At 41.3% G+C, this 55,587-nt stretch overlaps 3 protein-coding genes across 6 annotated transcripts in view; 2 read left to right on the top strand and 1 right to left on the bottom strand.

Moving 5' to 3' along the window:
• Positions 1-24,518, top strand: part of cicb (capicua transcriptional repressor b) — a 40,003-nt gene extending 15,485 nt beyond the window's left edge. Inside the window, 19 exon segments of the mRNA XM_059338644.1 lie at positions 8,151-8,300; positions 8,432-8,606; positions 9,201-9,312; positions 9,398-9,580; positions 9,710-9,842; positions 9,940-10,118; positions 10,423-10,561; positions 11,276-11,373; positions 11,479-12,502; positions 12,705-12,844; positions 13,515-13,675; positions 16,935-17,125; positions 18,677-19,141; positions 19,237-19,619; positions 19,884-20,038; positions 20,145-20,296; positions 20,401-20,535; positions 21,293-21,424; positions 22,311-24,518. Coding sequence (XP_059194627.1) covers positions 8,151-8,300; positions 8,432-8,606; positions 9,201-9,312; positions 9,398-9,580; positions 9,710-9,842; positions 9,940-10,118; positions 10,423-10,561; positions 11,276-11,373; positions 11,479-12,502; positions 12,705-12,844; positions 13,515-13,675; positions 16,935-17,125; positions 18,677-19,141; positions 19,237-19,619; positions 19,884-20,038; positions 20,145-20,296; positions 20,401-20,535; positions 21,293-21,424; positions 22,311-22,600 — 4,397 coding nt within the window. The 3' untranslated portion in view covers positions 22,601-24,518.
• An 879-nt stretch (positions 24,519-25,397) lies between these two features.
• On the bottom strand, positions 25,398-34,296 carry znf526 (zinc finger protein 526). Of its 4 annotated transcripts, none has more exons than XM_059338645.1 (8): positions 33,994-34,296; positions 32,598-33,062; positions 32,296-32,462; positions 31,221-31,316; positions 30,321-31,129; positions 29,228-29,363; positions 27,544-29,139; positions 25,398-25,954 (listed from the first exon to the last, which is right to left on the bottom strand). In XM_059338645.1, exons 2-8 carry the CDS (start codon positions 32,896-32,898, stop codon positions 25,781-25,783), a joined length of 3,279 nt encoding a protein of 1,092 aa, XP_059194628.1. In that variant the 5' UTR covers positions 32,899-33,062; positions 33,994-34,296; the 3' UTR covers positions 25,398-25,780. The 4 variants fall into 4 exon arrangements, with proteins under 4 accessions (XP_059194628.1, XP_059194631.1, XP_059194629.1 ...); XM_059338648.1 differs by having other exon boundaries at positions 25,398-25,948; XM_059338646.1 differs by having other exon boundaries at positions 34,119-34,296.
• A 1,211-nt stretch (positions 34,297-35,507) lies between these two features.
• Positions 35,508-54,559, top strand: gsk3ab (glycogen synthase kinase 3 alpha b). Its single transcript, XM_059339251.1, has 11 exons — positions 35,508-35,693; positions 35,798-35,983; positions 42,879-43,066; positions 43,313-43,396; positions 44,194-44,304; positions 48,029-48,159; positions 48,453-48,657; positions 49,015-49,110; positions 49,941-50,127; positions 50,268-50,345; positions 51,133-54,559. The coding sequence occupies exons 2-11, from the start codon at positions 35,809-35,811 to the stop codon at positions 51,198-51,200; spliced, it is 1,323 nt and encodes a 440-aa protein (XP_059195234.1). The 5' UTR covers positions 35,508-35,693; positions 35,798-35,808; the 3' UTR covers positions 51,201-54,559.
• Positions 54,560-55,587: the final 1,028 nt, after the last annotated feature.

Genomic DNA, 55,587 nt, shown 5'->3' with positions numbered 1-55,587 from the left:
TACAAGGTGAAGGATGACACGCTTTTTTGTTTTTTTTAAAAAATGGTGTCACGTGTGTGTTGCATGCAGTGTGTGTGTATGAGACAGAGTAACCAAGCGTCAATCATTGAGCACCGGATATGATGTGTGAGAGCGCCAAACGTCTGTTGCCATGGCAACAAAGCAAACATCACACTGATGTAGCCTGTACATAACACAGAATATTCACAAATAGAAATTGCAGCCTTCTGTGTGTTTGTGTGTGTGAGAGAGATTGTGTGTGAGTGTATGTGTGTGTGTGTGTGTGTGTGTGTGTGTGTGTGTGTGTGTGTGTGTGTGTGTGACTTTCCACGGAGAGAGGAGGAACCTCTCACATGTGTTTACGCACTAACACATTATTGGAGGCTCCTCTTTAGTCCGTCTTTGGGTGTTTTAGTCAACAGAAACGATGCTGGATAATCGGAGGGGTTGCTCTGAATTATTTAAGCAGTGAGTGAAGTGTTTCAGGTCAAATATCCTTTTATATTTCCAGTGCACCTCCACACCTACTACTGTATTCTCTCATTTTGAAAATTACAATCTTTATTATAAGCATTTATTTAGATAATATTGTACTTTGATAGCATTCTTCAATGACATCTTCCATCAGTTAAGCTCTGAAGTCAGTGAAGAAAGTGTGCAGGTGTCCTTTATATGGAAAGGAGCGAGTCGACTTTGTTGCTGTAAAGGTCTTAAACCAGACTTGTGTATTTGTCCGCTTGCATCCAAATCCAGAAACACCAGCTTTCTCCATATGACCACGTACTGAAACTGCTTGGCATCTCACAGACAGCGCTGCATGATTGTGTCTGTGAGCTTAATTATTATGGGAATCATTGTTTCTTGAACAGAAAATCTTTTACTGCACACTTAAAAGAAATTTGCATGAGAAATGTTTCATTATTACTCAAATGTCAATATCCCACAGTTAAAAAATAATTGAAAGTTAAATTACAATAGAGCCTCTGTATATTATTAAGTGTGCATGATTCTCTGTCTGTGTCTCTGTGTCGCTCTGTGCAACACTGAGCAAACATGTCACACTCTCTTAAGTACACGTGAATACACTTTTTCGCGCTGTTTTTATTTTGCACTTGGATACGTATTTTTGTCCTTCCACTTTCCTCCGTTTCCTCTTCTTTTTTTGTTTTTCTTTCTAAAATATTATGACACATTTTTTTTAACCCTTTGCTCCATCGCATTGCAGTGTTTTCGCTTCCCCTCCTCTCCACTTCGCTCTCTTCATCCTGGTCTACCCGGATACGGATACCCGGGAATAACATCCCCACTCCCTCCCGCCCCTGCTTTACGTAACGCTTAAAGCCCTGCATATCCTCCCTGGCCATGGCAACAACCACATCTGGATCACACAGCCATCTAGACTGGCACCAAAGCACATGCGAAGCCCTCAAGACTTACCACAAAAGTCATGTGCAATGATAATCCTATTTCCTATTGGGTGAAGCACACTTTGGGGAGATTCTCAAAATGCAATGGTGCAGTGGGACTCCTTAGTCTGAGGTGGCTCCAAGACTTTGACTGCATGCATGTAAAGTTAGACAAATATTCAGATTTGCTTCTTCGGGATCTCCGTGAACCCACATGCATTGTTCTCAGGAGATCACAGTATTCATGCGTTCCTCACATCCCAAAGTTTGGAATGAGAAGAGTTTTTATTTAGCTCAGGAATGTCTTTTCTCTCCTTCATCCCACTCTCCTCCTCTCCTTCCCTTGCATCTTTAGCTCCACAGTCTTTGCACTGGTTTTCTGCTGCTGCCAGTCCGTTGGACATTTATCTGCAGGCTAGTAGTGCCCCCAGATGGCCAAACACTCACATTACAAGCTCTTTCACTCAGTGGATGGAGCGATCTGGGTCTACAAACACTGGTCTGAAGTTTGCCTTTCATGTGTATGCTAATTATTCACTGTCGGAAAGAGACAGTCATTGAATCTGCATGTGCAGCCACGGAGTGAAAAGTGGGTTTTGTGGGTGATGAGATCTGCTCAGTTCCCTGTAATTGTCTTTTAATTATTCTCAGTACTCAGCAGTGCAGTGTTCCCTTTGCAACATTGAACATAATAAGGAGTAGCAGTCTTTTTTACTTTATGTGAAACTAGAACAAAGCCATAATCGAGTCTAGTCTCTTAAAAAAATCTCCTGTTTGCATCCCTCTGGTTGTCTGTAAGCCATGTAAAAATGATTGCCCAACTTAATCTTGATGCAATAGATGGTGATGGTCAGTGGCAGACTGGTGACCGCGGGCAACAGGGGGACCTGTGCCCAACATAGCTGTTGCCATGGTAACTGCAAAAGGACTGGTGGATCGAGTTATAATTGGACGGAGCAAATGGTGGGTTGTGGGAGGGAGAGACACAGAGCACAGGGGTGGAAGATGAATTAAGGGATGAGAGAGATGGGATGGGAGAGTGAGCGAAGGCGGTGCTCCGCCTGCACAGTGCCAGCGTAGGTGAAGAGGAGGAGGAAAAGTTTCTTGTGTGTGGTCACGTGGCATTTGACAGATGTAATTGGGGGGGGGTAGAGACATGCATACATATGCACATTAAAAGCACGATGTCTGTAAGAGGAGACAGCCAATGAAAGCCTCTGAACACCTACACAGTTATTGCACTGCCAGCGCAGCAGCAGGGAGAGATAGTTAGGCTCAGCTGAGGGGGAATTTCTCTTCTACTGTTTTTTTCACACCTTCTCTCTTACTCTTGCTCTTCACCGTTTATCTCTTTTATATATGACTAAGCCCTTGAGTTCTGTGGTTTCCCACCATCATTTCATGTCTGCCTCACCTCTGTGCAGCGTTACATGCACGCAGTCAACAGATTCTGTTATCTTGCACCTTTTTGTGCTCAACTAGCTCAACTCTAATTATCCCTGAAGTGACAAAAAAGTGACTTTTACATTAATGTGTATGCGGTAGGGTTTGACCGATGGATTAATTTAATTGGATGGATTAATCGTTAATCGCCAAATGGCTGACAATCATCGACCACTGAGACCAACATCGTGATTTAAAAGCTCCTTATCTCAGTCCTCAGTCCTGACAATTGTTCTACTGGAACACATAAAGTTGGTGGTTTGCAGATCGAGTCTGGTGGTTTCATAACGCATACTTTCATAACGGGTTGGGTGGGTGCATAATAAAAAACACCCGGCCTGCACATCACTAAAAGTAGCCGAAGGAAAGACAAGGAGGATGGTTGATGATTCGCTGTGACACATCACAGTGTTTTACTGTGGACCTTTCCATTTGCCAATTCGGTAGACATCGCCCAACCTCAACTTGCAGTATTTTGCTGTGAATCAATTCAGAATTAATGAAACCAGAAACCAAAGAAAACTGATTGCTCTACTCAAAATAACTGGTCAGATGAAGTTCATTACCAACGGCTTTTCATGTTTACCCAGGGTTGTAACCACTGAGCAGCAACAGTAATCCCTCATCTCCACCCCTGCCCTCTTTCACCCTCTTTCCTTTCACTCACACAGTCAAGCTGTCCAACTCCCTCTGCTCAGCACATTGTGTCCGCTGGGTTGACTTGTTTAGAGCTCAGTGCAGTTGATAAACCTTAATCTCTTATTTTCTCTCTCCTGTCTTTTCTTCTAATGCCTGTTGGTTTAACCCTGTCTGAAAAACCCAGGTCTTAAAAGAAAGTCACCCAATACCTTTACATGATGTAAGATGCTGTACTGATGCTAATGGTCTGTAAAGGTTCAGCGGAAGTAGAATATGTTCCTATTTCCTTGTTTGACTTGTAAGAGTATTGTTTCTCATATGGTTGCACAGATCCAAATTAAGACTTTTCATAGTTTTTTTTATAAGAGAAGTGAAACCTAGAGGGTTAACTTGTTTACTACTGAGGACAGCCGCTACCAGTGGCTCTCACAACCTCATTGGTCAGTTACCGAGCTCCTTATGAGCTGATTGGCTGGTAATGGCAATTAAGTCCCTCCCATTGTTTTATTTGTCTTATGGATAGATGAGCTAAGCTGAGCGTGACTTCTTGACTCATACCGTATGACAGGAAACCATATCATGGGGATATGCGTCTTGTTCCTGTCTGTTTAAGCTGTGTTATACCTTAAATATATAAGTCTCTTTAAATGCTTTTCCTTTGTCTCCCTTTGCCTCCCCCATCCCTGGCCCCCCACACCCTTCCTCCCTTTAAGAGAAGTTCTGTTTTCACAAGTTGTTTTCTCTCCACCCACCCACCCACCAACCCTCCTCCTCCGTGCCTCCCTCCCTGCCTCTCCTGCTGAAAATGACTCTCAGTCTATTTTTACCCTCTGGTCCTCTCCACCCATTTTCCCTCTCTTTCTAACCACCCCTACTCTCCTGTTTTCAATTCTCTTCTTCTTCTTCTTCTTCTTTTTCTCTCTCTCTTTCTCCCTCTGTCCCTGTGAGTGTTGCATCAGAACATTTAAAATTCTGTCTGGAGGAGGCACATTTGCATGATGGAGAGATGGAAAAATGTTTGGGGATTTGAAAGGGCTTTTTATGGTGGAAAATTACATCACTTGACTCTCTACCGTTAGCAGCTTTACTAAAAGAAAAACAGCATTACCAGAGAACGGGTTTATAATCCCTCTCATAAGTGAATATTGCTGATTTATAATACAGTCAGCATTTATGTTTGCATGGAACAACTTTGCATTCTCATATAGGTTTAAAGGGTGTAGATGTGCATCGTCATCTTGACCCCAGAGTCCTCATCAACATCCACCCCCTGTGCAGATTGCATAAAAAGACCAAAAGCAGCGTGGAAAGTAAACAGTAGATAGCTCACTAGCGCCTTCCTGCATCTGATGGTCTTTATGGGTATTAAAGCTTTAGCGGAGCATTTGTAAGAGGAGGGATCTTGTCTAAGTTCTGTTAAGCCATTGGTTGGCCTACATCTGAGTGTCGGCTTCTGATTGGTGGTTTCATGCATCAATCAAGGTTTACTACGACTCCTGTACCAATGACATGAGTGTGGGGTGGGCCTACTGAAAGAAACATAAAAGTATAGATTTTGTAGTATATACTTAAACGCGAGCCAGTGTTTCCGTACAGATACAATAGGACTACGTGATATTTTTGCATTTATTGGTGTTGTATGTTTAAAATAAGGTCTGTTTTTGCGGTGAGAAGAGCAGTTGGTGGTGAAGCCGGGTGAAATTTGCATATGACTGGCATTCCAGTGCACACTCCGACCAATCAGAGTTCGCGGCGGGCAGATGACAGGAGGCTGCCCTGGCCAATAGCCGAGCGGGATTCGCCGAGGAAGGCGGGACAAGGCTGGGCGAGGTTGACAGGACGAGAAGGGGAGGGGGGCGAGTACAGGGGGGGCAAGCAGCCTAGTTTACAACAAGAGGAAGAGGGAGGGAAAGAGAAAGAAAGGGCCAAGGCTTGCGAGAGAGAGAGACCGAGACAAAAATAAGGGAGTAAACTCGGACTGGGAGCTTTGGAGATGCTACCCGAGGACTTTTCGGGACCAAAACAACACTCGTAACAGCAAGTATTACCGACCTGACGCGCCGATGTCGTCCGCACGAAGTGGCTAGCTAACCTGCTGCAGACGGACGGATCCCACCAGGCTTTCACCTAAGCGTTGCTGTATCGCTTCTTGTGAAGCCCCCCCGCCGGGTTCAGGTCCACTAATCGGGCATCTTCAATCCGCCAGTCGTTTGCTACCTTGAGGAGGGGAAAGAACTGCGATTCATCTCCCCGTTTTCTCCTCACCGACCGGAGCCAGGAGTCCTCACCGTGGTCGCTTTTATCGCTGTGTTGTAGACTCATCAGTGGCTAGCTAACGTCAGGTCTGTGGCCAGATTGGCCAGGTAGGATAGAAGCTGGTAAATTGGAGGCTGTACATAAACCAGTTAAGCTTGTAGTAGAGACAGGCGATAGTGTTTGTTAGCTCTCTTGTTATTCAAACTGATGGATAGTGAGATTGTTAGCACTTGGTGATGGATGAATGCACCAGATTTACAGTCAATGCCTAGTAAACACGGATAAACCCAACTTGGTCGCTATCCTTTTATCGGCGATTTCAGGATCTTGGCAGGTGTAAACTAAACTGTCAGGTTAAGACAGGTGCTTAGTACATTTCTGGGAGCAGGTTAATGGGAAAGAGAAGTTGGTGTAATGCACTTGTCAAACAGTCATTGCTGGATTATTTTGGCAGCCAGTATGTGTGAATACGCCTTTGTAGTTGAGACATGAGAACAATTGCGTTTCTTTTGCCTCTCTCTGTGCGGCGGGTGCACGACCAGGGGCGTTCCCGAGAGGTTGGTCCAATTTGGAGCGGTGCACTTGAGGCTCCGGGTGTTACAAGAGGCAGCTAGATTGGCGTCTCTGTTGGTTTATTATATGAATCAGCAAGTGTAAGGGACGGTGTGTAAGTAAACAGTGTACACTCAGACAATAAGCAGCTTCTGTTACATAGTTAGACGAATCATTTTAGCTCTGATCGCCCCAATCTGCTTGTTGCAGTGTTGCTTAGCCTGATCGATACGGTCCCTCTTACAGCATCCCTTTAGCGGTCTCACTCTGGGGCTTTATGTGCTTCTTAATAGCTGCCAAGCCCACCTGTCTGCAGCTTTATTGTAGCGCAGAGCAAGGTTTGACATGGCCCAGAAAGACTGCGCAGTTTCCGGGCGGATGTTTTAATCCAGGCCGTGGATGGGCTAGAGGCCTTGTTAACCCCTTCATGACCAAGCTGCTGGAGTAATGTAAACAAACAGGGAGAGAGGGCATCGGGGGTAATTAGACCAAAGGGAGGAGGAACCTTGCCTTCGATTATAATAATCGTTTCAGTGTCTCGTCAATACACTGTTGCATTATTACAAGTTTAACTTAATTTTTGTATTGTATTACAATCGTTTATGGTACATTTTGTCCACTGATGTTTGCTACATGTGCGTTATTTGATTGCGGCATTCTGCGATACGGAGAGATGGACTCTACTTGACTTACATATTTCATTTTTTGCTCGCATTTGGACCCGCATCTTAAAAACCCCATGATGCAGTAATTATTGTGAATGATGACCGCAACCTGTAGGGATGAAACGGATACAGACATCATTGAGCACCTGTCGTCATCTGTGAGCTTCCCAGCAATATCAGCTCGAAATTCTGGATTAAAGATGTGTCTTTTCCTGGATTTCTGTGTGTTGTAGAAGAGGGATTTTATAAGGACATATTGTTGTTATTATTTTTTGGAAGAAACATCACGGATTCAACCATGTTCTCATCAGAGAATCCTCAGTATCTCCGCCAAGGATTAAGCATGTTTGGTTAGTCCATGTCACTTACCTTTCTGTTTGTATGAGAAAGCAGTATAATTTTTACCAGATCTGTTCCATGCAGCAACATTTCATCATTGTTAACTCTAGCATAATACAACAAAAGTATAGAATTAAAACCAGACAAAACCTATCTCAGAAGGCTTATGAGATACATTTGTTATTAAAGTTTGTGGGATAAGCATCCTCATGAAATTATTCTTTAATGGAAATAAAGATAATATTATATCTTCAGTCCTTTTATTAATTTATAGGAGCTCTGAGTGTACCAGCTTCTGTTCTCCATCCAGATTGTTATTGAGAACAGAGAGTCCTTTTGTGCATCTGCTGTTGTTGGAGTGATTTAACCAGTTAAGTGGCTGGAGGTGGGCTACTGTGGCAGTACTGATATTCTCAGTAGTTCTCAAAGTACTGATGTTGTTGTATTCTGCCATCTGGTAATTACATTCACCTCGTGTCCCAGATTACCGGACCTTTATTAGATAGCTAAAATGAAAAGCTAGTAGTGCTGTGCATCCATAGGAGCTACTGTCAAAGTGGTGAGCTCTAGTCTGACCCTGATTGTAGCTTATTTATTTGTGGTAGTACCACTCCAAAATACTAATTAATAAATTATAGGACTTTGTGATTGGAGTAGGACCTCATTTCTTGTGGGAGTGTTACACAGAGGGCCCTGATTCCCCAAATAAGGAAATAACAGCTTGGCAATCTGAATGCAAGAAGGCCTCGTTCTTTTGAAAGTGATTTCTGAGCAGGAAAGCATTTTCTAAAGCTCTGGACATCAGGTGGTGTTGGCTGTTAGTAACAAACAATGCTGTTTTCCTCTGCAGTGTGGACCAATGTAGAGCCCCGGTCAGTTCCAGTCTTCCCCTGGCATTCATTGGTCCCTTTCCTGGCACCCACCCAATCAGATGCTTCTTCTCAGCCAGGAGAGGGCCACCACCCAGTCAACCACCCCCAGGCAGCCAGTCTGAAGACAGGTACTGAATACATTTATATTTGACCCAATTGCTTTAGAGAACAACTTATCGGTTTCATGTTATTTTCAGAATGCTGTATATTGTCAACTTTGCCCTGAACAAGTAGGCATCTCTTTGTTGTTCTTCCTCAGAGGGTCAGGGGGTGGCAGCGCTGTCACAGGAGCCTGCAGAGGCACCTCCCATTGTGGAGAGAGGTCCTCCATCCCGGCCTCCCCCTTCCTCTGATGAGCCGCCTCCAGAGAAGGAAAAAGGAGATGCAGAGAGGGAGAGGCCTGATAGTGAGACAGAGAGTGATGTCGATGACCCGTAAGTGCAGGTTTTTTATGTTTAATAGTGATCTTATGTGTAAAGCTTCAAGGTTGCACATAAAAATCAACACATAAAGATACATGCTGCCCATGTACTTTGATCAGTGTCTGTGTGGAGAAGTGGTTATGTATTTGTCTAAGTCAGCCTTCACAGTAATTTTCTGTGTGGTACTGTGTACCCACACATACAGTATGGGAGTGTGATATTTTCTGTATCCTCGCGCTAATTTGGGCAGAAGAGCTCAATGCCAGAACAAAGCAGATGGGAACAAAAGCATTCCATCTCTGGGCTCTATCACTATATGAAAGGCAGTGGCCAGGCTGTCAGCCATTGTAATGGATGAGCTATCTGCTGAATCTGCTGATGTATCTCATGGGAGATGAACTACTTGTGCTCTGTATCTACATCTGATAGACTTGCAGCTCTAAGATAATATATACTAGTTACAAAGTGGAACATTCCCAGTTTTAAATATTTAAGAGGGTAAGGGGAGGTAGTGCTTTAAGTGTAAGCCTGTATGTGTATTTGTCCTCATGGAAAATATCTAATAAAGATTACAAACAAAGGGCTTTTTATTTTATCTCTTTTCAGCTTCCTCCCAGGAGTTGTACCTGAGCAGCCCCTTTCTACATCACCAGTAAAGAGACGCACTCAGTCCCTCAGTGCACTGCCCAAAGATGGAGATAAGAGCAGCCCTGGAAAGGTAGTCTTTTCACTGTTCACATCATCCAGATTTTCAATGCTCCTCTAACTAAAATATGTAATATATTTCTTGCTCACTCTTTCAGAGGGAGAAGGACCACATCCGGCGGCCAATGAATGCTTTTATGATTTTCAGTAAGCGCCATCGAGCATTGGTGCACCAGCGGCACCCAAACCAGGACAACAGGACAGTCAGCAAGATTTTAGGGGAGTGGTGGTATGCTCTGGGACCTAAGGAGAAACAAAAGTATCATGATTTGGCCTTCCAGGTACACAGATGCATCTTCAGACAAGAAAAAAACACAATTAATGAACTGTGACAAACGACTTAATGGTTCTGTGCAAACCTATAGGACAAACTTCACTTCCCTCTCCCGTGTCCATTCTACTGTTCCCAGGTAAAGGAGGCCCACTTTAAGGCCCACCCGGACTGGAAGTGGTGCAACAAAGACAGGAAGAAGTCCAGCTCTGAAGGCCGTGGGGTCCCAGGGGGCAAAGACATCAGAGAGAGGAGTATGTCTGAGTCTACAGGTTGGTTTCACTCTCACAATATACAAAATACACTATAACGGTGTTCTTATACTTTCCACACTTTTAAGAGTCCTCTGTCGTCTGTCTGCCTAAATAGAGCCCCATTCTGTGGAGCTGAAGGGGGTCGGTCCAGGATTGGTGGGCGTATCTGAAAGGAGCACAGGAGAAGGTCATGTGGGCCAGCTTACCCGTCCCAGAGCCTTCTCTCAAAGTGCCATGCACAGCCTGGAGCGCAGTGACAGGGGTAATACACAGGCGCTGGCAGAACTGGCACAGGTAAGAGAGCTTATATACCTGGAAAGTTGATTTTATAATACACAGCTGGATATTATAAATTTGGGATCATCTTCCTGGTTTGTTTTCCATTAAAGTTACTGCATTATAAAGTGTTTTCTCTGAAATATATGCTTTTACTAAACATAGGGGAAAAAACGTAACACCAGCAATTGTGATATTGTGATTTTTGCTATGAAAAAAGGGCATCTCTCACACTTAATACACTGAAAATACTGGAATATACAAATAATAAAACATGCAAACAAGCATCTCTGCTAAAGGGTCTCTTACTTTGTGTTTTCAGATGTGTGGGGATGGTGGCAGTCAGTTTTCCAGTCATGCCCCACCCCTGTCACAGTCCCAGCGAGGGGTCAGCGAGGACATGACCAGTGACGAGGAGCGCATGGTCATCTGTGAGGAAGAGGGAGATGACGACGTCATTGGTGAGAAATCAGACCTACTTTGCTCATGAAACAGAATGTTTGATTAGATTTATTAAAGTGATTGTACTCTGCTTCCTGTGTCACTAGCCCACTTTGTACATTTCCAGTAACTTCATGTGGAATTCTTTTTCAAGTAATTGATTATGTCAGCAGAGTTTCAAGTAATGATTGAAATTAGATTAATCTGCCTATTATTTTCTAAGTTAATCAAATAATCATAATTCATTTCCCAGAGCCCAAGGTGCCATCTCCAAATGGCATGTTTTAACCGGCCAAAAATCTCAGTTTGTTATCATGTATGTCAAAGAAAAGAAACTCATTCTCACATTTAAGAAGCATGAAATCAGCAAATGTTTGGCACTTTTTGTTTCAAAAGTGACTAAAAGATTATTTGATAATCAAAATACTTTGTATTTTTTTTTTTTAATTTCAATTGTCAGAAGTCATGTCACTTTGACCGAATATTTTGTAAACCATGAGGTCTTTTGTAGGTTGTGAGCTTTAATGTGCTCTCTCGGTGCTGCGTCTTTCATACTTCTTAATATAGCTCATAAAGTGGCTAAATTGGTCAATTTTTGACCGCTTTCACATTGTGATTATAAAGGTCTGATGGCATAGAGAGCTGATTGACACACTAAGTACACCCTGACTTGATTCGTTTATAAATTGCATGGATTGTCAAGTGTAGCTGTAGTGTATTTTTCTTTCCCACAGAGGACCCTTATCCTAGCAGTTCCATAGACCTCAAGTGTAAGGAGCGGGTGACTGACAGCGATAGTGAGAATGGTTCTGGAGACGAAAGTGATCGGAAGGTAACCACCTTCAACAATCATTTTTCCCATTATTGAGCTTTTCAATGTATCTTGTCATTTTAATTACATCCATGTTTTCTCAAACTATTCTTCTTGTCTTTTCAGAGAGTTTTTGCTCCAGTCATTTGCTCCTCTGCGTTATCATCTTCTTCACACCATACCCCCCATGGCAGGAGTGTGTCACTGTCCTCTTACCCCAGCAGCAGGCGTTATGATGAGGGGAGATCAGGAGGGGGCGGGGCTTCAGATCACAGGAGGAAGGATAGAGGCGAGGGAGATGGTAAGGACACATTTGGGGGAGATGGAGGAGGAGGAGGAGTGCAAGCCACGTCTCTCTCCCTCGCCTCTGGCCAGTCAGTCATCTCCACTTCTGCAGCTGGGGGGCATCATTCCTCATCAGTAGGTCCACTGGGGGGGAACCCACTCCTGGGCATTGGTGCTGTAAGGGTTGCGTCTACGGTGGTGACCAATGTAATGCGTCCTGTTATCAGCACACCGCTCCCCATCGCCAGCAAACCAAGAGATGGAGGCACATCATCTAGCCCGCATCCACCAGAAAGGAAGTCCCTGACTCCCCATCAGCAGCCACACCTTCTGATTGGCTCCGGATCAGGAGGCGGGGTCCCATCCACAGGGGGTGGGTACTACTCTTCATCATCACCTAATACTTTAGGTGCAGGCATGGGTCCTGGTGGTGTAGTGACTAATTTGGTGTTGGGAGGGGCTCTGTCTGCTCAACCTGCTGTACAGCTCATCACCCCCTCACACCACCCTCAGCCCTCTCAGCAGCAGCAGGCATTTCCCTCCTCCGCTGTTTCAGTGCCGCATAGCCAAACCAACGGGCCCCTGCCTCTGTCCCTGCTCCAGCCCCAGTTCCTTCCCGCCTCTTCCCTAGCATCCCCTGGGAGTAAGGCCATCACACAAGTTCAGTACATCCTGCCCACCCTACCTGCCAACACCCACCCCAAGAGTCCGCCTCAGCAGCTCAACCAGCCAACCAGTATCTTCAACTTGCCCACAGCTCCACCCACACACATGTCTCTGGCCAATGGAAAGCAGCAGGGGACAAGTTCCCTGACAGGATATACGTCCAGCTCAGCAGTGGGAGTGGTCAGCCCGGGAACTAGAGGTGAGAGTTTTAGAACTTCAGTAAGTAAATGCAGGTGTGCAAGAGTTTCATCTTAATGCAAAAATCGCAGTTTTGAAAACAAAATAGGTCATTTGTATAATACATTTATATCAGTGGGCTTATGACAAGGTGCATATAGTTATTAGTCTGTGGGTACCCCTAATAAAACACATTCTCCCTCTTTCTTTTTTGTTTGTCTCAGTACAAACACAGTCTCCAGTGCTCCAGGGCAAAATGCTTGTTCCCATGGCAACAGTACGGACAGCGCCAGCCTCTGCCCAGCAGTTTCCCATTGTGGCTCCACCTCTTCCGGTCCAGAACGGTGCTCAGACAGGAAGCAAGGTCAGTGAGCATTGAAATGAGAACTTCATAAACTGTGTCAAATTTTTAAGTTATGTTTGGAAAAACAAAGCATTAGCTCATCACTTGCACTGCCTGTTTATTATGGCTGTAGTTTTCTTTCTTATGAAGCTTTTATTGAGGTCATAATCAATGTCGTCATCACCCTGAAAAAATGTTTTTTGAATAAAGTGATTCATAGGATTATATATATTTCTATTAAATCAACTTTTTATAATGATCTTTTTCCAGTCATTTCCCAGTCTCTTGATGGAGCAGTAAGCAAATACAGATATTGGAAGAGCAAACAGATTTTTGACACAAGTGAAAATGCCATTTTTTTTAAAGTCTAAAGGCCAACAAATATGGATTGAATCAGAGTATTTAGTGAGATAAAAACATGTTTTGACTTTTGGACTTTACAACTCTCTGGAGTTCCTGTAAATGTTTGGATCACCCAAGCCAAATAATATCCTAATCTAGATTTTAATTCTACAAATAACATAATTCTAATAATATTAGTGTATCCTAATCTTTATCTGCAGTTATGCAGAAATACTGGGTTGAAACAGAAGGAATAGGCATATAAAACAACTTATATGGTACAGCCTTCCCATATGTACATTTATATTTGTTGTATTCCTTTCTTTATGGCTTCCTCTTTTCTTGACAGATCATCCAGATTGCTCCCATGCCTGTGGTCCAGTCCCAGCTGTCTCAGGGTGGAGCAGTCCACCCTGGCAGCCCCTTCCCTGTAACAGTGGGCACAGCTGCTGTGGTGGCTCCAGGATCAGCCCCCTCCCAGGCTGTACTCCTGCCACCAGCACCTACCAGGTAAGAAATAACGAACAAACAACAATAAAAGACTCGATATGGATCCTATACCTCTTGAACCTATAACACCACCCAATTGTGCCTTTCAGCCCTTCTGCTGACTTTATAACATCTGGCAAGTTCTATAACACAGACCGCAACAGTAATACTAAACCAATAACACATCCAAATAACTGTGGGTTCATAGTCTGTGGTGAAGTGGTAAACGTCACCATTTTGGTGCACCAGAATAAACAAAACAAAGAGTGCAGATTAGTTCTCAGCCCCAACAGTTATTCTCAATTGACTGTGAAACACTTTTCTGTAATTGCCTGCTGAGCACCCTTTTTATTCTCATGAGACTAAACCCAAGAAAGCTAAAAAAAAAAAAAAAAAAAAGCTCTTTCAGACATGCACTTCACCTTGCTACTCTACTGTCAGTTTAACATGTTGCTGCTATGTTCTAAAAATATATATAATTAAATATTTTGTGTTTTTCAGAACAAACACCCAATGTTATGATCAAACCGCGTGACTTGTGCCACTTTCTTAAGATAGCTGTGTAATAAATATTAAGTGACACCCTGATTATCACTGCTTATGCGCAAGGAAATTTAATCTGCTTAATATTGCCTATTATAAACAAAATACATTGGATGAGCCAATTTTAAGGAAGGAAGAAATGTTCTCATTTCAGCTGAGAGTTTTTTTCTTTTTTTTCACCTAGGAGTTATTATCTGTTTCATCGCAGGGCAACAAAGCAACAAAATCTGCCTTGGAAAATCCCATTGACCAGATTAGCAGCCATTTTGCCCTAAATTTTCAGCTTCTTTCATTCCAGCTGCTAAAAGGATGAAAATGCAGCAGAATACCTACAAATCAAACATCATCTGAGCAGAATGAAATTGACAGCCAAAACTGACTTTAGGGCTTTGTATCGGTACTCGACATCTTTTTTACGGAATCAACTGAAATAACTCAGTACCAAGTAGTATCCAAACTCTGCATTTGATCCTTTGCACTGTGAGCGGTCTTCGATTTAATACCACATGTGATTGGCCCATTACTGCAGCTGCTACAGCTCATACAGGCTGTGTTGTGAAGTTGGGTGTGGTGTATTTGACAGATTTGGCAGTTCAGTGTGTAATGAATTTGTGTAAAAAACATAATTTCGATGAGAACGAGTGGTGGTGGCATTTCACACAACTGAATGCTTCCATTCACATGATGGGTATCAAATTAAGTAGAAAAAAATCTGTATCATTTTGAGGGTATCATCATTTTTTTAACCGATGCCCAGTCCTAACTCAATTAAATATCTTTCCTATTTTCCTTAATACAAACCTAACTGTGGGTGCTGTCGGCGTGTGTTATATACGTGTGTAATTCTGTCTAAGGAAGCGCTCTTTCTCCCTCTGTAACACTCGAGAGAGATCTGTGTTTGAAAGCCTAAAAGCTCTTTCTTTAACAGATAGATGAACCCAACAATGTTACAGATCAGATGTCTGATATGAGTTATAAACAAATTATGTGCCAGTAAAGCCTGACTCAGCTCTGACGAACAGGCGCCCATTTATGAACATATGCCAGCCTCACTCATCTTACTTACCCTGGGCTACTGTTGATCTCAGTGGTATTGTCAGTTTCTTTGGAGTATACATGAGCCAAATATTTGTTTCTGTATGATATAAATCCGACTGATGAGTTCCATGAAAGGAATCATGTAGTGCTTCAGAAAAATATTGGACAAGGCGAGCTGTTTGCATGTCCTGTGTACATGCTCCAGGATAAATATTTAGAAAAAGGAGTTCAAACACATGAGCAAACATTTGAAAAGATGGACCAGCTTTGATCACAGTTATTGGTTTAGTGCTCTGCTTTCTGTTGCAGCAAAAAAAAAAAAAAAATCAGAATATACTACTATATGTAGTGATTCTGAATCTCCCTAAATTAGTCAACATCATTTAAGCTAAGATAATTCCATAACAAACATCCAGGACTTGGAAATTGGGTGAGCATGCACAGAAATCGTTTACCTACGCCAAAAATAGAAAGCAATCAGAAAAAGTGTTTACGTGACAATTGTCACCCATTGCACAGATAATAAAAGGTTTGTTCAACAATTTCAGACAGAATGAAATACCTTTTCAAATGGGCCAATTTATGCCTATTACGGTTTAAACAAGGCCGTTTTATTCTGAGTGGTCTTTTATTGTGGTTATTAGTGGGATAAAAACCTGTATATTCATGCATATAATATCTAATGATGCTTGACTGATTGCTGTTAAAAAGTGTTGTTAAATGCATTTATCTTGTAGTTTATGCATTAAAACAGCGTCACTGTTTCAAATAAAAACATCAAAGGAAATGAGCTTTCCATTTTAATCATCAAAATCAAAAGCAGGATTGGTAAAATGGAATATGTGATAGTCAATACTTAAATTGTTACATTCCAGAAAAACATTGCAGTAATATCACACTTGACTTACTTGAAGAATTACATGTAAATAACAGTTGTCAGGGCAAAAAAACAATGATCGGTTGATTTTTTTTTTTTAAAACAATCAAGACCTGATGGTCTAACGATGACAGAGCCTACAGTGCTGAAAAAATATTTTTAAATAGAAAATTGAACCGAATCGTGACTTTAAAATTAAAAGTCTAATCAAATTGTGGATTTGAAGGATCATGACACACCTAGATTAAAGTAACTCCAGTTACAGTCTGGTGCTTGATAAATGGCGTGCATAGCGAGTTTGTATTGTTCCTTATGGCAGCGATTTCCAGATTTCTTAAAGCATAGCGAGCAGACAATAGGAGAAACAAAAACTCCAGCAGGGGTGCAGCTGTAGCAGTGCAGCTCTATTCTGGATGTGTTAGTCATGCTGCTGGTGGCCCAAGTTGCCTCTGCCTGCCGCCCCCACACTACCTCTCAGCTTCTAGCACACACACACACACACACACACACACACATAGATATAGCACTAGTCATCCAGCGCTGCTCACTGTGATGTACACTCACCCGTTGACCCTCACTGCAGCACTTCTTTTTTTGTCTTCCTCTTTCCTTCTAATCACGTCTCTGTTCCCTTTATTCGTGTTCTGGCTCATTATTGTACCAGAACACCTTCTGTCACCGTTGCTGCACCTTTCTTGACATTTTTCATTACAAAAATGTCAACCTCCCTTCTCCACTCACCCTTTTCCGTTTTTATTTTTATTCCTCATGTTTCTCTCCTCTAATCACCTCTTCTTCTTTTTTCTGCACATCCTGTTCCAGGATCACCTATGTCCAGTCCACTCCAGGGGTCCCATCCACTCTGCCTCTGGTCTCCACAACAACAGGCTCTTCCACCACTCAGCAAGCGCTGCCGGTGCCTGGATCTGCATATGTGCCATCGCCCCTTGCAACACTCGGGTTCACAGCTATCGCACCACCTGGACAGACGCTGGTTCAGCCACTGATTGCAGGTCAGTGCTGTGGAGATATTTATGTAGTAGCTCTGTGTTTCTTGTTTTTTTTTTTTTAGTTTTGTGAAGTCCAGCCCCCTAACAAAAATAAAATAATAATTATTATTATTACAAAGCTATGGATAACAATTTAAATTTAAATCCCAACAAAATGACCTCATAGCATCAAAAACTGCATCAACACGAAGAGATGTTTACAAACCATCAATACTATAGCAGTGTCAAAGAAAATCCTTATTTCAAACAGTGTTTACTGCACACTAATCATCATAGTATACTGTTTAACCTAACCTAACCTTAACATACTTCAACATTTTATACTAATAAGAAATTATTAAATACATTGGACTATGATTTTAGGAACGTCACTGCCACTTATATTTCACAAATAGACCTTAAACTGTTTTTCTTAAATTAATTCTTAAATTTCTTAGATGAAATACTATTTTCTTTAGTTTTTTTGTTATCCAGGATCTTTCACCTCCACCTGCAATTGATTCTTTTTTTTGTCCAGCTGTGAGCAGCTACAGCACACTGAGAAAAAGACCATTATTAGTTTGCATGTAATCTGTTGTCACTTTTTTGGGGGCAAATTGTGCTCAGCTTCAAAACTTTATGGCCATGTTTGCGTCAGAATATCATTAGGCTATATCTTTAGTTAATAGGTCCTTAAGACGGGAAAGATTCATGAGTCATGGTGCTATCAGCAGCTGCAATCAATTCTTTGTGAATTTGCCTATTAATGTACATATTAAAATTAAGTCACACATGTCACAATCAGTACATATGGATTAATAATATAAATATAATATAAGGGCATGTCACATCATTTCTTCTTCAGTGCCAGGTTTTTTAACAGTGCATGGTGCTGAAATTAAGTCTCATAAACTCACATCTGAATAACACAGATGAATTATATGATCTGTGCCATTCAAATGAAACAAGTACCCCTTAAATTCAAACACAGTTTAAATGCCACAACTTTAGCCTGTTCGACCAAAATATGTGTTTCATTCAACCATAATCATGTGTTTATCATGAATGAATGAAACTCATTGTGCAACACAAAACATATATTTTAATATCTGAGTAATCTTTTGCCACATAAATATGAACATAACTAAACCTAGAGAAAACACTGCAGTTTTATACCTCAATTTAATTTTTAGATTAAATAAAATGAATAACCAAAATAATGTTTCCCCTGCATCTTTAAAACATTTGCCCTCTGAACGTCTCTAAAATTGGCTCATACTAACTTGCTTGCTTGATTGCTGACCCCTAATATAATATAATATAATATAATTTATATTTGTCTTATTGAATAGATAAATAAAAACATGTTTTTGTCAAAATCCTTGTTGGTCAGTTAGAATTGATTTCTAGTTAAATACCTCACCATGTTCAAAGCAAAGTGTAATCTGGACCAACAGTTGGCAGGAGACACTGAAGCACTAATGGACATTTATTGATGTGAAGATGTGAAACCTTTCACTGGAAGTAAATTAAAGGAATATTCTGCCTCTTGGGTCTCGTATTTCCTTCCTCCAGGTCAGCCGCCGCTCCTCGCCACAGCTCAGTCTCCGCAGCCCTCCACCTCGGCCCCTTCCTCGGGCCAGATAGTCACCGCCATCTACCCTTCTTCACCAAGCGTCACCATGGCAACAGGGGTGGTCTCCATGACAGCAGTACCCCCCAGTGTTGTCTACTCTGTCTCCAGCCCTTCCAGCGCTTCCCCCCACATCCTGTCCAAATACACAGCAACCCCCAGCACCATCACGCACCCACATCCGCAGCCCCATCCGGACAGACAGGCGGACAGGCACCTGCCTCCGGACAGACAAACTGCAGATCGACAAACTGACAGACAGGCCGAGAGGCAGACAGAACTGCTGACGCATTCGGACAGGCATCTGGAGAGGCAGACCTCCAGCAGTAGCAGCTCAGTGGCACCTCCCAGTGGCTCAGCTGTGTCCATAAGGCCCTGCAGTCCTCCGCTTCAGATCCAAACACCTGGTGCGGCTGCATGTGTTCAACTTGATTGTAATTTGTAGGGAATTATTTTATTGATATCGTATTTTTAAACTTGTCCCCATCTTTCTGTTTCCCAGGCAGTACACCAGGTACACCCAAACTAACCCAGCTACCAGCCAGGACCCCTCAGAAGGTTAAGGCAACGGTGGCCAACATCCCCGTGGGCAGCTATGAAGGAGGAGGCCGAGGAAAAGAGAGAGAAAGGGAGAAGGACAGGGAGAGGGAGAGAGAGAGGGAGAGGGAGCGAGACCGAGAGAGGGAAAAGGAGAGGGAGAGGGAGAGAGAGAGAGAAGCCACAGCCACGAGTCGCTTCTCATTTGATCCTGAGCTGTCGGGGCAGACGGCGTCTCCATCAACACATCCTGCAGAGGAGCCGCCCTCCTCTGACAGACCCCCTGAAGGCTCCACGGCAGCCGACTCCTCTGACACGCGACACAGAGAAAGCACAACCACCAAAGAGGTGAGAGCAACTCCACAAACTGGCTTTCAGCTCAGACATCATGAGGAGAAACTACCCAGTTGTTGCAGACACATATCATCACATAAAACATTTAAATGCACAGTAGAACTCTGATTACCAAACGTTTTGCAAACCTTGAACATTGTCGGAAACATTTGGTATACTTCAAGTACACGGGTCATCATATATAACATACTGTAGGTCTAGGACACTTTAATGCAGAAATGTTAAATATTATAAAATTAAATGAAACTTTCTGTGCAGGCTGGATGGAAGGAGTCCCTCCCCTCCTCTCCTCTCCCCCCTCCGTCAGCCACAGAACCCACCCTGCCGCCCCCACAGACTGACAAAGAACCTATACCCAAAAAAGTCAAAGCCCGCCCACCACCACTTAAGAAGACTTTTGACTCGGTGGACAAGTAAGTTAACACCTTTATGAATCTTTAGCGTGAGGCAGAAGAAGCTAATGCTGGACAGTGTATATATACTGTATATTCTGTGTGTGTGTCCCTGTTGGTCTGGCAGGGTGCTGTCAGAGGTGTACTTCGAGGAGCGCTTCGCCGAGCTGCCAGAGTTTCGGCCCGAGGAGGTTTTGCCATCACCCACGTTGCAGAGTCTGGCCACTTCACCCCGCGCCATTCTGGGCAGCTATCGCCGCAAGAGGAAGAACTCTACAGGTTTCACTCTCATGATACTCTGACTTAACGCTTTTAGACAACTGTAGGTCGTTCAGTGAAGAGCAGATGTTCACATTAAGTTTGTTTCCTCTGTGTGCTTCTAGATTTGGACTCAGCCACTGACGAACAAGTCTCTCCTAAGAGAAAGAGTCGGCGACGCTCAAGCTGCAGCTCAGAGCCCAACACACCTAAAAGTGCCGCCAAGTGTGAGGGAGACATCTTCACCTTCGACAGAGCAGGTAACACACAGGGACACAAGGACAAGGATCAGTTATACAGTTGAAAAAATATTATTATCAAAAGTAAATACCACTCATGGGGGGGCATGTACGGTCTTCTATTCTTAGTCTGTAACAGAAGCAGAGGTTGAGGGGTTTGGGCTGAAGGAGACCGCCTGCTGAGTGTTTATTGGGCTTTCTTTTCCAGTGATTGCACTTCACTTTCATTATAATGCATTTTTATCTTCTGTGTCTAACTTTGAAAAATCCTCCTCTATTGTTGGCCTTCTTTTACTCTAAGGTCAGTGAGGATCTGTGTCAGGGAAATTATTATTTTAATGAATAAGATTCTGTGCAACGCTGTCATACATAAAGAGAAAACATAAGATGCTTGTGTGACCGGCCTAGCATAACAACACAAAGATTCATATTGGTCTTGTTATGGAAGTAATTCATCCAAATACTTAGAGGCCACTGATTAACCCTGTATCTGCACGGTGTATTATGCAGTCTTTAATGCTTACTTTTTGCTCCCTTTTTTCTTTTTGTTTACCCCCCTGCAATAAAAACAAGAGGAGATTATGATGTAGTAAAAACTGACAAGTAGGAATGTAGGAAATTGTAGGCTGAAAAAATTTGTCTTTAAATGAAGATTTTTTTTTCTGTGAAACTGATGTCAACACTGGTTTAAATCTAATGCCTAAAAATATCAAAGATGTTCATTATTTTAAGTAATTTCCTGACAACTCAACACCTCGTCCTGTTTGTGTCTCACCAGCCACAGACGGTGAAGACATCCTGACAGATCTGGAGTTTGACAAGGTGCCGTACTCCTCCCTGCGACGGACGTTGGACCAGAGGCGAGCGCTGGTCATGCAGCTGTTCCAGGAGCAGGGCTTCTTTCCATCAGGTAAGACGCAAACACAAGCTTTCTTCAGTAGACGGTGTTGCAAACCAGAATACAGCACAGCTGCGCCCGTTGGAATTAAATATAACCTGAAAGCGTCGGCTCCGTGCAGCAGCAGAGTCGCAGCACAGAGGAGTCAGATTTCACTTATCATGAGCCAGCTTTAGGTGCAACAAGACCAACAAGATAACGTTGGAGGATTTGGTGTCAAAGCAAGAAGAAGCTATATTTGGCAATATTTCTTATTTTAACCCAATCGACAAATTTCTCTTCTAGGTGTTGTTAGGGCTGGGCAATATGGACCAAAAGTCTTATCCCAATATATTTAGGCTGATTATCGATATATATGATATATATCCCGAATATTTTTCATCTCAAAGTGAGAGCAAATGTTCAGTCAAAGACATATGACATATCACAAGTAGTTTTATTGAAACTTTTTATTTAAGTGAACATAAATACTGTATAACAACAGGAGTACCTTTTTTTTCTCAAATCAAAGCTCCATAAACTAACATTTAATAAAAATATCTTCAATAAAAATAGCCTATGAAATATAATAGCCCAATCTTTTTCCATTACAAAAGAACTAAATATGACAAACACTAGTAAGGGCAGCATTTATATATAAAGAAAGAAAAAATTGAACTATTTCGACATATGCGATATGGTCCAATTCCGTATCACATTTTAAAATATATCGATATATCTTTTATATCGCCCAGCCCTAGGTTTTGTCATGAGTTTATTAACTGGTGGGCAAATTTCTTCACCATGGCATCCCTTAACAAATACTAGAGAATAAGTACACAAAATATACATAGTATCTGTGTGTTTTCAGAATGAGTTTCCACTGTTAGACACTGATCTGTGTTGTTTTTATTTCCAGCTCAGGCCACTGCAGCCTTCCAGACAAGATACTCCGATATATTTCCCACTAAGGTGTGTCTGCAGCTGAAGATCAGGGAGGTCCGGCAGAAGATCATGCAGACGGCTACACCCTCCGATGGCCCTGGTTTAGGCATCCCTGACTCGATGGGCTCCCATCCCGGACCCTCCTGCTCCCAGTCAGGAGAAGGGTCGATGAGAGGAGGTGGGGACCTGCAGGATGAAGACGTAGAGCAGGGGACGGAGGGGAGTCCAGAAGATGCTCGTGATTCACAGGAATCTTCTAGATGAGGGACGATGACAAATCAGATTGGCCAATCAGTGGTTTAAGTCACACCTTTCCGCCCCCTACACGCTTTTCCCCCACACTCTCCTCCGGTCAGATCCCGATTTCTTTTCCATCCTCGGCAGCCGACCCGTGAGAGTGAGAGATGTTTGTATGCAATGTTGGGCCTTTTTTGTTTTGGTAATGTGTGACCCTTGTACCAAAAAAGGACACATAAAAACCAGTGGCACAAAAACTACAACATAACACACCACATCGCACACACGCACACACCCTGCAAACTCTTAATTCCCACACTTGAATTAGCACTCTGTATTAACCACGTTGGACAGCGATCCCATCGATGCCAGTGAACGAAGGACTATTGTGCACAGCTGCACCCATTTGCCTTGAAGAAGAATTGGTTTTAGTGTTTGGACAGAGAGACCTTCTTAACCCACTCTGAGACGGTGACGAGTCAGCAGTTTTAAAACAACAAGGACGTGATCTGTTTTGATATTTGTTTTTAATAGCGTTAGAAGTTAAAGCAGTAAGTGTCTGCTTGAGGAAAAACCTGTATTTAGACTTAACCGTTGTAAGCTTGTGTCTTGTTTCTGCTGACATTAAGGGGGCTGGGCCCTCAACAGCCGGAAACGTATTTGATTCAACGAGAACTCATTACTGTGGACCTGGAGAGATCTTTTTCTCGGTTTTATTGCTCACATGTAGACCTTCAGGGGAGGTCTACGACGAGTGACTGAAAAAACAGACTGAAACTCAAGTGGACTTCTGGCAGTGCCATCATTCCTGCAATTACCTGTCTGGCCAAGCCCTCCCTTCTCGCGACTGACCCTAGCACATGCCAGTAGATAGGAGCCGAGCATTCCTGTGCCTCTCATTCGCTTGCCATGAAGGAAGGAGGAGGGTCAGAGTCAACGGGCACATCCTGGCTCTTAGTCGTAGAGGTCAGGCTGATGCAGCCTAAATCCTCTATTGCCAAGCAGTTTTATTAACTTTTTTTTAAAACAATTTGATTTGTATTTAACATTGTCATATTCAGTTTGTTGTTGTACTATTCCTATGGTTATTATTATTATTATTATTATTACTCCTCATATCATTGCAGTGATCCCCGGTCCTTTCTGTTCTAACTGCTGGCAGATTTTTCTTTCATTTCTGCCAGCTGTTTATTTCTTTTTTATAATTTTGGAGGCAGGTGAGAGAAGCTGCTCCACACCTGTAAAGTTCCTCCATTGTAGTCTTCCCTTGACTGGCCTCTAACCTCTGCAAGGACCTGCGGTGCAGTTATTTTTATTGTACATTTCAAAGAGGACGACAAACCCAACATGGACCTTTTTATTCTTTCAGCAGTAATAAGCCGTATGTTTTTAGACGACCCTGTACGCCTCTCTCTCTCTTTCTTTCTCTCTGTCCCTCGCTAAGTTTGATTCTTTATCCCGACACTTGTACATCTCCTTCCTCCACCTCTTTCCTTCCCTCCTTCCTCCCTTTGTCACTTTATTGCTCTCTCCAGACCTCCTTTTCAGGCAGGCGGAGAGAAAACTGGGGGAAGTGAGGGGAGGGTGATGAATCAAAGAGAGCTGGTAGGATCTAATACTGGTTGTGTCTTTGTGCAAGACTTGGTTGTGTTGTAAATAATTACTGTAGAGTCAGTAGACTCATTATATTATTGATAAGGAAAAAACTGTCATTGAACATAAGTTGACTTTTAAGACACCCATTACCGAAGGTAAAACACATGAAATGGAAAAAACAATAATAAATATGGCTATTAATGTTTTTGTGTTATACTCCTTGTTTTGCTGTTCCAGTATACAAGAGAGGAATTTATATGAATAATTTAAGTTTGTATCTGTATCTTTCAGTATGCAAATAAAAATAGGTGTTCAATTAAAGTGATTTTACCGCTGGAAATGTGAAAAATGGGTTTTCCTTAAAGAAGCTGCAAGGAGTTTTAAACTGGTTATTTAACCTTTATGACCTCCATAAGCAGACCATCAGTGAGAAGATTGACTGTTTCTGTCTAGTCGATTCCCTGCTAAATTAGACAAAACAATTTACGGCAGGCAGACCGGAAGAGCCAATGTTTACATATTCCCAGACAGAGTTTGGCAATGAATGGTATGTTTAAAAGGAAGCAAGAATAACTTTTTCTTCAGATAATTTTACTTCTGTCATTATATATTTTGTGTCATGACTAAACTGGGCCAGGACCAGCAAAGAGAAAAAGAATTGCGTTGAACAGAAGTTTTTTTTTGTAGGCTCTGAAAGGTTTCTGAACTGATAATAAATTGTCCCGCTTCCTCCTGGACAGGTATGAAATAATTTTTTATTTATGAAATACATTGTGAAATATGGCTTTACATCAATCTATAAATTGATGTTGGTGGCTAACAAAGTTTACTGTGTTTCGCCATTGTTATATTACAGTTGTTACATAGTAATAAATAGAAAAAGATACCTAATCGCTGTGCATTCTGCAAACGGCTGTTTAAAAACGGAAAGAAGTATTAAAAATAAGTTGCATCTTTATTTCACTTGCTACAAAAAAGCAAATGCACGTACTAGCCAGACTGGGATCTTTACAACAGGAGGCCGTGGTGCTCTTCTAGCTGCTTTATGCAGAGATACAACATACTGTGGTTCAAGTATATCTATAATGAAGGATCTCTATTTGCCACACATTTTAAATGTAACAGAAGCTCCTAAAAATGAAGTCATTATCCCGACAGGCCACAGGTGACTCCAGGTAAGTGAACTTTAATATGTGTTTGTGTTGAATGGGAGCATGTGTCACAAATGTTTATCACCTTGAAAAAACATTTATTGATTCCAGCTTTTTTCAACAGCACGACCACACTTTTAAACAGGAAAAATCACATCCATTTCATATAAATGATAAAATAAACCAAACACGTCATCTGAGGCACAACCAATGGTCCGTATTCATAATGAATGCCATATCCTTAATGTTATTCTTCATTATGTCAACAAACTTCAATACTGATCCCTCTCACAGCTTTGTAATAGAAGTAAGATTTATTACTTTGGTCTGGTTGCTAAACTTTATATAAATTTTGACATTTTACAGCATTTCTGTCCAGTTACTTAACCCTCAACCTCTCAGTAGTCAGTTAGTCTCTAGTTAGCTCAACAATCCGGCAGAATAAATTATTTGTTTGTCCTCAGAGGAGCTGCAGTCCGTCCACAGCGACTGTGTCCATGGCGAGACCGTTCTCCAAAGCTGTGTGATAGATCTCCAGGGCCTGCTCCAGAGGCAGCGCTCCTCCCTCGCTGGTCTCAATGATGGCGATCGTCTCCCCAAACTCATTACACATGATGGTAGGATGGCCCTGCGTCTGACAGGAAGAAACAATGAGTTCAACTAACAGCAGAGCAAGGTCATTATAGTTAACGAAAACTAACGAAATAACGAAAACTAGAATTGAAAAAACATTTTCGTTAATTGAAATAAAAATAACGATTTTTTTGTAAAACGATAACTAACTGAAACTGTATTTTGTGGTTACAAAACTAATTAAAATTATAGTGAAAATGTAATTAGTTTTCGTCTTTGTCAACTTTTCTCATACGTAAACCTTTTTGGTGGATATGAAATCTATTTCATCTATCTGGTTTTATGACTTAATAAACTTATTGGGGCTGAGATGGATAAGCCAAAGCAAATAAAGGCAATAAAGACTTTTTTTAATCTGGAACCCAACACAGCCCATTACAAAAAAACTAACACCAAAACTAATAAAAACTAAACTAAAACTAAGCATTTTACAAAAAATAAAAACTAATTAAAACTAGCAAACACACTCTAAACACTAATTAAAACTAAATTAATTTGAAAACAAAAAATCACTACGAAATTAAAACTAATGAAAAATCCAAAACTGGTGGAAGAACTGTTCAGATCCCTAACTGCAGTAAAGTACCGATACCTCATTGCAGAGTTACTCCAATACAAGTAAAAGTACAAAAGTATCAGCATCAAAATGTACTTAATGTATCAAAAGTAAAAGTACTCGTTATGTAGATTGTTATATAGGCTACATTCCAAAGATTATTGTATTATAATTTTTTATTGCATTAATGTAAAAAGCATTTTAATTTTAACCACTTAATATTTTAATAAATTACTTTCATGTGGCTTCATTTATAAATATGTGTATAGGCCTGTCACGATAATTACTATATCGACTTATCGTTCGATATATCAAAAATTGACACAACAGTTTTTTCTGGACTCAATATATTGTCCTTTACATGCGTGACTTTTGTGCTTTTTTGTGTTGTGTTTAAAGTAATGCTGCAAATGTTTAACAGGCAGTATGAATTGCCAAAAAAACTATTTCCCAAGCAGCCATTCCAACTGTTTATATGTTATTTTAATAAGTAAACAATATAATAAATGATTATCTCATTGCAATGTTTTGTTAACAGAGTCTGAAATTCTATTTTATTTGTTTTGGTTGTATTTTATTTATTTGTTTTATTTATCTAGGATATTTTAATATTTCTTTTCCACATTACAATTCCAATGTTTAATATTCTCAAGATTTAAAAGTTCATTGCTGTGGAAAAGGATGTACTTATAATGCTCTAATATCGTTATAAAACTAAAACGACATCGATGCAACAATACTATCGTTCATTGTGATAGTTTCTGGTAAAATATATCGTCCTAAAAAATGTGTGATCGTTACAGGCCTACTTGTGTAATCATTTTAAATAATCATATTTCTTCATGCTCCTCTTGACCTGAAAGGCAACTAACGCTGACAGCTAAATGTAGTGTACTAAAGTAGAGTACCTGAGAAAATGTACTTAGTTACACAAAGGTGCTTGTTAAATGTAATTCTCTCACTAATTTTAACTGTTTAAAGTGAAAACAACTTTTAAAAAAATTGTGCTAAACTAGTAAGAAATCCATTCTGACCTGTTGAAGATCTGAGGTTTGGATCTGGATGAGTTGAGGCTGCCCGTTAGCCAGTTCCACCGCCGAGGCGTCCACCACCGCCACAGCAGAGCTCGTCTCTATTGCAGCTTGGACAGCAGCCTCTTCGTCCAGCCTCTGCTGCCTGGCGTGCGTCTTTTTGTGGTTCCTCAGGTTGGAGAACGTCTTGAAGGCTTTGCCACACTGTGGACAAACATGAGGCCGTTCGCCTGTGTGTGTCCGCCGGTGTTCGGCCAGGTGCATGCTCTGGATGAAGCCCTTCCCGCACACTTCGCAGCGAAAAGGCCGTTCACCCGAGTGTGTGCGCAGGTGCTCTCGCAGGTGTGTGTTCTGACGGAAGCGCTTGCCGCACACTTGGCAGGGAAAAGGGCGCTCACCGGTGTGGACTCGCTGGTGAAGTGCAACTCCGGAGGAAGACACAAACAGTTTGCCACAGATGGGACACTGGTGGGCTTTGGGCCGCTTCCCGGTGGTGCACATCGGCCTCCCGGGGCCGAGGGCGAAGTGGCTCAGTCTGTGAAGCCGCAGGTTGGCGGGAGAGTTAAGCTTCTTTCCACAAATGTTACAGTCTAGAACCCCACGCACAACACTGGTCGAATCCCCTGATTTGGTCTCTGCTGTGTTTGAGGTGGAGGGCTCAGAGGTCAGATTTTTGCCCAACTCTGCTTGGTTGTCCGTGTGTTTACCCACTTCGGTCCCGGGACCAGCAGCCTGCACCAGAGTGGGGTGCTGCTCCAGACAGTGGTTGTCTCGTTGCCTCCTGGTCAGGAAGCCAGCCTCACAGTGGGGACATGGGAAAGGCGCCGGAGCCCCGGGATGTTGCGTGTAGCGATGCGCTGCCAGCTTGGTGGGCCAGCGGAAGGTGGCGGGGCAGTCTGGGCAGCAGAGTGTGGCAGCGTTGGAATGGAGCAGGCTGTGCTGACGGAGGTTGGAGGACTGTGAGAACGTGCGGTGGCAGACGTCACAGCGGTACGGTCGCACGCCGGAGTGGATGAGATTGTGTCTCATCAGATTGGCGAGAGACGAGAAGGTTTTGCCGCAGTCAGAACACTGGAAGGGCCGCTCGCCGGTGTGAGTGCGTATGTGGTTTCGCACGTGGATCTGCTTCTTGAAAGACTTGCCGCAGATGCCACAAACAAAGCTGCGCTCAGGGACATGGGACTTGCGTCGATGGTGAACAAGCTGCAGCTGGGAGGGAAAGGTTTTGGAGCATGAACGACAAGAAAAAGATCCTTTGTCTGATGACGCAGCTTCAGCTCCTCCACCAGCATCACCCGGGGGAGCAGGGTTTGTACCTAAGCCAGACTTGGAGGAATCCTCCTCCTGCTGGGGTTCGCTGGTGCTGCCTTCAGATGGGGCAGACACCTCCATGCTGTTGTCCTCTCCCTGCTTCTCCTCCTCACCTCCTTCCTCTTTGCTCTGAGAACTTTGTATCGAATCTTCCCCCAATTTTTCCATCTCATCCTCCGTGAGAGGGGCCATCAGGTTCATCTTCGCCATTTCAGTGTGAGAATTCTTCTCTCTTGCTCTCTGTATGACGGCAAGAGCAGAGAGAGATGCTCTTATTGGAGCTGAGACCTGCAGGGAAAAACAAGTCATACTGAAACTTGATACTAACTTCAGGTTGTTTACAGAATTGGGGAGCTGGATATGTTTATTTTTCTACCATGGAGACAGGGGCGGGTGTGCCAGATGAGTCACGGTTGAGGTGGGTTCTACGGTGGTAGAGGTACTTGGTCATGTTGGTGAAGGTTTTGTTGCAGAACTGACACTTGTGAAGGGGATCTGCAGTGTGGGACTTCCTGTAAGACAAGAAAAAGAATTAAAAATCAGTGAATTCTTTTAAGTCACTTCTCAAAACAAATTTTTTTCAGACTTGCATTCACGTGATGTTGGTCTTTTGAACTTGTGTGGTATTTTTGTCTTCTTCATTATTGGTTTCTTATTTTTGCATGAGTTTTATTCATGCTTGTTCAAAGCACTTTGTGAATGCTGTTTTTAAAGGTGCTACATAAATAAATGTATTATTAGGGCTGGGACTCGATTAAGAAAAATAATCTAATTAATTAGAGGCTTTGTAATTAATTAATCGAAATTAATCACATTTTAATCGCATATATATATTTGACCTGAGAACAGTGAGAAGTAATTTTTCTCACATGGATTTTTAGTATACCATTGAATAATGACTGAATACATAAGCTTAAGCAACAAAAATATTTTTTATTTTTGTTCAAGTCCAACAGACCAGTGCAATTTTTGCCATTAAGTGTAGCAATAGCATATTTAGAAAAATATAGTACAATTCAGGTAGCATATAGGTAGGTAGACCTTCTGTAAACTACAATACTTTGGTTTTTAAAGTAAAACACAATACTTTCAAGTACATTCAGAACACTGGAAACCCTGACTATTATTATTACTTATCGACGCTTCCATCCGTTGGTTTTTTGTAACTAAATGTCCCATCATCCACGGGGCCAACCAAAGCGTCTCATCAGCTTCTTCCTTCATGTTCACTGTGGTTTGTTGTTGTCTGAACTCATGAACGCTAGTTGGTGCTCCAGTATAATCGGTCCACCTGAAACACATCCAGTGAGAAACGCTCCGCGGTGCAAAAATAAGTGTGATTAAAATGCGTTAATTTTTGTGTAATTAATTAATCTTAATTAACGCGTTAAAGTCCCGGCCCTAATTATTATCAAAGTTGATATCAGCGGTTTGTCCCTCACAGTCTTGCAGGCGGCTGTGGTGTTTACCTGTGCACGATGAGAGTCATCTCAGTGGTGAAGCCATTGCCACAGTCCACACACAGGTACCTGGCCACGCCCGAGTGTGTGCGCATGTGCGTTTGCATTGACGTCGCCTTCTTGAACACCTTTCCACACTCTGGACATTCGTGCGTGCCCTGCTCGTGCACACGCTTGTGGGCAGCCAGCCGGTTAACGGAGGTGAAGGTGCGGCTGCAGAGGTCACATTGTTGAGGCTTGACCCAGACCGCTGCTGCCGCCGCCTTCTTCTCCGCCACTCTGATCCTGATGTCCTCCACCTTCTCTGCAGTCTCTTCCCTCCCTCGCACCTCCTCGAAGCCACTCATGACGCCTGGCTCCCCGCTCTCTTTGTCCTGCCCCAGGAAGTGCTCTCCCTGGTGCTGGAGGAAGTCCTCAGGGGTCTGGAAGAGGAGGGAGCACTCTGAGCACTCATAAGGGTGGATGACCACCACCTCCGTTGGCTGCTGCTGCTGCTGCTGGGTGCCATCCTGGACCCCGGGGGCCAGCCTTAACTCCAGTCTCTGGACGCCGTTCTCCAGCACCCCCAGCTTTCCAGAGGAGCTTCGGCCCACAGCGGGCAACAGGGGGGGCAGCTTGGAGCGGCGCTGGCTGGGGCTGGTGGAGTTGTCCGCCAGAGCTTGAGCTGTGAGAATCTGCAGGTGCATGGTGGCGGAGCCGGGGGTCGCTGTCACCGGAGGCATCAGGGCGGAACGAGAGTGTGCAGCCTGTTTGGACACAGACTGACGTTTCCTGTGTTGTTGCTGCGTCTGCTGCTGCTGCTGCTGCTGAGCAAGAACCTGGAAGATACACATACAAAAATGTACGAGCCTTAAAACCCTTCATCTTCATTTAATCCCTGTGTTGTGAAGTGTTTACAGACTTAAATACCTGTGCCAAGATCTCCCCAGCCTGCTGCTCGCTCAGCACGTAGTTCTGTACAGTGTTGAGCGGAGTGACAGTGCCATCAGGCTGTAGCACATACTCCTGTTACAAGGGCAAAAAAAAAACATAACGTTTTTATATTCAGAAAGCAATGTTTGATAGTTGCCTTTTCATTTAGAAGAGCAAAGATGTAAAGGAGTCAGTGCTGTCACTCCCATTAAAGTCTTTTATCAGATTATTTGCAGACTAGATGTCAGCTGTTTGGCCTCACACCCATTCAAACTAGTATTTTCTAGAATTACAGTGCAGTTGCAGCAGACCAGTCCGTGCTGGCCTACACAACCCAGAGAGTGGCTGAGATAAATGTTTCACTTTGAAGCCGTTTGAATGCACTCCAGAGACCCAAATGACCCAAATGAAATGAATGCAAAGTCGGAAGCTGCCAAGTGTCTCCACAATGCTGAGATGTTGAGCTGTGCACGTCAGTGACTCAGCAAAGAAGAAAGTTTATGAGTAAATTACAGCTGTTAACAGATTTACTGCTCAAATTTACAGTTATTCCGTTGTCTGCTTCACTCTGTAATGAGATCTGAGCCAGTATTATCAAGTGCACACAGACTCTACTTTGATTGTGTCGGACAAAACTCCCAGTAAAGATGACAATGCAATTCACACTTCACATAAATTGAGCATGTGAATGAGCCTGCAGAATAAAACCTACTTCATTACAGACTGTAGCCCAATATGCATGCTTTATTTATCGTTGTTACAGTGCAATAACACGATACAACTACTTTCAATTCCGCAAGCAAATTATTTTAACAAACTAATTCTTACTGTGTCTCCAAAAGGGTGTGGCACCAACAGTTGAAATGTTTGTTAAAGAACTGCACCAGTCGGTTCATTAAAGCAGCGACATGGAGTTTTTAATGGGTTATGAAACTCAATCAGTGTCAATACTGATGCCTCCATATGAACTAGAAGACGATCAGCAAGAAGACTGACTATTTCTACAGAGTTGTTTTTAATGCCTGTCAAAAATGTTTGATAGTTATTTGTAAATTAAACAAGTCTCCCTTACCACTGTGTCTGTGGTACTGTGTGTGCTGCTCCTGCTGTGGGTCCGCCGGTGCTCCAGCCACGAGTCAGGGGAGTCAAAAAGAGCCAGACAGTCCAGACACTGGTACTGAACGGGTCCCGGGACCTGTCCGTCTGACCCTACCTCTGTCTCCAGAATCTCACACAGCTCTGGGGAACAGTCACACACACAGACAGTTAGTGTTGTTTTGTAGTCTTATTATGACTAAAAGGGAGAAAAATGTCCACAGAGTTGCATCATGCATAGACTATCTTGCATGCTCAAAATACACACAGTTCTCTCACCCTGCTGCTCCACCTCCATCCCCGCCTCTCTCATGTGCATCTCCTGGTGCTGCAGCAGTTCCTCTGGGTTTACAAGGAGGGCCCCACACTCCAGACACTGATACTGCTGAGTGTGCTCCATGTCTGAGATGCTCTGGATGGCCATGATCTCCCCTTCTCCATCTCCCTCTTGGCCAGTGTGGATCTGCTGGTGGATCAGTACTTCCTCGAGGGTGTTGAAGAGCTGGTGGCACTCACTGCACATATACTGGTGCTCCACATACACACCCTCTGCCTCCTCCTGTTGCTGCTGCTCTGCCATGCTGCTACTCGCTGCGTTTGTGTGTATTAAAGTGTGTCTTATGTTGGTTGCAAGTGTCAATCATGGAAGATGATGTGTGACAGGTGATCGGGTTTTGAAACTCCAGTGCTGTGTCCAATGAATGAAGACTATTTTTGCCATCCAGAAGGCGAGTGTAAGCACACCTGTAGTAAACAAAAAAATAATAGCATGATTATTAACCCTCTGGGGTCTATGATAGTGCCCTCCTGATTAGATCATGTGACGTTTAACAAAAAAACTAGGTCACATGGAGCGTTGCTATCAACTTCACTCCAAAGTACAGACTTGAAACTTTCTCCCAATTTTGTTTGACATCCCTAGGTCATGTAAAACCAAAGATATGATAGTTTTAATTTTGATAGTACTGAAATATTTGAGCGTTGGTGTAGCTCTCTGTGTAATTTTGCACGTAGTTTGTTTTGAAGCGTTGCAGCTAACAAGGGGAAAAAAGGCTATAAATATACATGTTTTTATGGAACTTTTTTGTATATAGTTTTGTTATATTAAAATTTTACCTTTTTATATGTTTATATTTGTATCCTATGTTTTCAAGTTCCAAAACAGTTCATTTAGCATATTTTTGTTTTTTATTGGAGTAAATAGTATAATTTTTCAACTCGGATTTCATGATTTTTGGGCTCAATATGTTGATAAAGTAGGAAAAAATTGTCAGATCATATAGGTGAAGAAAAAATCGATACCAAAAGTATTAAAAAACGGCCAAAATAGGTTCAGACCCCAGAGGGTTAAATCAGCAGTTATGCAGCAGCCATAAACTAATTAATATATAATTTCAGTGTTTCTTTCACACAACGCGAACAGCATTTAATAATGGTGTGTACAATAAACTGACCCAGCAGTGTTTACACAGATATTATGGAACAATCTCGCGAACAAACATCGCAATTTTCAGCCGATAGCGAAATGAAGGCCCTCTAATGCTACAATACAACCACCATCAGTACCTCACTAATCACTGCCTGATCTCCCTCACAAATGTGATTCATATCTTTGTTTACAGTGTGTGATGGCATATGGAGAGCTGTTGGCGGCGCTCCCTCCGATATTGCAGACCTGTTTCTCGGCACCGCGGTTTCCTGACAGCGGCTCCCCGGTTCGTCTGGCGGTCCGTCAGGCGGCGCTACCCACTTTTCCCCGAAGCTCTCCGGCTACGACAGCGGGCCCTTCTTTCCCTTTACCTCTCATTTACTCTCGTTGGACAATCCCTCGTGTAGTCCTCACTCTTCGTTCGCACAGGCGTACGTCTTTACGTTAGCCCCTTGTCACCATCTGTGGCGTGGAAATACAAAAGTATGAAAAGTGTCCGTGGGAAATTTCATGTCAATGCGTGAAATGAAACGTTTGCCCGCCGATCGCCTCCATTCTTGTGAAACGAAGCCCCGCCCAATGCGGTAGTCTCAATGTTTCTGAATCTATGATTGGACAGTGAGGCTGTCAATCATAAACTAGGCTTTCCTGGTGGGAATTGTAGTTTTTTTCCCCCGTAGGCTCTTCGAATACACTTTTACCCGAGCACTTTAACCCTCTGAAATCTTTGGCTATTATGTCCGTTAAAAAAATAGATGTTATATTTGCAACCTTTGTTCACATTTGCAACATTTAAAATTCTTTATTGGGCATGATAGTGTTTTGGAAGTTAAAAAAAAAGATTCAAAATCATATTTTATGTTGGACTAATTGAAACAAAATTACAAAAAAAAGACACAAAATGACCAAAAGAGACACAAAAAGACTCAAAATGACTTAAAAAAGACACAAAATGACTAAAAATTACACAAAATGTGAAGTGTTCTTTAGCATTTTCCTGCACCTTTGTGAATATTTTTCTTTTGCTGAATAATTTGGACTTAAATATTTTCTTACTTTGATAGTTTAAGAAGCAACATTATCCTTGTTAATATCAGAATGTGCATAGATAAAATATAGAACAAAAAGAATTACAATAAAATATTTATTTAAAATAAATACTGTTTAAATATTAACAAATTGACTCTCGCTGTTGTTATTGTGATGTATCATACCGTGTTGGCTATATGACCATAACCTTATTTCAAAGTTACATTGAGGTAACGTTGTTAAGCGTTACAGTCACAATTTTTTATTTTTTATTAATATCAAACAGCAATACAATGCACAGTTACAAAGAAGAAGAAACGAGTTACAGAAAGATAAACAATGCAAAAACTAAAACAGAAGCAAATAATATATTTTTTAAAATGAATGAAACAAAAATAAGTAAATAAACAATAAAATAAACAGATGCAAGATTACATGATAAAGACATTAAACACAGTGCATATGTTGGCAGTCTCCACAGCTTTTTTGTTTTGTAGACAGGAGAGAGTTGAGATATAGGCCTACTGTTCAAACTCGGACTTCAACATAAAATACATTTGTTTTTTTACTTGAAAACTTACAATTGTGTATGATGTATTTGGCAAAAAGAAAAATTCAATTTATAAGAAAATATGCATCATGATCCCTCTTTTTGTGATCAAAACAGCCAAATGTGACATCTTTATAATGCAAAGTAAAACCAGTGAAAATATTACATCACATTACGTTACAGTCACAATTGTCTTAATTCTGTGTCATGTTTCCGTTAGTACTGTAGTGTACTCTAAGCCCGCAGAACTCATTTTCCCATTAACCCTTGCGAGCTTTACGTCGTTGTGCGTCAACTCCCCAGTCCCCCCACCATCACCGTTCTACAGAGGAAGAAAGGGGGAGACGGGCAACCGATTCAAAACGCTGTAAGTGTAGTTTATATTTTATCGAACATTAAAATATATACACATATAGCTTACGTTTGTGCCGGCCTGGCTGCTAACAACGTTCAACCTTGCCCCGGCTTTAGTTCACACAAATATGAGCGGCAGCGGGCGGCCCAGGACCAGCTCATTCGCTGAGCCTCCCGGAGCTCCCGGAGCCGCTGCAGCCGGTGCCGGATCAGCAGTAGCCGGCGGAAGCTCCACAGGAAAAACTGGGGCTTCACAAGCCAGTGGAAGCAGCTCGACGAGCTTTGGGAATCTGAAACTGCCTAGTGAGTATTATTCTGTATTTCTATCTCAAGCTCAATTGCCATGTAACTACAAAGGCTCCGGTTGAAGGTTATTTTTAGAGAAATGTGTCTTAGTGTACTTAGTGTCGATGATTGTCGCGGAGCTAACCTCTGTTAGCTGGTTAGCTAACTTAAGTTAGCTGGGCAGCTAGCCGTGTTAGCTGTGTTTTTCATTAACGAACCATTGCGATCAAGGGCTTTCACTTAGCTTACATTATCGTTAGCTGCTGTTGGCAAGCCGGGGACTAAGCCGTTGATATTTCCACGGTAAGTAACGTTATGTAAATGTTTTCGGCTACATTACCTAACCCTTATTTCTGCATTGTAACCCAAGAATAGAGTCGCTGTTAGCCGACGCTGTAATATATTCCTCATTAATATCAGATGTGGAAGCTAGCTAGCTTGCTAACGTTTGTAAAGAGTAGGTTGAAATGATCAGATCTAACTTTTAAGGCGTCGTCCGCGGTCCAATCTGATCTGGTACAGATATAGAAAATCAGTAAAAATATGTCAAACTACTGACGTCCAGATTCTCATCAACCAACATATAGTGACTTTACCTTACCATAACTTAATCTAACATCTCACCTGGATGCCCACACTAATGCATGTGTGAAAGTTATACAGCTGGTCCAGTACATAAATTCACCTCAAGTAATCTTTTATCAAGAAAGTGACAATTCAAGCTTAGTAAAGTGGAAACATTTACATTTAGTCATTTAGCAGACACTGTTATCCAAACTGACTTACAGAAAGAAAGGGTAACAATCAAGGAATAGTGCAATAAGAGCCATTATTGCAGTAATAAGTGGTAGGGACAATTCTTTTAAGGAGTAGAAATGCTAGGAGAGAAGATGCTCTCTGAAGAGCTGTCTCTTCAGGAGTTTTGGTTTTTTTTGCAGCATGGTAAACCATAATTTGGCACATTGCCCGTGCAACTGTGTCAGCAACCCCAAAGTTGAAGACAAGTTCTAATCGAATTACATTTCTGCACACCTTAGGGAAAGCAGTTATTCACTTAAGTAGTCTGTCTAGTTTTACGCTGATGGTTGATCTTCGCCATCTTCTCCATTTTGACGCTTCTACTGGAAATGCTAGTTTGCCAATTGCAAAGTCCCTGCAGTTTGTTTTGCTGGTGTGTTGACAAGAACTATATGAATGCTCAGGGGTCATGTAGCTATGCAGCGGTAACACTTGGCTGAAGATCTGTAGGGTTGCAAAGAGGTGTGCAGAAGGACAGATGGGGAGAGGCAGAAGAAAATAGCATCGCAGCCCTTGTGTCGGATAGCATTTTAAAAACCGGAACTAGTGGGGACTGGACTTGGAACTAATACTGTTTTTATTCAATAGCTAATTATTAGAACAAGTGAAATGGCTAATGAAGAAATGGAAGTCAGAGATCAAGGACAACTCAAGCTGCTGTGTAGTAAGTCTTTGCTATAGTTAGTACATGCAGCCAATCAGCAGATCTTCATCAGGTGATTTGGCTCATTCACATCCATTGCTTTTGAAGTTGTACTCTCACTTTCCCTCGTTCAGTTTTCAGAGCGTCTCAGTCTTGGTTGTGAGGATCTGCTGCATTTTGTGAAAGCATTGTTCTTGTCTCAGAGGTGCCTAAACCCCTGCAGAAACAACACTAAAGTGCTGCTTTAGACTAAACTCACACTAAACTGGCTAAATCTGAAACCATCTTTCCATTCTACCTTTCTATCTTTTGGCCTTTTGTTCAAACTATGACTACTACTGTGACTATTTTCACACCCAAAACTAAGCCCTATTAAGTGGTTCATCTGAAAACCCCAGGCTAATTTTTTTAATGTGCATGGGGAAAACTGAGCGTGAGGCAGGCGAATGTCTGCCTGCTCAAACATGGTCAGATGCTATGTAGCAGCACTGTATCTGTGATCCTTCCAATACTGCCAATCACACAAGACAGATATCACAATTAACCTCTATGTACTGTTGTCAGACAACTTGGCAGCATGTAATAGTGATTTGATTAATGGCTTTAGTGAAGCAGTGAAGAAATGACTGTTCTTGATTAACAGGTAGCATTAACAAGCCGCAATAGGAATCCCTTCTTTATACTCACTCAGTTGTCTGACATTAGAAAGTTGAACATGTGTCAGTGGGAACATCTAATGGTGTCTTAAAGAATCTCACACTAACTATAAGTTGTCATTGAGAGCACAAGGACAGAGACCAGCTGAGACTGACCAAAATATATCATGATTATGGCAGATCTCAGCCTTGAGGGTTGATGCCAATCATGCTTGTACAGTGATTAAAACTGGCCAAACAAACATAACTAATTCTGAGGTCTTAGTATCGTTAATATAATACTTGTGTCTTAATAGAAATACTAAAACAGTACTTTTTTGCAATACCACATTTTGTGGAATATAAACCTTTTCCTGCATATAAAGCCCTTTCAGCATTTAACAAAAAAATGTTAAATGTTGTGTAAAAGACTGAATAAAACATAATCAAAATGGATTTAAATCAGAAATGTTCTACTCAAATATTAAGAGTATGGGTCGTATCAAGTATTTCCTGACAGCTTTTGTTACTTAATGTGTTTCAATACTCTGTGATAAGGATACATTTCTTTTAGTATCTATTTAAAAAAAAGTGTAATACCTAGCCCAATTAATTCTTGTTGTACAGCTTGCTCACACATGAGAAACCATGTTAAAGTCACTGTTTCAGTAACCTCGGACTTTTCAAAGTTGGCCTACTAACTTGTAAATATTGATAAGTACCTTTCCCTCTCTAGTTACCTATTTTAAAGGATTAACCTTTTTTTATATTCTGGGATCTAAAACCTTTTACACTTTAAAATCCTAGTTGCCTCAGTGGGGCAACCTTTCCAGGGTTCCAGTGCCACCAGTGGATGTACGAATATCTGGGCCATTACTTCCTCTTCCATAAGTCAGTTATTGTTTGCAGTCCAATAAGCGACCTGAGATGTGAGAATGGAGTTGGGAAGTTGAAGCTACATTTCTATAAACAGACATTCACGTAAGAATGCAGATAAATAAATAAAAAATGGTTGACAAAAATCAAAATCATCGTCAGACAGTAGCTGATTGGTCTAGAAATTTAATTTTGGCCAATGCGTTTATCCTCTTTTGCTCTTCACATACAATATTTACCTGCACGCAAACAAATACTACCCTGACTGCAAATGGAGATCAGAATACTTTCAATTCCAAAATTTTTGTCCTGTTGCAGACGGATTTGCATTCATATGCAAAAAGCTGTTTACAAAAAATATTTTTCATTGGGAGAACAGGAAATCTAGCTCAGTTAAGTGAAAGTGCCATGACAGTGAAGCCATAAATATTTATTCTTCATCAATGTCTTTATGAAATTCAGTATCTCAGTGAGCCTCCGACTCAGTATTTAGTGCCTCTGCAATCACAGTAGTATTTAAATTTAGGGAAAAGATGGCATCATATCGGATCAGCACTTGAGGTTAGGAATCAGAAACGGTAAGGGAAGAGAAAAAGTTGTGTCACTGCATTGCAAGAGCGCCAACTTGAATCTCTGTGGTGCAAAGCTAGTACATAAACTGCAATAGTTGTACGATGTAAATTACCGATCAGCAAATTTAAGGACCATCAAGTTATATGTATATTATGTGACCCTGTTTGACATCTGGTCAATTGAAGCATCTCCTATCAAGGAGGAGAAACATGTAGACGTAGGGATTAAAGGGCTCATATCGCCTTGCAGTGATTTATCCAAACCATATTCAATGTAAATCCATCATCAAGCAAGGTGCTGTTATAACTCCAAAAGCCCACTAATGATAGAATACTTGTAATTTATCAGGCAATTGCAGATTATTTTTTTAACTTAAAAGTGTGCTTGAGTTTTACACTTACAAACAAGCTCCAGGCTAATTGCTCATTAGTGTAGGTGTGATGAGAGTCACTGCGCTCATCCCTTTTCCGTTACTCATCAGGCCTTGATGACGTATCAGAAACCAAAGCTATTCACTGACAGCTGGGCAGAGTGCTCATCTTTGCATTCATTATTCAAGGGACTATCATGCCACAGCTGCTCCATATTTAATGTGCTCCCTTCTGACTTAAATTGTTTAAAAAGAGTGTGTAAGTGATGCTAAGAGGAAATACAGGGAAACATTGTATTTCAGAGCTGGAATACAGCGCACAGGATTGTGCAGGAACCAAACTGATCTCAAAAGCTGAATATTTCCTGCTGACCTCAGGGTAGAGATCACATCTAGGCCAATCATGTGGATATGCTATCGGCTGCTGTTTACTGATAACCTTGAAAAAGTTTGGTCTGTAAAATTGCGAAAATAGAAAAGTACACAGTTGTCTTTTGTCATCAAGAATCATTAGGAGATGGTAATCTAATTTGGAAAACATTGAATAATTAAATGTGAATTAATGCAGACAGAAATATCAGTGGATGAAGCCAAGTAACAGTCTTGTTTTTTTGGTCATTTTTTGAGAGAAACCAAAATGCTTCATTGTCTGACTCCATTTTGAGACTCGGAGACCTACTAGAGATCAGAAGGGGTCCTGTTGAGACAGGCGAAGTGAGCAAGCCCAGGAAATGGTAGCACTTCTGGGTGTGCTACTGTCCACGCAATTTTTATCACAGGCTCTGACAAGCCTTTTGGCAATGGGCCTCTTCTCTGCTGTTCTTCCCCTCCCAGTGTCATTGCTTCTGGTGCCGATTTGTCAAATCATTCTTGACCCAACACGGGCACAGGCGTAAAGCACTGAGCAGCTACTTGACCCTAACTAGAGCTGTCAGTTACTGTTGGATCATGAACATCTCACGTTTGCTTAAATTTCCACAAGGTCAAACATTCTGTCGTAAGTAATTAGAATATATGTACCTGTTTAAAGAAAGCATAAAAATATAACTTATAAATGTTGTATGAACTTCTATAAAATAAAAAATGACCAAATACAACATACAACTATGTCCTTTGATGGCTCTTACACAGGGATTACATTTACTCTGCCATGGGGTATATGCATATTATTTGAATAGGGACATTGAGGCTATTGAGATTGCTGGATCTGTGATTGAGACTGTAATACCCTATTCAGATTGACTCAAAGGTTAAACCTGCATTCTGAACGGATCAACACATGTCACCTAACCTGGCTTTGAGACTCTTGTCCTGAACTGGGTTAAATGTGGGTTGCAGGGACCTGCTCCAGGCACTCTTATTTGGAAGGGAATGATATTTGGCCAGCGACGCAAAGAAGCTGGCTGCGAGGAAAACTGAAACAAATTTCACTGTGTCCCCTAGTTTGACTGCCTCGAGGCCGTGGTTGGGCCGTTTATCAGCAAGGCCTACTTTTCCAAATATTTATTTTAATAGTAACTTTTCGAAATCCACATGAACCGCTCTTTCCATCATCATAAATTAGATCCACCGCACAGCACTTATTTAAAAAGATGATAAGTCGCTTTTAAAGCCAGTTCGCCTATTACTCCTGTGATGTCCTCCTTCCAAAACGGTGGTGAAAAACACCAGGACGGATTGCCAGGAGCTGAGTTTTCATCATAGCAAATAACAACTGCTGTGTTAAGTGCATGCCAAATGAATAAGAGCACACAAGCTGTATGACAAGCAATGCAACATCGAAATTCATTTTTTTCTGGCTTAGTGTTCACTCCACATTACATGCACCTGGGCTACATAACATCACTTTTGGCTAGGCCTGTCACAATAATTACAATTACTTATTAAACTCTGCAGAAGTTATCAAGTTGATTGTCATATATTGTAGGATATAGCCTGTTCTGTTTTAGTTTGTGTTGATAGATGCCATAAAAACAGCAGTGTTGTCCTGGCCATCATAAGACTCAGGTGCAGCCCCGAAGCAGTTTTACTCTTACAGTGCATAAGTTGAATGAACAAAAATTTGTTTTGCTGAGACACTGTTTGCTGTAATTTCAGGTGGTGCTCTTTCTGTCCTCTCTTCTGCGTTCTCTGTCAGAGTTTCAAACACAGAATTAAGTTAATTGCTCTTTAAAGAGGGTGTAATTGCATTATTATATTATCATTATGTCACTGCCATTAAATTGTCTTAAAATTACAATAATATCATTTTTATAATTATTTCTGGGTAATATATCGATGCACAAAATGTGGTAATCGTGACATCACAGATCTTTTTCAACCCAATATTCTCTTTCTCCTTTTACATGTTGGCATTTCATTCACTACAGAGCCTGTTTGTAACGGGTACAGACAATGATTATCTTCACTTCACCTGTTTCTTCGTGTGTGTGTGTGTGTGTGTGGAAAGGCAACGCCCCACACTCTGTAACACGAGAGCAGAGGGGGTGCACTGAATTTCATTGGTTAATTTATTTGGTAATTACATGAATAATATTGTATTTTAGCTGGGGAATACTGTTGTAGACTCAATAATGACAACAAGGTATTACTCTTTGACAGCAGTCTGAATGGAGCTCACTCAGTTTAAGGTTCAGTAGACCTGATTCATATTCACGTCTCCGGTATGAAAGGGATTTGGGGTCGTTTCACCCTGGGGACTAGTGGGAAAGTGCTGTGGGATGTATCAGCAGCTCATTACCAGCCAGTGAAGTGTGTCTGGGGAGCCGCCACGTAGGTCACAACCGTTTAGAGAAGGAAGGAGGGCTTGTTGATGTTTAGCTTTTCTGTCTTTAAAGGCTGAACTAGAGAGGGTCATGCCGCTCGCATTTCTAAACATCACTTTATTGATGAGAAATTAAGTGCTTTTACATCAAGAATGTGTGTTTCAGCTTTTTAACATTCGATATATAACTCTAAGCTGCTGCCAAGACATTTCAGGATTTTTCTGACAAGTCGTGTATGTTCTCTCGCCCACAGGAGACAGTGGCAAGGTGACGACGGTGGTAGCCACACCCGGCCAGGGCCCCGATCGCCCTCAGGAAGTGTCCTATACAGACATAAAGGTTATAGGAAATGGCTCCTTTGGAGTGGTCTACCAGGCCCGCCTCATCGACAGCCAGGAGATGGTGGCAATTAAGAAAGTTCTCCAAGACAAGAGGTTTAAGGTATGTTTGAACAGGCTTACGCACAGATAATGACAGTATAGCAATAAACTTTGCATCTAAAAAGGAGGTTGTGATTGCTCTCGGGAGATGCAAATGACTGTTCATTGCTCTTTCACTCTGTGCAGAAGAATATAATGTTCCTTAGAAACTGTCCTGACCTGTGCCAGTTTGCCACGACTTTTTGCACAATTGACAATTTTTGATCTCTCTCCTTTTCCTTTTTCCTTTTTCCTTTCTCCATTGCAGAATAGGGAGCTGCAAATTATGAGGAAATTGGACCACTGCAACATTGTGAGGCTACGTTACTTCTTCTACTCCAGTGGGGAGAAGGTGTGTATGCACTGAATTGACGGTTTTCTGCAGTAGCAGGAATCAAGTTGCGAGATAAAGCACTCTGCTTCCACACCCAGCCATTTAATGGTGCATGCATCAGTGATGATTCATAGACATGTTTTAGACAAGTTGATCCTGGTCTTTATTCTATTACTCTTTACTTAATGTCTTTAGAGATCGAGCGATTTTATTGTATTGCTCAGATAATAATTGTTGTTTGCTTTCGGCCTTTTCATCTGAGAGTACATGAGTTTTATCAGCCAAACTTTGCTTTGATCCATTACCTCTGATCTGTAGAAAGTTGTGTTTTTATACTGAAGGATTGTATTTTTATATTTTATGAATTAAGTATGACATTAGAGCCTGAATAACCACCTCTGTATTAGAGTCAGACACTATTTACACTCCATTGTACTTAAGCAGTATTTACTATGGCAGGCTAACTGTGTTTACACTCATGATGATAGAAGTGTTTTATTTCTTACAATGTGTAAATGTTGTTTCAATGAGCTGCATCAACTGTAATTGTTTATGTAATCGTTTGCAGCAAATATTCATTTTAGATTATAAGTGCAAAGCACAAGATAAATGTTTCCTATTGTCTTTCTAAAAGCCATTTTCAATCACACAGCTAATCACTGCATACAGCTGCAATCACTGTTTTTTGTTTTACTTACTCACCCCATGTACAACCCACAACACATTTTATTAGACTGGGTTGTTTTATGCACATAACATCAGTAACTTTCCACCTCTAATTAAGTCGTTCTCCCTCCATTTGTCCTCCATTCTAGAAAGACGAGGTGTATTTGAATCTGGTGCTGGACTACGTTCCTGAGACAGTGTACAGGGTGGCTCGGCACTTCAACAAGGCCAAGACCACCATCCCCATCATCTACGTTAAGGTGGGTACACAAAAAAACACACATACACACAGCTGGGTGTGCACATGAATAACTGCTCTACATCTCCATTATTGGCGTCCATATCCAAGTCAGCTATTCAGAGATTAGTGGTCGACCGAAATCAGGTTGTTTTTTTGGGGGTGTGTGAAAAAATACAACAATTTCTTAATAATTTCAACAACTTAGTGTAGTAAGTGTGACAGTGTAGTAAGGGCTGTTATTGTATGTCTTTGTTAGTTTTTGTTTTTTTTTAAGATATTTTTTTGGGCATTTTGTAGCTTTATTGACAGGAGAGAAATTGAGAGTGAAATGGTGAGACAGAGGGGAAGACATGCGGGAAAGGGCTCAGAGCCGGATTCGAACCCGGGCCGCGGACTGTACTGGGCCTCTGTGGTATGCGCTCTACGAGGTGTGCCACCCGGAACGCCCTTCTTTGTTCATTTTTGGGCTTTAACATGCAGCTTAGTTTTTTTTAAAACACAAAAGAAAAATGTAATTTCAAAACATTTTTGCCTTTTGTGGATGGCCCCATAAAAGCTTCACATTTACACTTGCTTACTGTCCCACATCCATCCCAAATGACAAATCTGATTAAATGTTTTACTCATCGACAGCAGGAGTGCTTGCTATGGACTCCCATACAATACTTTGCGAGCCTTTATAAGCTAGTTTAACCGGTTAAAGGTTGCTACCATGACACTGACTTATGCCCATAGCAAAATAGACAAAAGGTGAAGTGTTAACATAGTTCACCTACATCTTTTGTCAATCGGCCTTGTGATTGCAGGCATTGGCCAATGCTGATTATCCCAAAATGGCATTAATTGTCTGACCAATTAATCAGGTCCACCACTATCAGGGATGACATACTTCATTTCTGTGTGTATCATAAGCTAAAGTGCTGTTTTAATCACTGCAGCAAATATACTCTCTTTCTGGCTATAAACAAACTTGTTATGCTAAGTCCTCAAAGATTGCAGGGGTTAGGTTTTCACCCCTGTCTGTTCATCATAAGTGGACATTAGCGAGTTCATTTCGGCAGTGATGTGGGATTAATGCATCTGAAATGCATTTTAGCTGTAACTTATAATGCTGCATTCATTAGTTTTTGGGAGCTGCTGACGTCCAGTCTGATAAACGTGCAGCTTTGTAGTAAACACACAGAAGTCAAACAAATAAAAAATGGTCTGTTAAATAGGAAGCTGCTTTACAAGTTTGCAAATTGTTCATTTTTGGCAGAGATCTTGGTGCTGTTGAGGTTTGAAGTGTACCACTGTAAATATTTAATTAAAAGATGAGACTTTAAGTCGCAATCTGCTGCTCCCACATGGAATATGGCTGATGTTTTCTCTTAGACTGATAGGTTTAATATTTACTTTTTATATTCATGTTAGTCACTGGGTCAGTGCCAGATCATCATCCCCCTCTCTCTGTCAAATAATAAAAGGGATTAGATTTAAATATTTCATCCTCGGCTATTGAACTGAGTTTAAACCTTTTATTGAGCAATTTTTAGTGTAAACTGAAAGTACAATTTTGTTCACTAATTGCCCGTGGATGTAACAGACAGCCAAGAATTTCCCTGTGTGTTTTTCACAGACAGCTCACTGTTTAAGGATTATAAAGGCAGAAAGGGAAAGATCGTCCCATGGGAATTAATCTGTTTGCAATACACTTGGTTCCCTGTCTAAAAGGGTGTTCATTTTAGTGAGAGTGTTTGTGTGTTTACCGTGTCTGCAGTAGCAGAGGGGACATTATAGCTGTCTCATGGCCCATTTCCCTTCCTCAGCCTGCTGCTCCCCTGTGGCTTTGAGATGCATACTGATCTCGCTCTCTTTCCCTCTTCCTCCCTCCTGTCATCCCTCCGTCCTCCAGCGACACACTTCTATCACAGCATGTCTGGGGTCTCTTTTCCTCTTCCCCGTCCCTTGGGACTCCATATTTTTGCAGTGTCTCTCATTGTTTCCTTCTTCCTCACCCTTCTCCTCCTCTCTCTCTCTCTCTCTCTCTCTCTCTGTCTCTCTCTGCCTCCTTTTTTCAACATCATCTCTCGTCCCTCAGTCATCTTGTCTGTATTCATTTTTGTAATCTGTGCCTGGCCTGCTGTCACTGCATCATGTGGGTAATAATGATGATAATGGTGATAATGACAGTGATTTGTCATATTAAGATGCTTACCGTCTGCATTCCACAGACAGGATAAATGGGTACAGACTTAACTGTGTGAGCAATTTTTAATGCGAGAATGACTTCATTGACCTAGGATGTGAGGACAAATGTCATATAGGGGTTAGATGAGGATAGTTGCACATCTTCAGGGAGAATTTTTCACCCCTATGTTGTCTTGAAACACGACACTGCAGGCTGTGTCAGACACCACACAGCTGCTTCTTTCAACACGCACCTACGCAGTGCACCCCAAAACACAATCAGGGCACAAGATGAAAATACACACATGCTCCTTTTGTGAAATAAATCATATCATCTTGTGATAAGTTCAAGAGCCAGGTGTCATGTAAGATTTCTAATTTGCAGTACAAATATCCCTTTAAAGTTAGCTAGACTTTGGGCTTGCGATCCCTTAAAAATACAGCTCATATCTTCTATATATTTTCAGTAATTATACAGATAGTTTGCCCTGTGTAAATGTTTTTGGTCTGTGTTTGCCTACAAAATGTGAATAGTTACACTGAAGAGTGATCATCTTTTCAATAATTTTCATAAGAAATTGAGAAGAATACAGACAAATCTGAAATGCAGTTTTGTGACATTTTTTCTTCTGTCCCACACCATAAATTATCTTCCAACCTGTGAGATTTATCTTGTGACGTGATGGAGGGTTCCCGACCCTCAGGTTAGGATCCGCTGACTTCATTCACACCAAATCATGAATCATGAGCGCCAGGGTTGTGTGACGGTGTGAGAGCTGACTCAAGTTAAGCTCTGGTCAGTTAGGGTCACACAAAACTATTAGGCTGACGGGCAAAAAAATGTAGGTTACTTGTAACACATTGTCTGAATTTATACTGTTAACTGACAGGCTCACCGCAGGCCTTAAAAAACAAAAACTTTACTTCTGTTGCCTCAACAAAAAAGTAAACCAAAATTTAAATTGTCTAAGTAATTTTATCTTGCCTGTTACAATAATAAATAAATAAAATGTTAAAACATCCTTTTAGTTATTTTCTTTTTGATTTTTCTCTCCCATTGGGAGATGTAAACATCTAAACATAGAGGTGTGGTTGTAACAGTGGTTTGTGCTTTCAGGAGTCTGTTAAATCTTAAACTTAAATAGAGTTAATCCTTTTCAATTGTTTGAGCCATGCATCCCTTTTCTGCTGCTTATTCTGGTCCTGAGTGCATTAATGAATTAATTAGTTCCTGGGAAGTACTGAGAGAAATATGATAATTGAAGGTCATCTTGTCCCTACTAGTTTTACACACTTTCATACTTTAGCCAGTAGGATAATGAAAGAGGGATTGAATTTCTTTCTGTGTGGTATTGAAAAGGTCTTGATTGTTACTTGGTAAACCCTGCAGCCACCCTGATGGGGTATTGGAGCTCATATGGGTTATGAATCAGCTGACTAAACATGACAATAGTGAAAAGACGTGACGTCAGTGAACTTGGTTGTCCTCAAATGCTTTTTGCTTCACTTCTTGGAATATCAGTATGATTCTGTCGAAGTTGTTTAACAGTGCCGGGCGTTGTGTCTTCCCTCAGGTGTACATGTACCAGCTGTTCCGCAGTCTGGCTTATATCCATTCCCAGGGCGTGTGTCACAGAGACATCAAGCCCCAGAACCTCTTGGTGGACCCAGAGACGGCCATCCTCAAACTCTGTGACTTTGGCAGGTCAGTACCAGACTGTGCCTCTGGGCGCGTCTGTCCGTCTGTCTCCATCATTCTTTTGTTATTATATGTCAATTGTTGTGACTGCCTGTGTCTCGGCGTGCATGTTTATTTGGCTGTCTGTTCGTGTTGACATTTCTTTCTCTGTCTTGTCTTTCCCTGTGTCGATCTATGATCTGTCTTCGTTTCTCACATTCTGTGGTTTTGTGAAAACAGATGCACCGAGAAATGAAAAGTTCGTGCTGACTGGTATTCCCGTCCTGAACTGTCTTTTTCTCACTTTTCCCATCTTCCAGTGCAAAACAACTAGTTCGGGGGGAGCCAAATGTCTCCTATATCTGCTCACGGTACTATCGTGCCCCAGAGCTCATCTTTGGTGCCACCGACTACACGTCCAACATTGACATCTGGTCGGCCGGCTGTGTGCTGGCTGAGCTGCTGCTGGGCCAGCCCATCTTCCCTGGGGACAGTGGTGTGGACCAGCTAGTAGAGATCATCAAGGTACAGTAGAGATGCTGCAAACAGTGGCGGAGAGCCAACTGACTCCACAAGCCGATAGATGAAAGGAGACGTGGTGTAAAGTTTGCAATTGAAGCTGCTGTCAGTACTGGCTTTTAGTATCAAGAAACCGTTCTGAATTTGTGAGAACTTTGCAGAAAGAAACACCCATTCATACCTTACCCGTATGTTTCAATGTAGTATTTGAATACAGGTATTATTGTGGAATGGAGAACAGTATATTTGTGTTATTATGCACACTGACAATCCCTCCTCCTCATTTTATGTTCAGACATGCAGGACATACAAATGATTGTGATCAATATTAATGAATATTAACTTTTCATCCTTGTTTGTCAGGTTCTGGGGACACCAACAAGGGAGCAGATCCGAGAGATGAACCCTAACTACACAGAGTTCAAATTCCCTCAGATCAAAGCACACCCTTGGACAAAGGTATGTTTCCGTAACTGGAGAATATTAATCCTGAGTAGCAGTTATCCAAACATCAGTGGGAAGTTTTAGTATTTAAACATATTTATCTCTTTTTTTTATCTCTGTGAAACCACTTTTTGTCCTTTTATGGAATAACAAAATGTGGTAGAAAAACAAACATTAGATGCTGGAAATTGATGATTTATGTCTACATATAAGTAGACTTTGTGTTAAAGATTAAAAATGTGGATGCTGACACTCTTTAATTTGTATTCATGCATTAAAGTTTTCCCAGTCGGGAACAACATTTTTATTATTATTCTGACGCCATATGAATGCAGCTGCTGCCCTCGCTCACAATGGAAATGAAAGTAAAAATGTGTGAATTAATCTGCCACTTGACTTGGATCCGCCCATAAGAAAAACCCAAGTTCAATGAAAATCAGGCCAGTAGTTAATAATCCTCCTGACAGACAGACAAAACATAACCTCCTCTGTGAGGTAATGACAATTAATATAGCACGTTTTTAACAAATAGCATCTCAAACATTGTTTGTTGTCCCAGACTGTAAAATCAGACTTTATAGCTTATGTTTATCTGTCTTTTTTCTCTCACATGTGACGTGTATAAATCAGTTAACACAAATACAGTAAAATCATCTCGTATCATTTTCCTCACTATAGTTTCTTCGGTCGCTGGTCACTTGCCAAGATACGGCAGTCCACTAGAAAAGTTGAACCATTATAAGCTAAAAAATGAAGCAGTAAGGGAGCTGAGTCTGAGGGCGACAGCTGCCCTCCTTCTCTTAGATTTGCACAAACCCAACTTCTTTATATCTCTCCTCTGTCAGGTGTTTAAGCCTCGTACCCCACCAGAGGCCATTGCCCTCTGCTCTCGACTGCTGGAATACACGCCGGTGACCAGGCTGTCTCCCCTGGAGGCGTGTGCGCACGCCTTCTTCGATGAGCTGCGCCAGCCCAATACCCGCCTGCCCAGCGGACGAGAACTGCCGCTACTCTTCAACTTCAGTCCTGTTGGTCAGTTTACCTCCCTGTCGTTCTCTTTTACGTCTTATCTCCACAATCGTTTCTTGTATTTGACCTCGTTTTGGTTCTCAGATCACTGCTCTTTTGCATTTTATGTGTAATTAAACTGTTTTTTTTTTCTGGTCCCTCAGAGCTCTCTATCCAGCCCCAGTTGAACTCTACACTCATTCCTCCTCACGCTCGTGCACAGACATCGCCTGCCTCACATGGTATGTAATAAAAATAAACTTTTTTTAATGCTTTTTCATTAACAGGAGGGGTTTAATGTATTTATTTACTGGAAATTTAATTTGGCTGTTTACCCTTGAAGCAGAAGTTAATTTTCAGTTGTAGTAAAAAATTTGTCTAAAGATACTTAAAAAACAATGTCACAGTCAAAATATGTATTTAGCTCTCATGGTGTATTGTGGCCTTATATTACTTTAAGAGGAGATGTTAGAAGGTTTGTAAAAAGTCTTCTGAACTTCTGAAAATGATTCCTTTTAACTGTAGAGATATGTTAAAGTTTGAATATACTGATTTTCAACCTAATTTGTTTGTTTTTTTCATTTACACAATCACTCATGTAATTATTTGTTAAATAATCACAATCAAAACATACAAAGTGAATGTGGACATCTAGTAGCATAAACAGTGACGATGTGCATTGAATGCTGTGTAAATACATTCTGTAAACTATTACTTTTTTGTTACACTAGTATTGCCATGCCTTCATAGTAACAATTAAGATGTGATGATAAAGGCTTCAAGAGTGGAAATGATTTGTTTAATTTGAAAGTCCTTGAACGTTAATCTTAAAAAGCTGTATGAACCCTGGCATTAAATGTCCGTAGACTACTTTTCGCACTTTTTTAATAAATATTACTTGACATTTTTTTAAAGGCATATGTTACCACTTGATAGACAGTTAAGTGTTGTCACTGAACTTTACTGTTGTTTCAGGCTTATCAACTGTATTGGTGACTGTGCTAATGTGCTCCCTCTCTCCTCCTGCAGAGGGCAGTGTGTCAGACAGTACCGCCCAGCCCAGCTCAGCACCTGGATCCATCAACAACAGCACCTGAGCATCCATCCCTCTGTCATCCTTTCTTTTTCGACTTTCCCATTTTTCCTTTTCCCTCTCCTCTGCTCTCTTCTCCCTCACGACCTTCCTCCCGGCTCCAAACCCTTAAAATAGAAAAGAAATAACTACACACACACACACACACACACACACACACACACACACACACACACACACACACACATGAACACTCAGCATTGCTACTTTCCCTGAATTTTAACCATTACCATTAGGAAACCATTTCTGTGGCTGCTAGCTTCAGGAAGCTGTGGGGTTGTTTTAAGGATGTTTAGGTAGCCATGCTTGGGCTTAATATAAGCTGCAGATCTAAGTCCAGGGTGGCCCTGTTAGAATAGAGAAACTTTAAAGTGGTTGGGATGTTTGGGAGATGAGGAGGGGGGTTGTTCATGTAATGTGGATTTTCTGTATTATAATCTACAGTTAACTTTTATCCCTTTTTATGTTCATTTTATTTGCGTATTTTATGTGTGGCCGTGGTGCCATTGAATGGGGTCCTGATTGGCTATAGAGTTGAGAATGAGGGCCGTGTGTAAGGCCTGACTAATATTGACAATCATCCTCTCGTGGGGTCAAACATTACGCACTTGCAGTAAACATGTTTGACCGTACAGCCCACTGTGTAGATTAGTGGCTTTTCTGTCACTTTCTACTCTGAGCTTTGCTCAAGTATTGTCAGTTCACTCCGCCCAGCAGTGAACAAATGTGAAGAGTTGTTTTAAATCTCCCAGTTTGATACCAGACAGAACATATTGGCTGAATTGGGCTCGTTTTAGATAAGAGGTGGTTTTAAATTTTATTACAAAGGAGGGCACCACAGCCTGTCTTTACAGTTCAGTTCTGAATAATTAGCAACTGCCTTTTATGTGAATGAGAGGGAGCAGAGTGCACATTTTCAGTTTCTTCAGTATAAGCTCATGTTGTAATTGGTTAAGCTGGAAACCAAGTGTTTCATGTTGACTCAAGTGAGTTTTGCACATGTCCAAAGGGAGTAGAGAGGAAGCAAAGGGGCGAGTTATGTGTACTGTCCAGCTTTTAAAGGGACAGTTCACTCCAGAATTTAAAAAAATACATATTTTTTTCTCTTACCTTTAGAGCTGCTTATAAGTCTAGATTGATTTGCTGCCAGTTTCTGAGTGTTGGGAGATATCGGCTGTAGAGATGTCTGCCTCTTCTTGAATATACTTTGCTTTTGGTGCTCAATTGCAAACAAATGTATTTGATAACAGCAGTGCTGAAGTTTCATGTCGGAACTGTTTTATTTTTAGTTTAGTTCCTACAGGAAGCTACTCAGGTCTGTGGATTGTCTTGAGTAACTTGGTCGTAATTTCTAAAGCAACACATTTGTTAATTTTTTCAAATGTATTGTTTTTGTACACAAGCAGAGTATATCGCACACAGATGCACACATCCCTTCGGCCGTTATCTCCGACACTCGCAAACTAAAACAATCTACATTGATAAATAAAACTACAGGTAAGAGAGAAAATATTTGTTTTTCAATTTGGGGTGAACTATCCCTTTAACATAACAGAGGGAGCCGTTGATGTGGGGCTCCAGTTGCGTCTAACACAGAAGCCTCAGTGATGTTTCATGTCCCAAACACAGCTGCCTAGCACTGTAGGGTGAAAAATCACCTCTTTAATTGTGTCACTTTACGGTGTTACGTTTCATATCGGCTCAATTATGTTGAAGAGTCGGTGCAGACAGACTTCTGCTCAACTGGCTCGTCATTGTCATTTCAGCAACAGTTTTTGTATGTGCAGGAGGAGGACTCTGAATGAGTTTTGTTTGGTTTGTAAGAGAGATTTTTTGGAAACCCTCTTCGCCCCTCTTCCCAAACAGCCTGCCTGTGACGCTCATATCATGTTCTTCTTGTCCGGTGGTGTTGGTAGGAACTGATCGTGAATGATTTACTCAGTCTAACAGTCCACATGTCGGCATGAACCAGTTTTCTTTCTTCCACCACGCAAAAACGTGCATGTTCAGCCCAAGTTGACCACACTATATTGCTTCCACTAATCTCAGTAATAATCCGACCAGAAATGATGCTCAAACCCCTGAAACCCGACAGCTTTTGGAGCCTCCCCTTCCATTCCCTTTTCGTCCTCCTCCCTCAGCCTTCTGCTTCCCTCTTTCCTCCTCCTTTTTTCACTGCTAAACTGTAAATATCAAGTACCTTTTATTTTATTTTGTTATTTTTGTTATTATTGTTATTATATTGTTGTTCTTGTAATTTTTTTTTTCTCTAGTAGACCGGCGCAGCAGCGGCCGGACTGTTTATCCTCAGTCGCAGTCTGTAAATACGATTTCATTTCAGTCCCTGGTTCAGGAGGGGAAAAACAGAACAAAATGTTTCATTTTTATTCTCTCTCCCTTCATTTCTCTCTTCATGACTTTCCCTTTTCCCCCATAAATGTTGTCATAACTGTTTTATTTATTGTGTTGTGTTTTTTTGGGAGGGGTGGGGGATCTTTTCTTTTTCGCTGGGGTGGTACAATTGAGGGATTTTATTTTAATTTTTTTTTTTTTTTTTTAGTTATCCCAAATTTTAGTCCAGCAATGTCACATGCTAAACGATTTCACATCCAAGATACTGTACTGAGATCCAGATGTTGGTGTGTGTGCTTTCCAATCAGTGGTCTGGTGTGTGTGTGCAGGTGCACATGGTAGCCGACAGGTGGAACTCCAGATTTCCATTTAACTTCAATGTGAAGGGAATGTTACAAGCCTCTGGATCTATGGGGTCATGGTATTTGGGGGGGTGGGGCGGTGGGGCACGGATCACCCTCTGTATGTGTGTGTATATGAGTGTGTGTGTGCGTGCGAGAGTGTGTGTTTGTCTGGAGGAAAGGGGAAATAATGAATTTGTCCATTGACAGTTATCATCTCCTGTGTCCGACCGTCCTGTTTTCGCTTCCTGTGTGTCGTGTAAATGTAACAGGTTCGTCCTGTTAGTACTGTGTGTGTGTGTGTACTCGTGTGTATGCTTCACAGATACTTGGTGTTTCTTGAGCACAGCTGCAGGGAATGTATGTGTGTTTGTATGTTTGCTGGCAGAGACCTTGGACATAATTCTCCTGACTTTTTCCCAAATGAAGAGCTGATCAAATGTGCTATTTTAATCTTTTTTTTTTTCTCCAATCTTTTGATCCGTCACACTTTGTTTTTAATTTGCTGTGACCCCGCTCTTTTATCGCCCTCGTCTGAGGGTAAAATGTCATTGTTGGGAACAGAACGGTTGGATAAAGGAGATGATGAAGAGAGAGGGATGGAGGGAGAGAGACAGTTTTTGTTTGTTGGTATAAATAATTAAACTCATTAATAAAGTGATGAAACTGTTCCTGTCTCACGTTCATGATTGAATTATACCTGAATGATTAAGTGAGCTGTGTTTACATGAGCGCAGTGGGGAGACGAGTCATAATGATGTTAAATCAGCATGTTACTCACTTGTGTGTAGATGTTGTCTAATCTTAGATTGATGCATTTAGTCAAATTACCACACAGTGTTTTCAAAACCCAACAGTGATCAAGTAGAACTGCGCCAATATGAAAGTTCAGGGCCAAAAATGTTAACCAATCTCCTGTTTATGGCCAACACTGACCCAATAATCAATAATATTAAAATTAAAGCTAGTTTTTCTTTTTATATTTCAGTTCTAACAATCTCAAATTGTGATTTCTTCAGTTTACCAGCAGTAAAAGGTACCTTACAGAATATCAGCAAAAGAACTAATAAAACAATGTAAAAAAAAATCAATGTTGAAACTTCTTAGTGCCATCATATAAATATTATTTGTGCTGTGCAGAAGTCCTAAACATGATAAAACAATTATCTACTGACTCTCCATTATTGAAACAATAAAAATGTATTTAGATTTATTTTCTTGTGAATTACTTTTTTAAGAAGTTGCTCTGATTCCCTTCAAACCTGCCATAACATTAGACAGTATATGAATATCTCCCACTGTTTCTCAGCTAAATCTTAAGTAACATTAAAACATCAATCCTGATATCATTATTACTTATTCATACATTTTCAAAATGTTACATTTACTACCAGTTTGTTTACATGAAGCTACTGTTGTTGGGGGGGACAACACACAATTGAATTATTTTCTACCGAATGTAAAACATGTATACTGATGTATATATATATATATATATATACTTATAAACCATAATCTATCATGATTCAGTGAATTAATCATTTTAAAATATAAAATGTAAAATAATTCAATATAGGCCTGAATAATTGTGGATATGAGGTGAAATAGGATAAGTTAATTAATAATATGTAATTATAATGATTATAATTATATGCACTGCTTCATCAGTTAATTACCACAATAATCATATAAAAAATA

This window comes from Centropristis striata, chromosome 8 (genome assembly GCF_030273125.1).
Source record: "Centropristis striata isolate RG_2023a ecotype Rhode Island chromosome 8, C.striata_1.0, whole genome shotgun sequence".
NCBI lineage: Eukaryota > Metazoa > Chordata > Actinopteri > Perciformes > Serranidae > Centropristis > Centropristis striata.
The sequence above is the reverse complement of the archived record's forward strand: the minus strand, read 5'-3'. Positions and strand labels throughout refer to the sequence as shown.

Bases quoted from the DNA above. Each gene is read 5' to 3' on its own strand.
- znf526 (XM_059338645.1), bottom strand. From the start codon at position 32,898: ATGGCAGAGCAGCAGCAACAGGAGGAGGCAGAGGGTGTGTATGTGGAG. The intron at 31,317-32,295 runs GTAAGGGAGACT...CCCTTGTAACAG, and splicing joins ACAGTACCACAGACACAGTG to GAGTATGTGCTACAGCCTGA. The intron at 29,140-29,227 runs GTAGAAAAATAA...TTTTCCCTGCAG, and splicing joins CACCCGCCCCTGTCTCCATG to GTCTCAGCTCCAATAAGAGC.
- gsk3ab (XM_059339251.1), top strand. From the start codon at position 35,809: ATGAGCGGCAGCGGGCGGCCCAGGACCAGCTCATTCGCTGAGCCTCCC. The intron at 44,305-48,028 runs GTGGGTACACAA...GTCTTCCCTCAG, and splicing joins TCCCCATCATCTACGTTAAG to GTGTACATGTACCAGCTGTT. The intron at 48,658-49,014 runs GTACAGTAGAGA...CTTGTTTGTCAG, and splicing joins AGCTAGTAGAGATCATCAAG to GTTCTGGGGACACCAACAAG.